The sequence below is a fragment of the Strongylocentrotus purpuratus genome, unplaced genomic scaffold, assembly GCF_000002235.5.
Source record: "Strongylocentrotus purpuratus isolate Spur 01 unplaced genomic scaffold, Spur_5.0 spur5_scaffold_13, whole genome shotgun sequence".
NCBI classification, from domain to species: Eukaryota; Metazoa; Echinodermata; class Echinoidea; order Camarodonta; family Strongylocentrotidae; genus Strongylocentrotus; species Strongylocentrotus purpuratus.
The window spans coordinates 26,129,254-26,201,342 of record NW_022145598.1 but is presented as its reverse complement, the minus strand read 5'-3'; the positions used below and the strand labels follow the sequence as shown (position 1 = coordinate 26,201,342).

At 37.5% G+C, this 72,089-nt stretch overlaps 4 protein-coding genes across 4 annotated transcripts; all 4 read right to left on the bottom strand.

Annotated features, from left to right (window-relative positions):
* Positions 1-16,120: 16,120 nt before the first annotated feature.
* LOC105444650 lies at positions 16,121-18,665 on the bottom strand. Its single transcript, XM_030983787.1, has 3 exons — positions 18,596-18,665; positions 17,932-18,013; positions 16,121-16,667 (listed from the first exon to the last, which is right to left on the bottom strand). The coding sequence occupies exons 1-3, from the start codon at positions 18,642-18,644 to the stop codon at positions 16,460-16,462; spliced, it is 339 nt and encodes a 112-aa protein (XP_030839647.1). The 5' UTR covers positions 18,645-18,665; the 3' UTR covers positions 16,121-16,459.
* A 2,608-nt stretch (positions 18,666-21,273) lies between these two features.
* Positions 21,274-58,626, bottom strand: LOC105439513 (deleted in malignant brain tumors 1 protein-like). Its single transcript, XM_030983653.1, has 6 exons — positions 58,611-58,626; positions 31,766-32,086; positions 27,750-28,061; positions 25,558-25,866; positions 23,633-23,956; positions 21,274-21,617 (listed from the first exon to the last, which is right to left on the bottom strand). The coding sequence occupies exons 1-6, from the start codon at positions 58,624-58,626 to the stop codon at positions 21,274-21,276; spliced, it is 1,626 nt and encodes a 541-aa protein (XP_030839513.1).
* Positions 58,627-59,672: 1,046 nt separating this feature from the next.
* LOC753431 (scavenger receptor cysteine-rich type 1 protein M160-like) lies at positions 59,673-64,009 on the bottom strand. Its single transcript, XM_030983786.1, has 4 exons — positions 63,694-64,009; positions 61,603-61,677; positions 61,402-61,483; positions 59,673-60,136 (listed from the first exon to the last, which is right to left on the bottom strand). Exons 1-4 carry the CDS (start codon positions 63,881-63,883, stop codon positions 59,929-59,931), a joined length of 555 nt encoding a protein of 184 aa, XP_030839646.1. The 5' UTR covers positions 63,884-64,009; the 3' UTR covers positions 59,673-59,928.
* A 795-nt stretch (positions 64,010-64,804) lies between these two features.
* Positions 64,805-68,720, bottom strand: LOC115923242 (neurotrypsin-like). Its single transcript, XM_030983652.1, has 3 exons — positions 68,417-68,720; positions 66,961-67,093; positions 64,805-64,811 (listed from the first exon to the last, which is right to left on the bottom strand). The coding sequence occupies exons 1-3, from the start codon at positions 68,718-68,720 to the stop codon at positions 64,805-64,807; spliced, it is 444 nt and encodes a 147-aa protein (XP_030839512.1).
* Positions 68,721-72,089: the final 3,369 nt, after the last annotated feature.

Below are 72,089 nucleotides of genomic sequence, written 5' to 3'. Positions count from 1 at the left end.
TTATTTCTACTATATGAAAAAGCAAAATGGCGAAAAAAACGCGCGACTTTTAGGGCAGATTTTACCACTGTTTATACATTTTGTGGAAACACGTTAGTCGAATCACAACACTAAATGGCTAAATCAATTATGCCTACTTATATCAATATTACTCAGAAAAGTTCTTTCATACATTCTTTCATGATGTACAGTTAGATAGATATGCACATTATGGAAATTCATCAAGTATCCAAACTGGCTGCAAAAGGGCCCTTTTTGAACCCCGTGGGACACGATTTGACAATGGGAACTAGACACTTGAGGCATTACTATAAACAGCTGGGGTAAAGAAAATGTATCGATTCGATTGTGTATAAGGACCCCTGTTATCAACTAGATAAGGTAATGATATACATGTAGTTTGTTCGGTTGGTCGTAAGTTTCGGGTTAGTCCCATGTATGTGACTGAGCCTTAGGATATAATTTAAGGCAAAGTTTTCTATCCCGTAAATCTGGGGAGGATGAAAAACAGTTCAGTTGAAACGAAAATAATTATTGTAAAATATATATTCATTTCATTTCATTTCTTTCAATCGCTGATCATTTTTCTTTTTCATGTTTCATTTGCTAACCGTAATCATTGGTAAAGTTTTGTTTGACTTTTCAAATATATAATGTGTCTTCTTCTGCCTTAATTGCATTAAGCTTAAACAAAAATTAATAGGCTTCATCTTCATCTGATTAAAAACAAGAACAACACGTGAATTTTAAATCAAAACGACCATAAGACTGTACTAAACGGTGATCTGGTACCCTGGGTATGTTGCAACACAATATGAGGGAGTTACTGTGTACATACGCACCTATTAATAATACACATGGGCAAACCATATATATACCAATGCTCTGTAATCCCACTTAAGTATTGCAAGATTGGTAAGCTCTGTACCATACTTCACAAACGAAAATATTAGTTTTAACTCACCAACAGCATTTGCGGTTGTCATCACATGCATAAACAGAAGCAAACCAATCATCGTGTATTTATCAGGTTCCTTCATCTTGTTAAGATTAATTGAAGAAAATCCCGATAGTCTAGATATTCGAGTATCTAGAATTGTGTGCTGGCTATTTCCTTGTTGTTGACTATTCCATATTTTGACGCGCGATTTAATATTTGCATTCATGCTTTGAATCAATAGGTGCATACGGCCGGATTCGATCTTCCGTGGGAGTTCAGATTGTTTCGAAAGTTAAAAGCACACATGAATATTTCTGCAAGGTCTTTTCAGCTCTTCGAGTTTATGTTGGGTATTCCATGTCCTCAAATGTCATATGAGTCTCATTTTACGCGATTTCAAAGTCATACCAGGGGAATTACAACCATTTTCAAGAACCTTGTTTTCCCGTGTTAATCTATATGAGAGATGAGGAATTGTCTCTTTTTCCCCGAATGCGCATGTCGCCATGTACAGTTTAATCAAGAAGCCAATCGCCTTGTGAAGTGGTTGGGAAGGTAAAAATAATGCACTTTCCTGCAAATTTATGAGCCTCTCTTATGTTTGCCCATGTCTTAAAGTTTCATGTAATTCAGTATCAATTCAAATAGATTCTAGGGTAAGAATAATCATCTTGTCTTTGCATGTGAACCTATGGGAGTTGACATTTGGGGAAGGTCAAAGGCATACATCGCCCCTCAAATTTTTGCGACGTCTCCTCATTTCTCCAAATTTCACATCAGTCACATTTTTTCGCAGTTTTAAAATCATTCTAGGGGACTTATAACCATTCTCAAGAACCTTGTTTTCCAGTGCTAGTTATTTCTTTACACAGAATGCGCATGCGCAGTTTTGTCAACAATCAAAACAGAAAACGACATGTGAAGTGCGCAATCGACTGTAATTCCTTCTCACTTCACCCCCCCCTTCCTCTTTATCTTTCCGTCCCCTCCCCCCCCCCCCCTCTCTCTCTCTCTCTATCTCTCTCCTTTTTTCTCTCGTTCTTTCTTTGTTTCTCTGTATCTCTTTCTCTTTCTTTCTCTCTTTCCTCTCTCTGTTCAGTCTATACCTTTCATTCTTCTCTTCTCTGTACTTTTGCATCACCAGGAACCCACTGAATGTAATCGGCCGGGTGGCAGAAGGCCGTTAGTGCGCGAGCGACTCGAAAACTACTTTTCGAGTTATTCGCATTTAAAGATTTGTTTTATATTTAAACTGCTTTCCGTCCCGAAAATTGGTTTAAAACATAAAAGGCTAATAGAAATATTTTAGTAGAACACGGCCACAATTTTATACAAGTTTGAGGCGATTTAGTGCTAACGCCCTTCTGCTTAAAGGAGCTACACAAAGAAAATTCACTAACAACTCATAATTAGAACAAATTACATATGGATGGAAAGATTTTCTCTTGAAAAACACGAACAATTTGCTGAGAAATCATATAGATATCATGGAAAGGCGTAAAATGCAATTTTTCAAGACCCTCCTTAGACCCCCGAACGCCCCTGAACGTAAATCAAACACACAAGCGTAGCAAGCTCTGAATTGTGACGTCACACACTGGACGAACAGCTCAGTGCCGTGTAGCAGTATGCAGCTAGCCAGCCGTGTCCCGTATGTGACGTCACAAATATTGACGCTCTACAAAGGACCGCTGAAGGCAGAAAATCTGGATCTCAAAACTAACATTTTTGAGAGTTGATTACTGCGGGCCCCAAACATATTTTTAAGAGAAGAGTTGTTGTATTTGATCGGCAAGGCTTCCCCTTCGCAATGATATGAGTTTTGCATCAATTCAAAACACTTTTGATGTCTTCGTGTGGCTACTTTAAAGTTTCATTATTGCCCTAAAATTCGAGCTAACGCCCTTCTGCCAGCCAGGCGACGGTATGTATTTTTCTTGTACATGAAATTAATTGTCAGTGCTCACAAGGCATAAACCTTCGCTTATCTTCAGCAATTAATTAATCGGTCAGCAAATAATTGCCAAGCCTTTTATTGAAAGTCTGAAATGGACCACATACAGATATTGTATAATTGCTGTTTGATTTTCATTACAATTTTATTTTAAATAGTATCAGTGAACTGGAAACAAACTCAAGCTTTTCGTCTTGCACTCATTATAGATTAAACAGCAAGAATAGACATAAAGCAAAAATTACACATGGTTTCAAAACGTTTGAATCATAGTTGACGCTTGTCGTTGATATTTTATGCGACAGGTATTTTCATGGCGGCCGATGGGAAATTCTAATTTCCTGTACATCTGTTGAAAATAATATTGGAAAGAATAATTCAATTCATTATTTTCAGTCTTAATCATCGCTTCCAGTAAAGGTGTAAATAGAACCTCATCACTCTATTCGATTCATAATTATATAGGTTTATCAAATTGAATATAAAATCATCCAGCACTTACAGCTGAAGTCAGGAAGTGAATACTTTTTCTTGATAAGTCCTGGAAATATTCTTGACGTCATTGGTCATTATTTGGGAATGCAATCGCTTGCAATAAGTTTCTTCATTAACCATTCTGCAAAATGATGACAGTTGTTGGTGAAAAGATGATAAGCGCCATGAATCGGTCCGAACTTCGCTGCCATGTTCTCCACCTGGCTCAGCGTGCAGTTGCTTCCCCGCTGCAGACTCCATATCGCCGGACAAACGTGCGGGTCGCGGCCGATGTTCGCCTTGCTGTAGTCGTAGCTGATCCTGGCACCCCACTCGAAAGTCTTGCCCCGGAAGTAGACGAAGGAGTGATCGAATTTGTAAGGGTTGACCTTGCCCGTCGGTAGCTTCATGCTCTGTGCGATCTGATTGGTGTAGTCTGTAGGCAGGTTGAGCAGCGGATTTGCCGTGGGCTGTTCAGCAGGTTTGTCAGGATTCGTGGGAAGACCGCAAGTGAAGTCGATGAATTCCATGGCTCCAAGCCAAACATCAGCCATGGGTTCTGTGCATAAGGTATAAGTGGATGAGTAGGCGGAGGCCGGGAAATAATGGGAAGTAGAAAGGTAGAGTGGGGGCATGTAGAGAAAGACATGTAGAGAGAGAGGGAGAGAGAGAGAGAGGGAGGGAGGGAGGGAGGGGCACATATGGGGAACAAAAATGGTTGAAAGTTGTGAATTAGAATAGTATCATTGCACATATTATAACTTGGTGCACACACGAACATTTCGAACTCGCTCTCAATTTGTTTTCCATCACCTGCGATGTGCAAATTTTAACTTTGGTTTGAGCATTAATAGTTATTAAAATAACTATCAGAATCTCAACTATTAAAAATGTAAAGTTTATGCACTGGGTATTTTACCTCCTTTACAAAAGTGATGAAAACTTTTTTTCTCATACACAAATCGCGAAGTGAGCTGATTCATTATTTTATAGTTTGAAAAAAGTACAAAATAATCCAATTAACTTATTAGTGTATCGATGTGGCTTCTTTGCTGTAACCGGTTGACCTTTAGTAACTTTTTGTGGGTGTTTTCCCCTGTACATTGAAGTTTAATCAACTGTCTAAAGTGTTACTAGATCAATAAGAGTGTGGGAGGGGGGGCTGTTTAGAGGAAGTGAAATTTCCTGAAACTCTATTGCACAGAAACTGCAGACATTGCGGATTCAACTTTAAACAAGTAAGCCTAATTAAACGATTTTTCATTTTTTTCATTTATTTTTTCCACTTCTCATAAAAAACATAAAACAATTTACATACAATATCTGATTAAATACAACAAAACAAAACAAGAAAATAACATAACAATAAAATAATTTTAAGCACCTAGAACTTATAATTGAGTATGTGGAGGAGCCAACAAAGGCCATTGACCTGTCAAGGGCTGGTCTCCAGGAATAAATTAAAAATATATTGGTAGGTGAAGAACATAATTTAGTACATAACAAAAGGGAAACAGGCGGTCTGTGTGATGGAAAAGTATACACAAAGAATATATGAGCATAAATAATTCAGGTGGTGTAGTAATTATTTTAAAAAGATCAACATATTTTAACATTTCAAAAGACATTGTTTGTATTTGCCTTTGAAAGAGGCAGGCGAAGGGCTGTTTTTTATGTCATCAGATAATGAATTCCATAGTTGAGGTCCCAAGTGTCGGACCGTCTGTCTGGACGACTCATACTTTAACAATTGAACACGTGGTCTATTGGAATATCTGGTATTGTACTGATGCATTTCAGAGTTTAACATGAACATATTATTAAAAACCTCAGGCAGCAAGTTGTTGAAATATTTGTACATAAATAATGCAGTTTGCAATTTACAAATGTCAAAAATATTTAATACTTTAAGTTTCTTAAAAAGAGGATCACTTGGTGTTCTGGGATGAGAGTTAGTTATTGCACGTAGAGCTCTTTTTTGCAATACATATAGCTTATTTATTAAAGTATTTGAACATTTCCCCCATACTATATTACAATAAGAAAGGTATGGCAAGATCAATGTGTTATATAAATTGGTTAAAATTCTCAGAGGAATGAAAGGCCTAATTCTATACAATACTCCAATTGCACGTGCTATTTTCCCCATGATTTCATCAATATGACAAGACCAAGTCAGGCTATCATCTACAGCAATTCCAAGAAATTTTATGCAGTATACTTTATCAATCTTATAATTATTGATGTATATATCCTCAATTTCATCATCAAGATGTCTATTTCTTTTCTTAAACACCATACATTGAGTCTTTTTTTAATTGATCATAAGCTTGTTTGCTGCAAACCATTGGTCAATTTTTGGAATTTCTGTACGAATAATGGCATTTAGTTCATTTATACTTTTCCCTTTTAAAAACAAAGTAGTGTCATCAGCAAATATTGTAGGGCAAATGAGTTGAGTAACATATTGAACATCATTAATGTAAAGCAGAAATAGAAGGGGGCCTAATATAGAACCTTGGGGTACACCTACAGAAATCTTGAGTAAAGACGACTTGATATCATCCAAGTAAACAAACTGACTTCTGTTATTCAAATAGCTTCTTATCCATTCTAGACATACTCCCCTTATTCCATAATATTCTAATTTTTTTAATAATATGACATGGTTGATACTATCAAATGCTTTAGAAAGGTCAAGGAAAATACTAAAGGCAATATGTTTACTTTCAAAGGCATTATTTATATTATCAATAAATTCTAGTAACGCCAGGGCAGTAGAATGTCCTGAGCGAAACCCAAATTGTCTATTATATAAAATATTATATTTATTTATGAATGACATCAATTTAGTATAAACTAATTTTTCAAAAATTTTGGCAAAAATGGACAAAAGAGAAATAGGTCGATAATTTGAACTTAGATTCTTTTCTCCACCCTTATATATAGGCAAAACTTTCGCTAATTTTAACTTGTCAGGGAAGTGACCACTTTGTAGAGATACATTATAAATATAAGTTAAAGGCAAAGCAATTATATGTATACATTTCTTGAGAACTTTGGAGTCAATATCATCATATCCTGGACTCTTGCCATCTTTTAGTGCTAGTACTATATTTACAACATCGACCGTCCGTATGTCAGAAAAAAATAATGAAGTAGGATAGTCACCATGTAAGTATTTACCTGGATTTATATCATTTGAAGGTATATTTGTATTAATATTTATGCCAACATTAACAAAGTATTCATTTAATAGTTGCGCTATTTGCTTCTGGTCATGTATAATGTTACCATCAATAGATAAAGACATGCATTCAACCTTCTTAGTGCCATTTTTCAAAATGGAATTTATGACTCTCCATGTAGCTTTTAAATCATTATGTGCTGTATTAAATTTAGAGTGGAAATATTCACGTTTGCTCTTTCTTAAAGCATCACTTGCAATGTTTCTCCATTGTTTGTAAACCTGTTCACGATACTGACTAGGATTCTTCAAGAATTTTCTAAATAACCTGTTTTTCTTCTGACACAATTTTTTAACTTTCTTGTTGTACCAAGGTTTTTCTTTTCTCTTTACACAATTTTTAGCTCTACGAAGAGGGAAATGATTATTATATAAAGAAGTAAATTTTTCGATAAATAAGTCGTATAAGACGTTTACATTTTTGGAATCATTTTCAACAACATCTTCCCAGTTAACACATTCTAAATCCCGGTAAAAGGAATACATATTTACATCATTGATATCACGGACCATTTTTCCATTACTACCATCAACTTGAGCATGTAAATGTGATACCATGAATACAGGCATATGATCACTGACTGCTTGACTAATTATACCTGAACTATGAATATTGCATATATTATTAACAAAAATGTTATCAATGAGGGTTGCAGTTTGACTTGTAACTCTTGTTGGTTTTGTAATCAAGGGTGTATACGAAAAAGATTTCATAAATTGCAAAAAATCATTTTCGTTACCAGAAGAGCTCGCTTTAAGAAGGTCAACGTTAAAATCCCCCATTAAAATACACTGCTTCTTTTCATTTATGATTTTGAAGAGAACTGGTTCAATAGAGTCAATAAAATCACGAACAGGTCTCCCTGGAGGTCTATAAATAACTCCAATTATTACATTTACTGGCTTCATGAACGCTTCAATAAAGATGGATTCAACATTTTCAGTGAATATTTGCATATCGTTTCTACATTTGTATCTTAATGGTTCGTTAACATAAATTCCTATACCACCACCAGGGCGACTTGTTCTGCCTTTTCCTAAAAAGTTATATCCTGGCAAGCAGTTTAATGGCAAGGGCAATTCATTTTCCGTTAGCCATGTTTCAGTGACGCCTATAACTGAAAACTTTATTTTTGATGATTTAATACATAAATCCAAATTCTCAAAATTTTTCTTCAAGCTTCTGACATTACAATGCACACAAGATAGGGATGGTGAGTTCAGATTTATGATATCTTTTGCCTCAAAGTATTTACAGTCTATAACAACTTCTTCCATCTATTGATATGACAGTGTAATTGTAAAAAATCTGACAGATGTATAGACTTGAAACCTGTGATGTTTAATATGTTACATAATAAAACAGCACCCCATAGTCTGCCTCTCCTTTTAAAAAACACCATATAGAAGACACAAGACCGTTCCTGAAAACTAGATGACAACAAACAGAAATCTACTATATAAACATCACACATATGCAAAGCTAAAATGTACAAAGAATCAACAAATACACGGGTAGAAAAATACATTGTGTAAAATACCGCTTGGAGCATATTATTTCACTAGACGGGGAAAAAATATTGGATAACGTACAAACATCCTCCTTCACACCGTGAAAGTACATGTATCATGTGATAGCAATCATGTTCATTAAGTCTATCAATGTCATATTTTAAGTAAATCTTTCTTACTATGGATGATGTGCTTCATTGTGCTTCCATTTGATGCTGTGGTCAGCGCGAAGACCTTTCCATCAGATGTCCAAGAGGAAGTCACCTTTTCACAGTTTTTCACTTCATGGAGTAGTTGAATGTTTGATGGGGTCAAATCTTCGTATATACCAATCCCTGTGTCTTTTAGCTTTCGGCGATTGCGAATCAGGAGCTGTCTTGTGCGATAAGAGCAGAGTTTGACGATAATACCTCGGCTCCTCTTCTGGTCCTTTGGAGTTTTTCCCACGCGATGGCTTCTGTCAATTTGATTCACCCCGATGTTCACTCCCATCTTACTGGCGACGGATACTACGATTTCGTCTGTGTTCTCGTTGGGTGTCTCTTTGATGCCGAAGATGCGAATGCATGATCTTCGAGAGTACTGCTCGAGTGTGTTAATCTGGCGATGCAATCCCATAATTTCGTCAGACCTTATCTCCAGATTTTTTTCCATTGATGTGATTTGACGTGAACTGGAGTCCTTGTCATTTTGGAGATCCAAAACAGTAGACTCAAGCAAGTCACAGTGCGTTCCGATGCGATTGCTGCTTTCAGTAATGTGCGCCCGAAGGTCACACCTCTCTTTATTAGCTTCCTGTGATATTGTTTCCAATTTCAACAAGCGATCATCATAATTCTTCAATCGCACTAAGATTTCATCTAATTTATTTTCCACTGCCTCACAGATGGCAGAAAGAAAATCCTCACTAGAGAGAAATTCCTTTAAGGCTTTGGCAACTGCCTTCGGTGTTGCCATCGCAATAACAATGACCACGTAGGCAGGTTAACGGCAAAGCGATAGTCACGGGGAACACAGGTGCGTGCGAATAACGCTTTTTACGTAGTGTAGATTGTGGCTCGGCCGACTAGAAAGACTATGCGCGGGACCGTATAAACTTTACCTGTAGATTTCCATAGCAGAGTAAGAATGATTTCCAGTCAAATTCACACGTTCATATCAAAGTTGGCTCCAAAAGTGCGGCAGTATAAAGTGCAGATGATTTACATGGCAGGTAGTTAATTACATGAAGATAAAATGGTAAAAATATGGCAGAAAAGAAAGCGTAATCCACATCAACAAACTCACATGGTATTCCGTGGTGAATGGGATTCCGAAAGATTTCAACTCCTGTAACGAAATATATCTATCGAGTGACGTTCCAAAAGGATACAGCCTTATCAACGCCCTAGGACACTTTTAACTAAGTTTAGATAAGAGAAACAAGTTTATGATATAATGACAAAGTACAAATCAGTCAATACAATTATATACAGTTTGATGTGTGTATGTTGACAGCAATGCTTACCATTTAAGATGCCATGAAAGGGTTTATTCGGTTTTCTTGATCCTGTACTAGAAGCAGTGCATGCAGAACACAGAGTTATGGCCCGGTCCCACTGGCCGATGGACACAAAACGTATGCATAAAGGACACAGCGGACGAGCAAAATTTCGGGGGTGGTTCCATCCGTTTTCATCCGCTCCAGAAATGGACAAAATTTGCGAAAATTTGCGAAAACAGAACGGAAAATAACGGACGTGGTTAGTATGTAGCGGGGATGTTAAACGGATGTTCATCGGAAGCCTAGCGGATGAAAGCGGATGGAAGTGGATGACAGCTTTGAATACTTTATATACGAGATGCATACGCTTACATCCTTTCTATTTCCGTGGTACTAACGATGTACAGACGTTCCATGTACCTTATCTTACCTCCCTCTTTCCGTTTTCAGCTGCAGCGGATGTGAGTTGCGAGGATGCCCAGAGGATGCAGAGAGGATACACCGGACGTTTAACGGATGATAACGAACATAGAACGTCTGTTGTTCGTATTTGTCGCGGATTTACATCGTACACGGCGGAAGTTCATCCGTTCTAAAAGTTTTGTGCAGCTCAAAACTTTTTGCGCGGATGAAATCACAGTGGACGGATGCTCGATGGATAGAGCGTATGAAACACGTATGCAATGAGTACACAACGGATGCAAAGCGTTTTCCAACGGATGGCAAGATTTTTTTACGTTTTACATCCTCTTTGCATCCGTAAGTGCAGTGGGACCGGGCCTTTACCGTCAGGGATAGACTGACCACATTCAGCAATAATTTCCACCACATGATGAATTTGTGGTCAACAAAATCCACAGAGTTTGTTCTAATATAATTATGATTTTTGAATCCAAAGCATCAAAGCATGGGCAGCATGTACGGGTTTAATCTGCAAGTTTGAAAGCTGTTGTACAGGGCAGCGTCGTCCAATGGGCGATGAATGAAACCCCATTTGTCAGTACTCGGAGCAAAGGGTTTCTAGCACTTCTGTTTCAGTGCAACTTCGCTGTTCTTCAGCTTATAATACATCACGTACATCGAATGGTATCACTACAGGATGTGACCTGTTAAACATTACAACCCATCCTTTTTTTCCCCGATAAAAGTAGCTATTTGTGGCTCATGGTCGACAGGGGGGAAACTTCATAATTATGACTAACCCCATCCCCGTTCAGACTATTAAAAAAAAAAAAAATCGCACGGTTTTTACAAAAACGAAAAACATATTCGATAAGCAACTGACTTAATTTTTCTATTCTGAACGTAGTGTAACGAAACATCATATAGCGAAACGCATATTTTGTAGCAGCATTTTGACCGATTTTTTTTATATTTTTATCGTATAGAAATCGTAAAACGGGGAGGAGCTTATTGTGAGCGCGCACTGGTGATTGACCAGCTGTTATGTCAACTGACCTTTTTCAATAAACTATCTTTTAAAGACCGTTAATACTACTGGGCCAGAAGAGATAAGACCACACAGCAAGGTCACTGTCAGGGGGCTATCTCATTAACTCAGCTCTCAACTAACATAAGAAAAAGAGGATCATGGGGGACATAGGAACCGATTGGGGAACTTTTCTATATAGAGAGAGCAAGTAGCTACAAGTAGGACAGTGGGGCTTTAAACGAAGTTTCTATTTATGTGTACGCCCCTTTCACCCTACGATTATTCTTTATACGACGTCACTTTTAAATACACGAGTACGAGTTTCGTATAAATTTCCTCTTGTCTGAACAGGCTATTTGATTATTTGGGTCTCACAGCAACACGCGCGCGGCCCCTTCCTCACTGAAGAAGTTCTAATTTTAAGAGGTAGCATCATGATGCGTCACCCCTAAGTCAAGGTTAAAACGCGAATGCCTCATACCCCGACAAAGTAATCACAATTGGATTTTCCATAATGGCAATAATACTCATACATCTCATTTCTCATTTCAGCATTATCATAGCGCCGTTTCTTAAAACCTTATATATATGTTTTTCCCTTTGATTTACATATGAGTTTATGGGGAGCCTGTACAAATGTTGGTATCAATCTATGATTGGACTCGTCGTCTCATGTCTTGAAAGTTTAACAAATGATAAGCTCTTCTCCTGGACGTTATTATTAGAGCCTGACATTAGATCTGTTGATTCACATTCTGTAACGGTTAACTCCATAATATGGCCCAGCTTGTTTTCAATTCATTTCCTTAAAGGTACTGTGTCCCTTTGGCAGCCAACATCAAATTATGTAGAACTTGTCAGGAATAATGAATATATCACGTTTGTCCTATATGTGAAATGTAAACATAAACAGTGTCTTAGTATTCAAATTATGCCATGAAACCTGTTTACCTTCTAGACCTCACTGTCAGACACTACTGAGTGACAGACTGACATCTTTGTTTCCTTGGTAATAACATACATGAAATAAGTTGTAAACATACATGAGCATTTGTCTACATCAATAACCTACTACGTGCAGCACAAAACGTACGACCGATCGGTAAAATGGGCTGAAAATCAGACTATTACTTAGGTGATTGCATTCACTTTAAATAAGTCGATTCGACAACTAATGGTCGTTATTTTCCCACTAAAATCCATGTTCAAGCCCTTTCGTTTTGAGGGAAGATCTAAATTGTTAATGTCTTTCAAATGCTGTTGGAATTTAACCTTTTCATTTTGGGGGGCATGCAAATATAGTTCCGTTAATAGAGGGTGCGTCACACCAAAGAACTAATACAAATTGTGTTTTTGTTTAGGAATATTCTCCAGGCAAAGATGTTCATATATCAAATAGTCTTTTTCTGACTAACCTATTCAATATTAGTATAGTATTAATGACTGCTTTGAGAGAAATAGTTGTTTTATTACGCTCAAGGGAAGGTTAGAATTGTGCTATTCCCGAGGCTTGCCGAGGGGAATAGCCCAGTTGTAACCTTCCCGAGAGCGTATGAAAACAACTATTTCTCGAATATTAAAGCAGTCATTAATACTTTTATATGCCGAAAAAAAATAGACTAAAAAATAAAAAATAAAAAATAATTTACATTTCTGTCGAAGACGGGATTCGAACTCTTGTGTACAACAAGAGGTGTATCGAAAACCAACGCTTAGACCACTCGGCTATCGCGAGCCATTAACATGCTTTGCAGTTTTCTCCAATATATACATTAAAATGGATTGAAAACGGCTCCGCGTGAGGGATGCTTCGCAAAAGCTCCATGAAACGGACCCTTCTTTAACTTTTGCAATGCATATTGGCACGAACTTAGATCAAGATCTATCGGCAGATGTTGTTTTTTTGTTTTTGAGAGTTAATTTTCGTCTTCTCGGTAAGATCGATCGAGATTCAATTGTATTGAAATTGCCGACCAATTTTTCGCACACGTATGGTATCCTCCATCGCTCAAACCATTTTTTAACATGTAAACCTATGGGGTAACCATGGAGACTGACCTATTTTTTTAATAACCATGGTTATTAAAAATATTGAAATGTTTTAAGCATGGTTACCGGGAATTTTACAGGAACAGTTGAAGTTTATGAATGCAATTCGACCAATCAGATGGCTGGATTTCTTAAGTGAGGTATATAATCTATTCTATTGAACGACGCAAGAGGAACCCATAAATAGCTTAAAACTTAAAGAGGACCTTTTTACTGCGCATATAAATTGATATGCGCAGAGAATTTTTTTTTTTTTTTTTTTTTTATTATTATGGTTCAAAGTGAATATCACGCATCAATGTCATTTAATTTTACCTAAACTAAAATAACCTTGGAATGATTAAATGCTGATACTCTGCAAATCTTGTTTTATATTGTTATCACAGCTCATAAAACCAAGCTTTCATACAACAACATAAATGATTTCATTGTGAGTTACCAGTACCCTACACGGTTATCATTACTTGCACGAGCAGTTGAAAACTTTTTTTAAATAATTTTTTTAAAAGCATGCACGGCTCTTTATCTTGCCATGAATATAGAGGAAGAGTATTTTCTAGAAAGAAAAAAATATGTAGCCGTGGAAGAATGCTTTCTTGATTTCCTTATATTATATATTTATTATTCTTGTTTACAACATTTTGAAGTGCAGAGTACCTAAAAAATGTAACGAACTTTACCTGAAAAAGAGGAAATTTGTGATGTGCAGATCCAGGTCATGTTTCAGTATTTCCATCTTCTTATTACTGATAATGAGAACCAGTCGGAACTCATTGGCATATTGAAAACAGCTCTTGACTCTCATATGAGAAGTTATTGCATGGTGTTTACACCCTCAGACGTATGTACATCTTGGTACATATCCTCCATTTAAAACGTATATACTGAGCTCTTATGCACCTTAGATGCCTAAATCTAGAAAGCTATTATTTAATAATATACCACGCACAAGCACAAGCGTTAATCCCTTTTTGTTAATTAAAATAGTCTTGAGTACTAATCATATATATAGTTATGATTATCATCAATTAGTCTCTGAGTAGATGGTGCAAATTAAAATCAGACTTTTCAAGAAATACATATGTCAGAGTATATAATAAATGAATATACCTATACAGTCAACAACTAAATCATTCGTACCTCCATTCAAAATGTTTATACCGAGCTCTTATACACCCTAAATGCCTAAATCTTGAATAGCTTATTTTTAGGAATATACCACGCTCAAGCACAAGCGTTAATCCTTTTCGGTTAATTGAAATAATCTTGAGTACTAATCATATATATAATTATGCTTACATTCAATTAGTCTCTGAGTAGATTGTGCATATTAAAATCAAGAAATACATATGTCAGAGTATATAATATATGAATATACCTATACAGTCAACAACTAAATCATCGTACCTCCATTCAAAACGTATATACTGAGCTCTTATGCACCCTAAATGCCTAAATCTAGAATGCTTATTTTTAATATTATACCACGCACAAGCACAAGCGTTAATCTTTTTTAGTTAATTAAAATAATATTGAGTACTAATCATATATATATATATATATATATATATATAATTATGCTTACCTTCAATTAGTCTCTGAGTAGATTGTGCATATTAAAATCAAGAAATACATATGTCAGAGTATATAATATATGAATATACCTATACAGTCAACAACTAAATCATCGTACCTCCATTCAAAACGTATATACTGAGCTCTTATGCACCCTAAATGCCTAAATCTAGAATGCTAATTTTTAATATTATACCACGCACAAGCACAAGCGTTAATCTTTTTTAGTTAATTAAAATAATATTGAGTACTAATCATATATATATAATTATTCTTACATTCAATTAGTCTCTGAGTAGATGGTGCATATTAAAATCAGGCTTTTCAAGAAATACATATGTCAGAGTATATAATATATGAATATACCCATACAGTCCACAACTAAATCATTCGTACCCTTACTAAGTTTTGTATTTTGTTAAGTATGTGAAAAATTGATTCGTCCCGGTGTATGTTTCTTGATAATGTGACATATTAAAGCTTACATCTGAAACCATTCGACAAAGACTGTCATTCAACCAGTCCACCTTTCATTCTTCAGTTAAGAAAAAAGGAGGAGGGGACCCGTCAAATTTGCAAGGGGTTTGAATAAATTGTCAACTGTATGACAGGAGTTTAAACAGCAATATGAACTTTGATTGAAGCTACGCTACCGTTATGCTCTCATTTCCCCCAACATTGTGTATATATATTTATATATTCATGTATATACAGATGTATATAATTATATAGATAGATAGATATGTGTGTATCGGTCAAACTCAATGCATTAGCTTTTAGATGTAATGTTAAATACCAGTGAAATATTATGAAATAACATTGAATCATGAATATACATATAAAATACAAATCATTATGATTACTTTTAAACAAAACATCAAGATGTTTTTGATGGTTACAGTATAAATAGAAGGAACACAAAGTATACCTTACCTATGACGGTTATGCTATGTGATTGATTGTGTACATCTAACCAAAGTTCCATCTTTTCTCACCATTTCAAAAAGCATTTGTACATGTAGAGCTGCTGTATCAGGGTGGCTGTATATACAAGTTTCATCATAGAGTATACTACCTATATTTCTTTTTGTTTATTGTTCACAATCTTTAACGACAAGACGTATCTACAGTAAATGGGAAACTAAGTCTAAAGTACTACCTTTTTTAAATAATCTTTCACAATCTTTAACGAAAGGACGTTTCTACAGAAAATCCTGAATATATGTCCTATTAAACGCGTTTATACTGAGCTCGAATGCAACCTTTAATACATAAATCTAGATATACATTTTTTTATATAAGCAAACGTGGAATTAAAAAAAACAACACTATCATTTATATTAAATTAAAATAATCTAGCGTAATAATCACACATTGCTCCATATTATATTATTTTCTAAGAAAATTGCAGAAATGCAGAATTTCGTACAAAGTAAATAAAAACATAGTAAATATTGATTTAATATATTCAAATTGAACATTAAGAAATGCATCAAATTAGAGATATGATGCATCGAACTGAAGTTAAATCTTGCAGGTTCAAATAATTAAACATAAAAGTAAATTGCAAAGCAACTGGAAAATATAAAGAACGATTAACATGGTCAAAGAATTACGTTGTTCTTCAAAATGTATATATATTTTCAGACCAGAGAAAGATAACTAAAAGAGAGAGAAAAGGGAGGTAAAACATAAAAGGCAGACGGGTAGAGAGGTAGGAAGAGTGATAAGAGTAGAGAGATGGAAAGGGGAGAGCTAGAGAAGTACTACTAGATTTTGTATTCTTCTTCTTCTTAGATCTTAATATCTTCATAAACATCTCCATTGTCAGCATGTCGTGGCGTTTCGTATGTTTCACCCTGATCTCGTGAAGATCTCTCTGGTAGCTTGGGAGGGACAACGTTAAGTTCCAAGCAACCTTCCTCACCATGTTGTGGTCCGTTGTAACAGTTTTGTTTCGCTGTCCCTTGCTGCTGACTACTAGCCTGATTCGCTGATCTCCTGTAGTTGTAGAGAACCCAATTAAACATGACAGTAAAAATATAAATTATTTCCTCAAGGCAATTAACAGAGACAAGAAGATGAAAGTAAAAGAGAGTTAGCATTTTCTCTAGTTACCTATATATTAATATGATAAAATATAAAGTTAATGACATTGAAATTGTGGAAGAAACTGTCTGGCAGCAATTTAAATAAGGCCTTAAAAAAAACGTTGTATTGCCCTTTTCGACCGACCCCAAAACTTTTTATTCATGACAATTCTTTACTTCTCTTATGTCTTTGCTTAGAGAAAAGTCTTAGCAAAAATGCGTATTCTATTAAAGCATTGGGGGCTAAGTAATTTCCCCTAGGAGGTAGTTGATATTTTCAGATTTTATCTAATTAAGAGAAAGTGCTTAACTAGCTTGTCGTTTTCTTGTACAAATGAGATACCTCAGATACGTAAGAATTCTACCCTACATGTAAGGATACTTCTGAGGCTGTTTGGATAGGGACTATTTCGGGAGTGCCACGCAGTGTCGCTTCGGGTTTCGATCAAATGGAATAAAAATAAAACGTACAAAATGCAGCTCAGGTTATCAGTTTGCATGCATGTAATGCAAATAGCGCTATGATAGCTAATCTAGGCATAGCCTGAATATAGCCTTCAGGACTATACTTCTAAATTTTGAACATAATGTCGCAAAGAAATTATCTCATGGTCCTTGGAATGCAAATGTGTAAACAGGGAATGATGTGTTATCGGCATAATATTCGATGAGACAAATCTTGTGCATTATTATGAGTCTGAAAAAGGTTAGATTTAGCAATTTGATTCAGTTTAGGTTAGCAGGAGATGATGTAAACGGTAGCGTAAATAACAAGAACTGGCCGGCCGTTTCAAGATCTACCTTCATGGACTTTAACCGCAGCATAATATAGCCATGTGGGGCTTTCCGAAGTCGTTTGATAGAAAAGTATTGGTAGTCTAGAGTTGATGTTGGATCTAGATCATGGAGTTTTTTACTAATAAATCTTTGAAGTTTATTGAATACGGGCAGAGACTTTTATGCCATTTCTCGTACTGTTTCGAAAATAAGAGTTATTGAAGGGCAATCCCTTTCAGGTGACATACATCCTGTGATATTCTTCCAAACTGACATCAAAAGAACGGCCAAATCTCACAAATTGTTGTTTCCAATTTCCAGAACTCAACCTTCTCTTTCAGTCCCAAAAAAGAAGCTAAATGCAATATCAATGTAACGTGCTTTGCTGTGAGGCATACCTGTACTTCCGCACCATTAATGTCATGACGATACAACCCAAAAGGATACCAATAACTGCAACGGAGAGGAATCCAATTAAACCTGGGTAAGAAATAATATTGGAATCTTAAAAAAAGACATGCAGCCGCAAACATAAAATCAAATAGCATATCAATGTGTAATGTGTACCGTATAAAAGGAAGGTTCGTGACTAAGATTAGGACCGTTTGGAAACCGTACGAAATCCCAATTATGATAGACCGTATCAATGTGAACATTCACTGCTTCTGTCACTGACCGGCAACAATAATATACCAGACAAGATGGGAGAAAAGTTTATTAAATCACCTCGAGGAGAATTTCAATACCTATATAATATATAATATAATATAAAACTAATATCGACCTCGTAATATATTCAATACAAATTATGTTCTGATTACGCTATACGTGATTGTCAAGCACCACACTCATCACTAGGTAACGCACAAGGCTATTAAAGATTGCCTGGGGTGATCTATCGGGAGTATTTACGATCGTGTTACTGATTTATACATTATGACTCTCCTGTCTAAGAGACAATGGAAAAATAAAACACTTAAGCCTAGAAGAATGAAATAGAAAATGATCAAATCTATAAGGTAAACATTTTGAAGGCTAATAGTAACTTGCAACTTAACTTACCAAATGTGGCAGGCTGGGAGAGACCCATTTCACTGCCATTCGGTGCCATGGTTGTAGAGGATTCCTGTTCCACTTCTGTAAATTCAATGAATTAATATAAATTAGGCCTATCACATTTATATCACTAATTAATCACTATACAACTCTCTCCTATATCATTATCAAATGAATGGTGAAACGCGGTTACGTGTGCTTCGTTTGCCGCCGCGGCCGTGGGGTCTACAATATCTACGTCCAATAGCAGTTATAGGGCTGCCGCAGCATTCCCACAGTCACATTGTTCACAAACGGTTGCATTAACAAATGTTAGGGTAGTCTACAATATGGCCTATTTAATTTTGATCTCCACCACACCAACTTGTTACTTGCTGCCACCTAGTGGCGTACGCATGATTTTTTAAAGGGGGGAGGGTTTAAAATCGGGCCCAAAATTTCGCAACGACTCAGCCAGCCGCTAAATAAGCGGGGGGGGGGGGGAGGGGTGGGGGGTTAAGCGTACACTTTTCTTTTTTTTTGGAGTCCCAAAAAATCGCAACGACTCAGCCAGCCGCTGAATAAGCGGGGGGTTCCAAAAAAACATACATAAAACATATACATACAAAAAACTCAAAGGGGGTTTAACCACCCCCTCCCCCCCCCCCCCTCCTTCCCCTGCATACGCGCCTGCTGCCACCCAAAGATGGCGTGATCATTACATTAGGAGGCCCGGTGAAAAAATGCTAAGTGCTTAGGCTGGGCTGGGCTGGTGGCGTCTTATTTTTTCTTACCCTAGCGCTATAGCGAGCCCAGATTTAGCTCGCGAAGGAAACATGCGCATGCGCACTCCCAAAGGAAACCAGCGGTTGCGCACATGGAATCCGGTAGGGCTGTTAATAGGGTGATAGTAATTATAAAAATCAATTTTTTTTTTATCAGGACAGCGTATTATTAATAGAACCTTGGAGTTGTCTTGAAGATTTTTTTTCCCTTTATAAATAGTAAATGAAGCAGAAAATAATCATATTTTTTTGTTTGTGTGACCTCTTTGCAAGCTTTCGTAGCTTGGAACCTGGGAATAACAAAAATGTATAACTCCGCGCTATAATCCCACGGCGACCCCTACGGCCTGTGAAAAATAGAGATACTCCCTAGGGTGACCCTGTGGCCATAGCAGATCCTCTGCGGCCGTCGCAGGTGTCTTTCGATTTCGGGAGCCTACGGCCGCCGTGTCCTAACCGTAGAGCAAATGTGACTAGACTAACTTTGTTTTCATTAAAAAAAGCGTGCAATAGTTTCCATTACAACAGCCTATCGATTGATGAACAGGTGAACCGAACTTGAATTAAATTGAAGGTAAAAATCTGTATATTGTGGTGGCTTTTTTACGGCCATTTTCGCGAATTTTGCATCTAACATTGCATTTAAAGCGCGTGAAAACGTTTGCAAAATTATTTCCCCAGTTTAATGTGCATGTAGAGTCAATGGAGTGGGGATGAGATAACCAAACCAAAAGACGAAGTAGTTCAGTGGCGCCTTAGTGTCGCTAGAGTACACTAGGGCCCTGAATTAAAGGGAATCAAAACCTTCATATTAAATTACTTATATTTTACCTTACTTGCAATGCACAAGTTTTGTAGGTTTGCATTGCGAAACAGGTAGAAATATGCACAAATTTACGGAAGTATATTATAAGTAGTCCTTACAAGGACTTTTTTGTGGACTGAAAGAAAGGTCATAACGTTTTGAACAACATGCTCCCTTTCTTTCAAAACTCTTGCTGAAGATCCGAATATGTTTTTTGGAAGATACTATGTCCCTTTTTCAACCAACATTAAATTCTGTAGAACTTTGCAGGAATTATGATTATGTCATGTATGTCCTATCTGTGAAATTCAAACATTAGCAGTGTCCTTAGTATGCAAGGAGAACCGTTCACCTTCTAGACTTCACTGTCAAACACTATTGAGTGTCTGACTGACATCTGTTTTTCTTTGGTAATAACATACATAAAATATTGAAAATTGAAAGGGTACATGAGCATTTGTCTACATCAATAACCCACTATTTGTAATTGCCAAACTAAACTAATTGAATCTTTGTGCAGCACAAAACATACGATCATTCGGTTAAAGGATCTAAAAATCAGACTATTACCTAGGTGATCGCAACTTCTTGTGGCGTGTGCATGTAATCCAGCTAACAGTGGAAGTTACAAACTGATTCAGCCGAGGAGGCAGGTTCGAAACTGAGTCACGTCTTTCGGATGGTGACGTTGAAAGGTCGGTCTCCAGACGTAAAAAATCATATCTGATTGATACACGTCTGTAAAAACCCAATACACACACACACACACACAGACACACGCAATCGCTAAAGTCGATTCGACAACTCATGGTCGCTATTTCCCCACTAAAAGCCATTTCCAAGCCTATTCGTTTTGAGAGAAGTTCTAAATTAGTATTGTCTTTCAAATGTCATTGGAATTTAACCTTTTTGTTTGCCCTGCAAATTGGACATAGTACATTTAAGGACTATGTACACGGTGTTTCCATACGTGGAACTTTTATAAGCCTTCTATTCTAAATGCAATGCAGTATTGTATCTCTATATATTCTATAAACTAAACTGATTTAACTCCCTCGAAAATTAAACAATAATTTATTGTTATTAAAATATTGATGCTGTTGTTTGTTGTTTTGCTACGTGTTTAAACAACAATTACCATTTTCGATGCATAAGACACCAACATCCTCCGAGTGGTCGCAGTCATGGGTTTCGTAGTCACTTCTTCGACAATGGCCTATGTTTGGTTCTGTACCCTCGCATTCCACTTCATCCAGAACAATAGGTCCAGATCCTAGTCCAAAGGCAGCGCAACAGGAGAAGTTCTCCGCCCGTTCGTAGCCGAGCATTCTGCAAACCACGTTGGCATCATTTTGGCCCCAGTTGTCATCACACACTGTCCCCCAAGTACCAAGGTATAGAATCTCAACACGGCCTTCGTTTTCAGATCTTCCGCCGACCAAACGCACCCGGAGATCATCTGAAATCAAATGACAACAGTAGGGACGTTTAGATTTGCACGACAAGATCGTGGACCTCTACGTGTGACATCCTCTTCAGGCAATGTGACGTCTTAAAGGCACTGGCAGTGACCGGCAGATTGCCTTAAAAGGATGTCACACGTAGAGGTCCACGTTCTCGTCGTGTAAATCTAAAAGTCCCTAGTATCACGTTGCCGACGGAAGGTAGACTGGCGACGCTATTACTGCTATTAATATGGTCAATATTTCTTTAAAGAAGAAACCCAAAGAGACATTTTTAGGGGTAGATTCTTAACTCCTTACTTGCCAGATATTCTTACTAAAAGAACAGTTTCAACGTATTTTTCCATTTATTTTCTTATTTCTTTGATAATGATTTTTTTAATAAATATTATCTAACAGAAGTTTAGGGTTGTATAATGGGGATGGTAAGTGATCAGTAAATGTGGTATTCACAATTGAAAGTTAAAAGGGCTTACTGCTAATTGTTTCTCATTGTTTGCATGTCAAATAAAGTGTTCAAATGCGAGCCAAATTGCGTCTCAGGAGGGTCGATGGTAGATGGTAGATGAGAGGCAAATGAGGGATTTTAGGCATAGGGATTGCCAGTGTTGGTTGGTATACATTCTATTTGGAGGCTCCATGCTTCACTCAAACGCAAGTGGGAAAAGAATCAACTATTCGTACAAAAGCTTAATAAACAAACTTCCAAATTTAAGTTCTTTGAAGATTATTCAATATTATGAAGATGAGAGAAATATTTATTCTATAGCTGGTATGTAAAAAAATTATTTTTACTAAGTAACAGTCACTGTGTGAACAACAAGGAGAGAAACGTTAAAGTATTCTATTTCGTTTAAGCCTCGGTCACAAATGCCATTACGAACTGCTACGAACGCCGTACAAACGATTTTCAGACAACGGAAATTCGGGAAAACAATGGAAAAACAGGGAGATTCGTACGAATTTATCGTTCGTACAAACCTTTGTGACCGTAGCATAAAGTTAAAGAAAGACTTCGTTTCATTGCATTGTAAAATGTTTTGTTTGACTCGATAAAATAGCCTATGGAGGGCTAAAACGTTTTGGGTTTTTTTGGTTAAATTTGGGAAAACCGTGTACTGCCGGCAAATGCTCACAAAGCAGCGGATATCGCACAGTGAATATAGTGCCCTCATCGTTCAGTGCGTGGTATAAATGGGGAAATCTTGAACCTGCTGTTCTTAAATATTTTAAAAACTAATGGTTTATAATATTTGTTTGATATATTTGCAATGTGGAACGTTTCTTTACATGACCCATTCGTCATAGATTTTGAAGATAACTGACCCACAGTATTATTTTCCCCCAAAATCTAGGTTGACCGTAGGTTGACTTTGAAAGATTTTTCCCATGCATTTTGAACACAATGCCTCCACGCATTGATTTTTACTGAGAGTTACAAGCTGCTTTCAAAGTTGTGTCTGAATGTGCTTGGTCGAACGAGCACTCAGGACAGAGACTAGGATCCATCACTTGGAACCTTTGTGAGTCACAAAAGCTCCTAGTGACGGAGTGCTTAAATTGACTAGGACTTGCGCTGCACCGAAGCACATGCTTAAAACTCGACTTCCAATTATATTGAAGATCGTAAAGCTTTCTGGGCATAATATTAATGCTTGTATTTACGCATCGATCCCGCCATTAAGAGGTCAGATGAGATGGTGTGAACACCGGTCACTGGTGAGTTAAACGCCATGGTAAAGGGACGTTGTTGTACGTAGGGGAATGGGTCCTTTAATGCTTTTCTTCTTCTTTGTTTCTTTGTTTTTGTATTTTGCTGCCTTTCCCTACTCGACTGTCCCCCGCTCCGCTCTCGAGCATCTTTACCCTTTGTTAGCCATTCTACATCGGATTGGCACGTGATCCCTTGTTCTCTTTTAGCTACGCCACTAATAACAAGTGGGATGTCATGTGACATACCATGAGACATCCTCTCGAACTTCTTGACTTTTCAATATGGTTTAATTCTTACCCATTTTTAAGCATGAAACTCCGAGATCGGATGTATGTCCACAATAAGTGTGACCCAAATCAAAATAACGATCACACTCAAGAAGATTCGATTCTTTTCCAGAGCATCTCGGCCAACGTAGTATTACTTCCCCTGTCCCACGTCCGTATGCTGCGTTGGTTGAATATGCTATAGCCCCGACGAATCCTAACATTCTGCAGACCACTTCCGAGTCCAATGGGGTCCAGTTGGAACTACAGACGGTACCCCATGACCCGAAGTAGAATAATTCAACACGACCTTGGCTCTCATCCGGACCGTCTGCGAGGCGAACCTTGAGTTCAGCTACAAGTAGAAATTACAAAATGAATTTCAACTTGTGAAACAATATTATTATTATTAAAAAATAGAAAAATTAAATTAAACCAAGCCATGTTACAGATATGGCTTGAAACAATAGTTTGCCAAATTTTTCTTGTCTTCAAAATGGCAGATCGCACGCCCTACTAACATGGATCGGGTCTGTAGAATATATAGCAAAGTCTTCCACGCAGTCAGTCGGCGACGTGTAGGTCAGCATAAGTGTCTTCTTTCGTTTGAGTTGTATGCATAAACTGTGTAGTCTTTGCATATGGGCCAGAACACTTTTTTCTTTATTTCTGGCATTTTTGTTATAATAGCCTAGCTGCACTACATAAAATCTGTATCAAACCAACGAGATTTTACAAACTGGGAGTTTATTGTATAATTGGTGCAGTTGCCTTCTTTTGACAAGTGTTTTATCTGGGTTTTCTACAAGTAACTAACTGTTAACTGTTAACTAATTTGTTGATGTTTACGAAATTATCTGGGCTTTATAAAAGCATTGATTTTTCGTCAAATAATCCCCATTTGCGGCTGGCTATGCACGAAAACGGCCACTGAAAGAACATAAAGTGAGCCATAATATTTGGATGATGATATCAAGTAATAATAACCGTATCCGGACACCTACCCCCTGGACATCCACCCCCGGATAACCACCCCGGTCAACGTCCCCCTAGGACAACTACCCCCTAGGGCAACCACCTTCTAGGACGAGTACCCCATCCCCCACCCCCCCCCCCCCCCTCCCCCAGGACAACTACACCCGTTGTTGTTGGCGCTCAGTCAGATTTGACTATTTACGCCTAGTCTAGTCATTGAGCGAGCTTATCAATCCTGCGGATCTAGGCCACTCAGATACACAGTGTACTTCTAAGCATGACGTCACTTGAGTTTCCATGTTTTGGCCGATGTCGTTCTGTCAGGAACGGGCAAAGAAACTTTTAAAACATTTTTTTTTAAATAAAAAAAAAATAGAACAGAAGCATGCACTGGACATATCGACGGATAGACAGTGACTTTACATAATACGTTTGTAGTACACAAAAGCAAAAACAAAAACAACACACAAAAAGGGAGGGGAGATAGATAGATGGGGGGGGGGTTAAGGATATCGTATTTCTTTGTTTGTCGTACATATCTTAATATAGTTCGTTGATTCTTTGAAGAGAGAACATTTTTCAGGCTTAGTGGTATAATTCTTTGTCGTAGTTGTACTCTTTCTCTGTCGAACGACACCCGAGACAACTACCCCCTTATATAGTTCTACCGGGGGTAGTTGTCCTAGAGGATGGTTGTCGTAGTGGGTAGTTGTCTGGGGGTAGTTGACCGGGGGTAGTTGCCCGGGGGTATTCGTCCTAGAGAGTGGTTGCCCAAGGGGATACTTGTCTTAGGGGGTAGTTCACTGGGGTGGTTATCCGGGGGTGGATGTCCAGGGGATAGGTGTCCTAGAACCAATAATAACACGTAAAATAAAACCTTCTGAGAGGAACATGATTAATTTCGTGCTTTGAAGTACAATAACATGATTCATAAGTATATTTGTTTCAGGATAGGCCGCCTTTAATACAGGGAATATATACCTTTTCCGCTGCATATAACACCAACGTCTTCAGAATGCTCGCAGTTATGGATCTCGTAGCCGCCATGTGTGCATTGTGCGATGTGCGTTTCTGACCCGTAACATCCGACGTTGTCGAGGATGATATCACCTGTGGCTTCTCCGAAGCGCACCATTGCAGAAGAGACTCCAGTATAACCCAGCATTCGACAAACAACGGTAGCATCTTTGATATCCCAAGAGTCATTACAGATTGTACCCCATGATCCTTGGTAGTTCACCTCGACTCGCCCTTCATTGGCTGAAGCTCCGTCAACAAGACGCACGGGAACTGATACAAATGAAATAATGTTGTATATGTGGTCTGAATGTATGCCAGATTGAAAAGAAATTGGTTTAGAAATACACCAAATTAAAAAGAGAGATAAAATCTTGGCAGACTAGTACTTTTAAAGAAAGCAGAACATTAGAAAAACAAAGAGGGGAATATTCTAATGAAATCGGACAAACAAGCAAATTATATTTAGGTTCAAGTTCTGATCACGTATAGGCACTTCATATTAGTTGAATCGGTAATGTCACTGTGACGTAGTTTGGGACAACTTTCTATTAGTTTCCTCACACAAAAGGAAGACATTTAACGGAAGGGGTCATGTTCATGATGTTAACGAACCTTTTGAAAGTGTACATGTATATACCTGCTCTTTTCGAAAATTAGGGTACTCGTCTACTCGATAATCCCAAAATAAGGTGCGTATTCAGAAACCATACTGTACCTGTTCTCACACAAAAATTGGTCATATTTAGTGTATAATGTAGACATTTGCATCATATGTATCGACGATGTTCACCTTCGCTAACAAGTATTACACCTGCGTTTGACGTATTTGTTTTTGTTTCGTTTTTGTGTCCGTCATGTTTATTCGACTCCGTAATCTCCAAGATTCAGTTATTAATTGCTTCCAAATAAATTCGTTTTCCATATCTGTAACTAAATAATTTTGCATTACAAGCTATTAAAAAAATGTCAAAAATATTTCAATGCTAATTTTTCTGTTATATCATAACGTTTATTATTGTGATTATCTTGTCATTAAATACATTATGTGGAAAATAAAATAAATTCGGTCTGCATAGAGTGACTACTACTACTACTTATTTCGATGTCCATCCCTTCTTCACCATTATCCCGTCCCAGGCTGTCATGCTATCAAGCAAACACTTATTGTGATAGCCCTTCTTCTTCTGTATATATATAACTGACTTAGACCCCTGTTACAGTGAGCAAAAGGCCGGGCCAGGCCTTTTACTCACTGTAACAGGGGTCTAATAGACTGATAGTGTTTTACCAGTTACATTTTCCTTCAATGTCAACATTTCTAATACTATTATGTTGTGTACACGTTCAACAAAATTATTTAAGTTTGTACATGTTGTATCGTTAAAATGAAATTTGATTTGTACGTTTTGCAGAAGAAAATAAATTCAATTCAATTTATAAAAACAAAATCAAAATCAAAATTACCATGGTATAGCGTCCCCGATTTTGGCAACTCTCAAAAGGATACAATTTTATCTATGTATATATATTTTGTTCAAGTCAATATATTTACATGTTTAATACAGAAATTATGTTTGTCATTATTTTAAGGATCCGCATTTTACAAGCTCTGCTTTTCAGTGGATCCCTCCATTTCCACAGGTTTACTCCTTTTTTTTAACTTAAAAAAAAACAATATACTGGATATTTATGTATACATTCTATTTCACAACTTTAAACCATGTAAAATGTATTATATTATTGAATGTTGTATTGTATATCTTATTTCCTATCAAATGTACTGTTCTGTTGGAAATGGCAGATAAAGCTGAAAACTGAAACTGAAAAACAATTTAATGGGATCTATTTATTCGGTGGGGTTTAACACGTGAAGTCCATGAATTCAACTAGAATCAGTTTACTTGTAGGAATATAGGCCCTATTATCTAAATTGGAAATAAGGCGAGAACAGAGTTAGCTTTGGTTTTACACCGTCCTCCTGACAGTTGATACTTGAAGGGAGTGTCGGCGAGTTGCTGTCATGGAACTAATGTCCTTTGTAAGACTTTAATCTTCATTGATTTGCCGCACTCGACCCATGTGAAGTAAATGGGTATCTGACAGGAATTAATTCCTTTAAGTTCTTGTAATATTATTATCATTGTTATTCTTACGTTTAATGCACGTTACTCCTACGTCTTCACTGTGTCCACAGATGCGTGTTGCAAATGGATTCTGCATACAATGTCCAATCGTCACTTCGTCTCCCGTACATTGGAGATTATCCAGGAGAATGTCCCCAGTTCCTTGGCCGAATGCCGCACAGCACGAAAAGGATTCCGCGAAGGTATTACCTAGCATTCTACAAACTACATGCGCATCAGTCATACCAAAGCCATCGTCGCAAACGGTACCCCGTGATCCTTGATAGTAGACCTCGACCCGACCTTCTCTGCTGCTGCTCCCGTCTCTCAAATAGGCGTTAACTTTTAAAGGAAAAAGAAAAAGAAAAAGAAAAGCAATTCGAAAAGGAATAGGGGAGCATTGTAAAGCAATAAATGGGCTACCATTACCTATTTTTGTGAGATAATGTAAAACTGAGTATCAAATTTCAAAGAGCATACAATTCAAATGACAAATCGTCTTTGTTGGATCAAAATCGGTTCAGAGATAGTCTAGTTCTGGACCCTATATTGATTTTTGTTATTCGCCGACTATAAACGACTAAGGATCGCGCCATCACTCGGCTTAACGTTTATAGTCGGCGAATAACAAAAATCAATATAGAGTCCAAAACTAGACTAGTTCAGAGACGGCTGAAAGATCCATAAATATAACCATTTCTAATGTTTTGGGTCCCCTACAAGTTTTTGATAGTTTTGCAGCCAATGCCAATAATGGCATATTACGGTTGGCTTTTTCGTGTTGGTTGTAGTATGCACAACCAGCCGGCCCGTGTATTGTTATTATTAATTAATTAATTAACGGTCACCGTATTTTTTTTGAAGTGGAGCTAATTTGGTATGATCGGATTCAATCTAAATTTCACACATCTTGGGGTGTAAAATTACCTTCATAGCAATTTAAAGATCATAAATGGGCACTAGAAATGTCATAAATAAAAATAAGAGCAATAACATTGCACTTTGAAGGCATTTGCGGTCTTAACCAAGAACTCAACTGTCCCTTTAACCAAAGATTTGTTACTGGTTACGCGCATACCTCCGGTGTCTAAACATTTCCGTTTTTAACACGTGTCCACTAAACCATGATTGTTTTTATATTGCACAGTTATCAGTTGCACAGTTATGTTGCTACAGCCTACAAGGCTAATTCCATAGTACTGAACACAGCTCCAGAAGGATGTGCCTACATGTACTCTCTCGTTCCTTGTCTCCCTTCTTTCCTGTCCCTTTCACTTCTTGTTATGTTATGTCAATCTGGTTTATTTGTGCGTTTCCTAATTATTGATATACTATTTTTGCAACTATAAGTTATAGGGTAATGCAATCCACAATCACAGCTTTTCAACAGTCCCCTCCATGACCAACTTGTTTAATGTGTCTGTTGTACACTGCGGAACAATTAAAGTTATATTGTTAAGTTTAATTGTTTTACTATTAACAATGCAACCCTATGTATTTTAGTTTAGTTTGTTGGAAATGGAAATAAATCAAATGGTCTGAAATATATATTGCTAGAGCTATAGAGCGCCGTAATGGCAGCCATGCTAAAGCCAGGGTAATAACCTGGAGCGCCTAAAGTGTCAAGTCTGACAGATATGAGCGCTATACAAGAACCCAATATTATTATTATAATAACCTATTTTTGACCCTTTCTGATTTGAATTACATTTCACATTGTCTACACATCGACAGCGGTTAAAACTATTGCCGAAGGTGATCTCAAAAATAAACCGTGACTTGAGTCGCAGTAAGCAGTCTTATATACCACATCCCGCGTGACAATGCTGAATATATCAGAGTTGAGAATTCTCGCACTTTTATATATACATATATATATATATATATATATTGAATAAGGCAGACCAATGGAACATGGTTTGTACTACGAGTTTCATGCCTTGCGAGCGATCATCAGGCAACTGGTAGCATTCTTAAAAGTACACGATTAATACAATACAATGCTATAACATTTACTCATGGGTGAAGATGATATTGTAATTGCTCAGGTACTGCGATGGATTTCGAAACATGTAGGTTATGGGATGGGGTATCCCATAACAAAAGACTCTTGAACAAAAGACCAGAACTCATCTCCAATTGCTGCCATGTAAACAAATTGTACCTCTGCAACTTCAAAAGAGACTATACTTAAATAAATTAATAAATATTTATGTACTAGCACCTTGGTGGAGACTATTTTGCGATACCCTATCCATCACAGTGCCTGAGCAATTACAATAGCATCTTCACCCATGAGTAAATCGTATTGTATATATTGTATTGTATTAGTTAAGTCTTATTTTGGACGTATTTGCACCCAGGTTGTAGAGTAATCGTGATTGCCACCAGTTGCCTGATGATCGCTCGCAAGGCGTGAAACTTGGAGTAGCATCCATGTTCCATTAGTCTTCCTTATTCAATATATATATATATATATATATATATATATATATATATATATATATTGCTCTGCCTATAGGTATTGAGCACTGTACGGAAGGATAGAGCAAAGCTAAGTATATATATATATATATATATATATTAACAGCATATGCCTACCAACATGTATTTGCATGTGTATTTGTGACACTGTGCGCATACCCATTACTAGGGCGCTTTCGCGTAGACGACGGGAGAATTTACTCAACCGACATAGTCCTGTACTATATGCTCCCTTCTTCATTATGTAACCTGTATATAGAGCGCTTTCGCAAACACGACGGAAGGTTAAGACGAGGGTAACCGAGCTCAACAATCAATCTGCGCATGTGCGAACCAGAATTGTCTCCGTCTTGTTGATTTTCACGACCGTGTTCGGCCATACTAGTGTTCGTTCCCTAAACTCGACGGAAGAGCTGTATCGCCGTACATCGCCGTGTAGAGCTTTGCCCAGTAAATATGAAAGACACCTTAAGTTCATAGCAGGATGAAACGTCCCCTTAAGCCTATAGAAACAACTATGCCTCGCATAGCAGTCAATATATCTATATTATATACCTTACTGTAAGAATCTTTCCTAATCCTGTCATCTGACTGGATGAAGGTGAAGTCGTGTTTATTAACTATGCCGCAAAAATGCGGGAATAGTTAAATTTTGCTGCGATCCCCATTGGTTTCCGTGTTTAAAATATTACTTTGCGCGAGCTCGAGCGCGGATACCATAATCACAGTGTGATTTGATCGCTAAATGTTCCTGTTCTACTGGAGCACAGTTTGATGATAATTTGTGAATGTGAGGACCCCATGATTGGTATATAAGTGAGTCCCAAATTGTATTCTTTGACTCTTTTGCGGTCTACCAAAGATATATTTACTGCTTTAATATTCGAGGCATAGTTGTTTCGATAGGCTTTAGGGGACGTTACATCCTGCTATGACCCCTTGAGCCTAAAGAAATAACTGTTAATATCATATCAGTCAATATATCTATACTATTACTACCAAGCCTTCAATGGCGAATTCCTATCCTGTAGTTTTGACCAATCAGAGGCCTAAAATGTTTATGTGCGGTATATAGTATACAAATAATGAATGGCTATGAGTTCAATAGTGCGAATATTTGCATGAGTTGAATAGAATTAACCTTAATCTTTCAACGAATGAAAATATTCGCACTATTGAACGAATGAACGAATAAACATTCATTATTTGTTTTATACAACAATGAAGAAGCTCTAATAGAAGGTTAATCAACAAATTATGCTTACTCCTTATATTAAAGATAAATTAAAGTTGGAGTCAAGCTTCTCGATTACATTCATATTGCCTTCGCGTCAGATACACGCAGGGATACGCGCACGGCAGAGAGGTACGCAGTCTGCATATACCCAAAAATGCACGGCGAATAGTACCAAAAATGCACGCCCGTGCAAAAGAACATTGTGTGACCAACAATCCTCCAATCAAATGGCAAGGATCCACGTAGGTGTTGTATATAATGAATTATTTCATTCAGAGTAAGTACTACCCCCCCCCCCTAGAATTTAAAGACAAAATACAATTACCAATGCCGTCACACGTGACTCCTGCATCTTGACGATGCTCACAGTTGTGGGATAGGTAACCATTGTGTTGACAGAAGGCGATGTTTGACTCAGATCCCGTGCAATTCACATTATCCATGATAATTTCCCCTGTGCCTTCGCCAAAGGTTGCGTTGGTGTAATAAGCAGAAGCACGTGGATACCCCAATGTGTGACAAACGACGTGGGCGTCATCTAAATCCCAGTCATCGTCACACACTGTACCGTATACACCTTGGTAGCGAACCTGGACTGTACCTTCAAAGGATCCTCTCCCACCACGCAAATAGACCTGTAGAGGTTCTGTTAATATTAAACAATATTCATTAACATGTGTATCAAATGATTACCTCTTTAAATACCCCAATCAAACAAACGAGGGACCGAACAAGAAATTGCAACGCCACAAATGGCCAAGAATCGGTGGGTTTGATATCGTTTTGGCAGTGTGACTGGATAGTATCGATAAGGGTCACTGTCCAGCTTAACGTCGTATAGTCACTTAAGCATTATCAATCTAATACGTTAAAGGCAGTATATATTCGGAATTAAGAAGAATGATATTCATTAAAAAGTCAATGCATTTTGCATGACTTATCCTATAATTCGTTTAATTTGTTACCAGCATGCCCTTGTTTCACAGCATGCCTAGCGACACTAACGACAACACAGGTGTGCATCACGTACGCATTATCTAATCAGTCGTAGAGGCGTGTTTCTACATACAGCCTCTAACGTAACCATAACCCTAACCCTAGGAGCGCAGCAAGGAGCATCCGTGCATAATAGGCGTAGGCTTATTATCGTTACCCTTTGAATAATCTTTAAAAATATAGTTTTTTTTCCATGTCAAGCAATATTTATAGATTTTCTTAGCTTTCTTACTCAAAATTCAGATGTTTATTGATCCCAATTCCGTTAAAATTGGTTTCAAAATGAAGATGATTTAAATTTCTTTCATCATTATCACATTCATGGGGATTCAAACATTATTTACAAAATACTTTTTCACTCAAAAGGGCCGTTTTTGTTGTTGCGCCCCTCCGATTTAGGGGGTGACCGCTACAGAAAAATCTTTCGAAAAAACAAGGTGTGTTTAGTGTGTGTCCTAGTGGCAGGTAAACGCCTCTTTTTCTTACTTCCGCTCTCCGCTTACATCAATCAACCTGGTGTATTTTGTTGCCATTTACAAATGACTCATTGAGCATATACATGTGTAGCTCCGTTAAGTCTCATTTCACAACGCCCCCTATCGTCAGAGTCAGCAGCCATACATGTTAGCCTATGGAATTGTACACAAAAAAAATTGTTAAAAATTCATTTTTTGTTTAAACGAACAGCACATCCACCCCGACGTTCGTTATCACTAGCTCTTTCATTGGAACCCTCATGTCCCATTGACTTTTGAAAGTTTACCCACCGTAATTTGATCAAAATAGGTTGCAAGCTTGTCATTGCCTATAATACACATGTGAAACAAGTCGAACTTTGGACTCAGTTTGCCAAGCGATTTTAAGATTATAGGTCAACCACACGAAGGATAAGAAGCATGAATTATCATAGATCACTTCTGCTTGGTTCATTATGTCCATTTCATCCAACCCCCACCGTCATTTTTCCATTTAGTAAAGGCAAACATTTTGCCGAGGTAAGCAAAAACATGAATATTCATGAACGGTCAGACAATACAGCCTCTTAGTACGTAACGTATAGTGAATGGGAATGGGTGAGGATCCGTCCAGGAGGTAGAGTCAGTGGTTTGTGCTGGCCATGTTCCAGCGAGCGAAAATGGGACAAACAGAGCAATATGGGTGAATCAGCGGGTCGAGAAAATCTTTTGACTCGATCTATGTACTTTGCCCAGTTGAGCACAAACAGCTTTTGTGGAACATTCCGCATAGATGCTTAGACAAGGGCCATGTTCCAGTACAACAGTTATCAATAACTGTTACAAGCTACTGAAATCGTGGTATCTCATTGGCTGACAGCTAATTTGTCATAGGATTTTGGCATTTATTATTGATAACAAGTTTCATGAAATAGGGCCCTAATGTTGTTAGAATTAAGTTTTTGTAGACATTCGAACCAGGCGCGTACTAAGGGGGGGGGGGAGGGGGTCAATTCCCCCACCCCTTTAGATTTTTGTATGTGTGTATTTTTTATAAACCCCCCCCCCCCTCCCCCCTAAAAAATTATGCCAATGGCTGACCTAAAAAAAGTGACATTACCCCCCCCCCCCCCCGCTACGGAGCAAAATGTCAAATTATCAAATTTCGAGACACCCTCCCTCCCACCCCCCCCCAAAAAAAGTGTCCTCTTATCCCCCTCACCCCCCCCCCCCCGCTTATTCAGCGGCGAGCTGAGTCGTTGCGAAATTTTAAGCCCGATTTCAAAATGTTAAACCCCCCCCCCCCCCCCTTGAAAAAATCCTGCGTACGCCACTGATTCAAACAATAGGGACTTTCCGATTTGCGTGGACGGGGACGTGTGACTTCCTTTTAAGGCACTGGCAGTTGCAGTCAACGTTCTCGTCGTGCAAATCGAAAAGTCCCTAATACCAGTTCTGTATAGACTTTCAACAAGATCACATATGAGCTTGCATGCACAAACCGAGTAAGAGCCACGCCACATAGCATAACGTGTTTGGTTGCTCTAAAAGGCACACGAATTTAACAAACCCTCGAATAAATGGCTTGAAATCGTATTCACTGAGATTGAGACTGGAAAAAACAACGGCTTTATTCTCTTAGCTGTACTTTCTTTTCTTCAGTTTAAAAAATTATATATGTCGGGAGACCATGGTTTAGGTTAGACCTCCTTCGTGGATTCGGACCTCAGTGTATGTCATTGTGTGCTCTGATTTATGATATTACCAGAACTGTTTTTAATTAGTAATGCCTCTTTTCATAAGCATTGAAATTTGTGTAATAAAGAGAAGGGGAAAGAAGAAGGGTGGACAGAGAGAGACAAAGAGGAAATAAGGGCGGTGGAGAAATAAGAAATAGTCAGGCGGATGCCCGATCAAGGTGTGTACGTCTGATCCTTTTGAAAATGAAATGATCGAAAACTTTTTAGTCATGTACAACATGATGCAAAGGCATAGGCGCCGGAAGTGGGGGGGGGGGGCAGGGGGCCGTTGCAGTTGCCCCCCCCCCCCCCCCAAAAAAAAAAAAAAAAAAAAACTGCCCCCCCCCCTCTCCAAAAAAAAAACAGTAAAGGAGTAAACATGGTTTGTATTTTTAATCCAAAAGAACGTAACAATAATAAAAACCCGAATTAAATCACATATACAATTCCATTCAAAGAAAAAGGAAAGTTCACAGGGATTAAATTTCATAAACATTGCGCATGCCACCTATACGGTATTTATCAATGGAGGTCTCTATAATAGCGATACGCGCATATCGTGGACATATTGTGCAAGAATGGGAGAGCGTGTCCGTTTTTTTTTGTTATAGGGGTGAGAAAACATGAGGCCCTGAACGCTGGCGTACTGATGGGAGAGGGGTGATGTATTTCTTATTCGAAACAAGTGATATACAAATGTTGATGTTGTGACATGATTTTCCGGCATTTTTTCTCCATTTTTTTTGTAAGTCATAACTTTTTATGCGTTCATTGGAAAATAAGAAAGTCCCAAATTACAGTCAGGAGAAATACGCTTATTTAGAAACCTTTATGTCATGGTCTGCAAAGTGGCTTGGCTCGAGCCCCCCCCCCCCCCTCCTTTTTGAAAAGAGTATGTTAAAGAGAAAAAGAAAGAAAGGCGGAGAAAATATAAGTGACCTGCCAATGTCACAAATAAGGTATAAAAATGCTCATCTGACCGTAATTAAATGCTCAATACCCCAGAGCTTACGGGCGCTCCGCCCCCGACCCCACCAAGGGACCTAAGGCGGGCCCCTGGATGCTCATCTGACCGTAATAAAATACCTAAATCCCCGGAGCTTCCTGGGGCTCTGCCCCCTGGACCCCAACAAGGTCCCTAAGGCGGCCCCTTGATGCTCATCTGACCGTTATTAAATACCTTAAACCCCTGAGCTTCCGGGGGGCTTGCCCCCTGGACCCCACCAAGGGCCCTAAGGCGGGCCCCTGGATGCTAATCTGACCGTAATTAATTACCTAAAACCTCTGAGCTTCCGGGGGCTCTGCCCCCTGGACCCCACCAAGCGCCCTAAAGCGGGCCCCTGGCTGCTCATCTGACCGTAATTAAATACCTTAAACCCCTGAGCTTCCGGGGGCTCTGCCCCCTGGACCCCACCATGGGCCCTAAGGCGGCCCCTGGATGCTCATCTGACCGTAATTAAATACCTAAAACCCCTGAGCTTCCGGGGCTCTGCCCCCTGGACCCCACCAAGGGCCCTAAGGCGGGCCCCTGGATGCTCATCTGACCGTTATTAAATACCCCCAAACCCCTAAGCTTCCGGGGGCTCAGCCTCTTGACCCCTGCCGAGGCTCATGCCCTGGACCCCACGCCAATTTACGCTCTACCTGATCGATAATACTCCACTTTGAAAAACGTTCCGCGGGACCTGCATGTAACGTGTAAGACTGGTGGTGATGCAGATTTGTCGTCTGCCCCCCCCCCTTCCGAATGTTGTTCTCATTACGTTACTGCCCCTGGAATGTGAGCCCCCTGGGATTATGGATCAATGATAACTTGAATTGGAATACTCATGTGGAAAAGGTTTATGCAAAGGCTGAAAGTCGTTTGTTTCTCTTTGTCCAATTACGTTGATCCAGTCTTGTTCAAGACGATTTGTGTAGGTACTACAAAGCTTTCATAAGCTTGCAAATACAGACACCAGAACCCAAACTAAATGCCCTTCTCCCACCAAAACGAGAGACAAAATATAACCTTAGGAGAAGTAAACAAGTGAGTATGCCCAGGTGTTAAACATACCGATTTAAGAATAGTTTTATTCCTAGGTAAAGCAGGTGATTAGTGCAATACATTTTCAACCATTCGTTATTCTTTTGAACATTTTCCCCGACACCTGCAGCTGGTTTTTAATTATATATTAGTTTTGCTTCAGAGCATCAATTTGGAATAATTTGTCAGTACATTTAGTTATTACGTTATACCTTGACGTTCTATATAACTATGTTATCTATTTTTATATTTGGATACCAGGGTTTATTTGATTGATCATTGCAGCTTTTTCAATTATTTACTTTCTTTTCTTTTCCCCTCTCTTGCTCCCTTTTCTTCTCTATTCAAGTTTATGTTTCCTTTTTCCTTGTAATTATTTACTTGTAATATGATATACCCGAATTATTTGTAATGTTCTTTGTATTAATGATCTACATGTATTTATAATCTTAATTTACTAATTTGATTGTACTCAATTGAATAATGTTCATAATCATGTTAAAAATGTATGTATTATATCAATCCAACCCTTTGGTTGCTACGAATAAATAATGAATATAACCTGAGAGATGTTTTTTTTTTTCAGCTGGCCTTACTGGTACCATCATGCACTATAAGTAAAACTTCTTATATAAAAACAAAGATAAAGAACAACACAAAAGAACAACACGTGATTTTCTAAATAAAAAGGGAGAACAAAACCATAAGACTGTACTAAACAATGATCTGATATCCCGGGTATACGTTGCAACAAAATATGAGGAAATTACTAGCAGTGTACATTCACACAAAACAATTATACATGTAGGCAAGCCCAGTACTAATGCTTAAAGCTTTGTACCGTATTTTACCATCCCAAAATATTAGTTGTAACTCACCAACTGCATATACAGATGCTATCACATGCATTAACAGAAGCAAACCAATCATTCTAAATTCATCAGGTTCCTTCATCTTGTTAGGATTAATTGAAGAAGATCCCGATAGTGCAGATATTCGAGTATCCAGAGTTATGTGCTGGCTATTTCCTTGTTGTTGTGACTATTCCATATATTGACGCGCGATTTAATATTTGCATCGATGCTTTGAATCAATAAGTGCATGCGGCCGCATTTCATCTTCCGTGGGAGTTCAGATTGTTCCGAAAGTCAAAAGCACCCATGCATATTTCTGCAAATTTATGCAAGGTCTGTTCAGCTTTTCGAGTTTATGTTATGGTATTCCATGTCCTCAAATGTCATATGAGTCTCATTTTACGCGATTTCAAAGTCATACCAGGGGAATTACAACCATTTTCAAGAACCTTGTTTTCCCGTGTTAATCTATATGAGAGATGAGGAGTTGTCTCTTTTTCCCCGAATGCGCATGTCGCCATGTACAGTTTAATTTTTTAATTTTTCAATTTATTTATTTATTTCTGATATCTATACAGGGTGGCACATATCACCAATTTGGTGGTCTTCCATGAGGCCCTGTTTGGTAATAATGAAACAAATAACAGTATCAAAAACAAAATAGATAAATACATAATAATAATAATAATAATAATAATACATATGATTTATAAGGCGCCAAATCCATTTGATGGTCAAATGCTCAAGGCGCAGCTTGTGCAAAAGATGAAATACATACATGATACATTTATACAAAGTGCGATAGGAAAGGTACAGACATAAAAGGTTATGGTAATCAATTATAAGCTAAATTAAACAGATATTTCTTAAGATTGTTTTTTTTTTTACTTCAGCATAACTGCTATTCTTAATCCATTGAGGGAGAGTATTCCATAATGAAGGCCCAGCATGAGCGAAGGTTCGCTCCCCCCCCCCCCCCACTTTGTTTTGACCTTAGGAGTAACAAGTAAGCCAGAGTTTTGAGAACGTAGCTGTCTAGAAGGAAAGTAATGCTTAATCAAGCCGATGTTATACTGCGGAGCAGAACCATGTATACAGTGAAATAATAGCAAAATAATCTTGAAAACAACACGTTTTTCTAGGGCAACCAATGGAGTGATTTGAGGACTGGTGTGATGTGACTGTACTTGTTGGACAGGGTCACGACACGAGCAGCAGCATTCTGTAATCTTTGTAATTTTGCGAGTAGGTTGTGAGGCGAACTAAACAAAAGGCCATTACCAAAATCCAAGCGAGAAGAAATTAAAGCATGAGTAATTTTCTCAGTGGCACTACGGTTAAGATATTTACGAATAAAACCCAAATTGCGTAATTGATAACGTACTGATTTTGAGACATATTGAATTTGTGTAGACATTGTCATGTTCGAGTCGAGAAATACACCAAGGTTGCGACATACATTAGATAGAGTAATTTCATGTCCAGCAAGAGTAATTGAAGTGATGGAAATCTTCTCTAAGTCTTAGAACCATGCATACATTATAAAGTCGCATTTGGCGAGATTTAATTTAAGTGAATGTGAGTTTAACCAATTATGAACATCTTGTACACAAATGTCAATGTTATGGATAGCGCTGGCTGCATTGCTCTGATTGGGTTTGAAAGAAGTATATATTTGAATATCATCAGCATAAACATGATAAGAGAGAGAATGGTGATGAAAAATATTCTTCAAACCCGTTAAATATAACGAAAACAGCGTGGGCCCGCCCACAGAGCCTTGCGGAACTCCGCATGTCAGTGGTACAAAATCTGAAAGGCAGCCGTTTATCAAGACAGCTTGAGAATGGCATGACAGGTATGATTTAAACCATTCCAGGGCTTGACCTTTAATACCGAGTGACATGAGGGTATTCACCAGAACAGTGTGGTTAACAGTGTCAGAGGCGGAAGACAAATCAAGGAGTACCATAGCAGTTACTTACATAAGCATATAAACAGGTAAAATACAAATTAATTGGTTTCCCCTTGAAATAACTGATCATTCAAGAATCATCCTTGATCATTTACAAGAAATAGGTGAATGGAATTTTCAAATTAAATACAATTTTTAAAAACGTTCATTTAATAATCTGATATAGCTTAGCGCACGGGATACCAAAATAGTTATATACATATTTACATTCAATTGCTCTTTAACTAATACACTTAGGTTGTTTACAAGATAGCTGAAAATGGATACATTACATGTATGAATACATGATATAACGATAACCATGTCAACCAAATTTCACAATTTTGCAAATAGGAAAAAAATGGTCACTTTTACACGAAACCACCAAAAGTTCACTTACACGTCATCTACAGATAACGGGGCTTTTAGAGCGTGTTTAAAACTGTTCAAAGTAGGTGACATTTTGACAGGACTTTTAGGTAGGTTCCATACTCTAATTCCAGAAATTAGAGGACTATTTTTATAAGTGTCCGTCCTAAATTTGGGTACACACAATGCATCCCTTACAGCATGTCTTGTGTTGTAATCATGTAGTGAACTAACATGATGTAAATCTTGTTTTAAGTATGTCGGTGCCATGTCATGCATTGACGACATTTTCAAGCCCCACCTTTTTTAGGGAAGTTCTAAATTAGTATTATCTTTCAAATGCAGTTGGAATTTAACTTTTTCATTTTTTGGCCTGCAAATGGGACATAGTACCTTTGAAAAATACAGTTTTTTTCCATGTCAAGCAATTTTCATATATTTCGTAGCTTTTGAAAAAAAATTGTTTTTTGAAAGATCAAAAACTAAATCATGTTTCATACTCACAATTCAGATGTTTATTGATCACAATTCCGTTAAAATTGGTTTCAAAATGAAGATCATTTAAATTTCTTTCACAATTATCAAACTCATGGGGATTCAAAACATTATTTACAAAATACTTTTTTTTCGTCACAAGGGCCGCTTTTTTGTTGTTACGCCCCCTCCGATTTAGGGGTTGACCGCTACCAAAAAAAATCTCTGAAATATCGTGTATGCCTAGTGGCAGGTAAACGCCTCTTTTCTTACTTTGGCTCTCCGCTTGCATCAATCAACCTGGTGTTTTTGTTGTTGTCATTTTCAAATGACTCATTGAGGGTGAATCAGCGGGTCGAGAAAATCTTTTGACTTGATCTATGTACTTTGCCCAGTGGAGCACAAACAGCTTTTGTGAAATATTCCGCATGGCTGCTAGACAAGCTGTTGTTGTTACAAGCTACTGAAATCGTGGCATCTGATTGGCTGACAGCTAATTTTTCATAGGATTTGGCATTTATTATTGATAACAAGTTTCATGAAATAGGGCCCTAATGTTGTTAGGAATAAGGTTTTGTATACATTCGAACAATAGACACTTTTTAATTTGCGTGGACGTGGACGTGTGACTTCCTTTTAAGGCACTGACAGTCACGTGTGACGTCATTTTAAGGCACATGCAGTTGCAGTTCACGTTCTAGTTGTGAAAATCGAAAAGTCCCTTATACCAGTTCTGTATAGACTTTCAACAAGTTCAAGTTCAAGTTCATGTTCAAGTTCATTTTATTTCCATTTCTCGTATAAAAATACATTTAACAATACATTATACATATAAGCAAATATATAAATATAAATAATACAAAGAATATGGATGAGCCAGCAGAGGCCATTGGCCTTTCAAAGGCTGGGCTCCAGTGTCCTCAGATAATAATACAAAGTACAGAGAAAAGAAACAATGGGTAGTAAATAAATAAACAAATGAGTACAGGCTAATTAAATTAAACATACGATAGGAATTCCTTCATTAAATAGTTCTTGTATTTACGTTTAAATGAGGCAACAGATGGGCACATTTTTATATGGGTAGGTATTGCATTCCAACTAATTACTCCGGAATATTTAAGATCACATCAATGCAAAAACCGAGTAAGGGCCACACCACATAGCATAATGTGTTTGGTTGCTCTAAAAGGCACACGATTTTAACAAACCCTCGAATAAATGACGTGAAATCATATTCACTGAGATTAAAAACAACGGCTTGATTTTCTTAGCTGTACTTTCTTTTCCTAAGTTTAAAAAAAAAATTGGGAGACCATGGTTTAGGTTATATACCTCTTTCGTGGATTCAGACCTCAGTGTATGTCATGTGTGCTCTGATTTATGGAATTCAAATTCTTATTACCAGAACTGTTTTTAATTTTTAATGTCTCTTTCCAAAGCATTGATATTTACACATACATTTAAAAGACTTCTCCAATTGAAGTGAAAAATTGTTTTGAGAGGAAAGAGAAGTAGAATCCCCCATAATATCTTTCAAAGGTTCCTGCACTCAATGATTAATTATATTTCACAAGGTTCCTCGATTTACGCTAAATATTATGTGCAAACCATACTCTCAAGGAGAGTCAAAACATCCACACAAACGTTTGTCTGGAGTTATGATTTAATCATGACGGATTGACAAGAATCCATATGGGGGGGGGGGTTCCGCGGTAAACTTGAGAGGATGAGAATGAGAGAGGGACAGAGAGGGTAATACAGAGAACGGAAAAGAAGAAGGGTGGACGGAGATAAACAAAGAGGAAATACGGGCAGTGGGAAAAAGAGAAAGAGATAGACAGAGACAGGGGTAAAAGAAAGAGGGGGAGGGGGCAATATAGTTTGAGATAGAACACAAGGGGAGGCAGGGGAGGTATTGACAGAGGGGTGAAGAAGAGCTTGGGAATTCAAGAGGGTAATGTTGTTGTTGTTTTTATTTCCGTATAATAAAATCAGATACAAATACATATAAAGTAATCATACAGAGAAAAGGGACCGTATACGGCTGGTAGCCCATTTTCAGCTGCATTTATATTGTTGCTGCTGGTCTTACATGGGGGCAGTTTATACAATGTACAAAATATACATAATATTAGAAATTAACAAGTATCAGTCGAAAACATATTATAAATAATTGAGGAAAAAAGAAGGAAGAAAAAAAAACACATATAAACATACATAAAGAGGTACAACAGGGTGATTATAGTCTGTTTAAAGGTGGCAAAAGTGGGTAGTTGACGCAAATCAGGGGATAATTTATTATATTGAAAAGAAGCTCTGTACACGAAAGTTCTTTTACAATAATTAGTTCTTGGCTTAGGTAAAGAGAGGCTATGTTCATTACGGAGGGAGTATGGAGAGGGTTTAAACTCAAACATGTCTTTCAAATATTCAGGGGTCATGTTATGTAATGTTTTGTAAGTTAGGAGTAATAAATGGATTTTTTACCTTTCACGTACCATTTCCCAACCAAGACAGCTGTGAATTTGACTGGTAGAAGTATGCGAATAAGGGTTAACTTTTAATATGATTCTACCGGCCCAATTTTGAATATTTTTTGGAGTTGCATTAAACTGTTTCTGCTGGCAGATTTCCATACTACATCCCCGTAATCAAAGTGAGGTAATATGATGGAATTATAGATTAATTTCAATTCAGACATATTCACAATTTGTCTTAGTCTACATAAATAAATAACCATTTTACTTAGTTTGTTACACGTCTGTTTAATGTGAACATCCCATTTTAATTTTTCATCCACATGTACACCGAGATATTTAAAGCTCTTTACTTGGGACAACTGTTGTTCTTTGATTTTGATATTCAAAAGCGGTTAGTTTTTTAAGCATGTTATGTGTTCCTAGTAACATGCATACAGTTTTGTCGTAATTGATCTTTAAGTTGTTTTTATTCATCCACGCATCAAGGCTATTAATTTCTTTATTTATACAAATTTATACAAATAATGAACAACAAGAGCCCCAGGCACACCTTTCGTAGTTAATCTTTCATCAGGAAGTACATTATTTACCGAAGTTCTTATTCTTCTGTTTGATTAATAGTGTTTGAACTACTGTAATTCTACACCAGTTAAACCAGATACAAGTTTAGATACAAGGATTAGTTGATCAACCACATCGAAGGCTTTTTTTTGCAAGTCTACAAACATTGTTGCAATGTAATTACCTTTATCGATAGAGTAAAACCAATCATCTGTGACTGCGGCTAGTGCTGTCACGGTGAAGTGTTTTGGACGAAAACCTGACTGATTTTGGGTAAGCAAGGAATGACACTTTAAATATTCAAGCAATTGTCGTTGAACGACTCTTTCCATAACTTTAGAGGCGCAAGGCAACAGTGAGATCGGCCTATGATTATTGAAATCAAGTTTATCTCTTTTTTTGTGTATCGGTATTACTTTTGCGACTTTCTATTTGTCAGGCACAACCCCTTCTGATAAAGATTTGTTGATTAAAATGGTAAAAGATTCAATCATTTCAAATATTGACTCTTTAAGAATAAACATAGAATTTCGTCTAACCCGACGGACTTTTTTGTTTTCATTGATATTACTTTTTTTCATAACATGAGATTGAGATACATTAACAAATTTAAATTTTCTGTCAGAAACCTTTTCACCATTGGAAAAAAGCCGGTTATTAGCCCTTTTGTTATTTGTGCATACATTTGTCGCTATATCTGCCAAGCGGTTATTAAACTCATTCGCTTTTAAACTTCAATTTTCTTTCGGGAAAATGCTGTTAGATTAGAAGAATTACAATTACCCATTTTCCAAGATTCATTTATATTGGTGACTTCAAGTCGGATAGTTTATCACATATGTATTTATGTTTGGATTTTCTTATCTCGGTGGAAACTTTATTTTTCATGCGTTTGTAGAGTTTCCATAACTCATCACTGTTTCTCTTTTTGGCCTTCAGTTTTGCTTTATCTCTCTGTTTCATTAAAGTAAGTTTTTCACTGTTCATCCATGGGGAGGGTTTTTTCTCACTCGTCTTGTCTTTAATGGCATATGTTTGTTAACTTCTTCTAAAAGCAACTTTTCCCATTCACTAACTGCATCATTTATATCACTAAACTTTTTACTTTCTTCCAGTTTTGATTACGCAAATCAGACCTGAAAGCTTCTAATTCTACATTTCTCGACTTTCTGAACGATACAAATGTTTCACTTTGGGAAGTATGTTTACATTTCCACACCAAGTAACTGATATAATGGATACCATTTTGAATAACACCAAACGACTTTACCTTATCGGGATAATCCGTTAACATATGCTCAACAAGTGTGCAAGATCTATCGGTTACTCTTGTATACAATGTATCATTTACCTGCTTCAAACAATATATATAATATCATTTATTTGATTATAAACTTTCGTATTTCCTATAAAAAAAAAGGGTTTTTCGTGATATCACAGTTAATGTCACCCATAATAATGAGTTGCCCATTGAGACCATTCGCGAAAACCAAGAAGTTCTCATAGTGATTCAAAACCTCGACTTTTGAATTTGGTGGTCTATACCAGTTTTAAAAAATAATTGGCTTTGTGTTCTTCAAACAAACTTTTATGCACAATGCTTCTAAACGTTCGAGAGAATTATGAATAACTTAGTTGAAATGAATAGACTCATGGACGTAAATGGCCACTCCACCCCCATTTCTATCCCTATCTTTTCTTAGTAATGAATATTATACACATTTTACTGTCTACAATAGAGCTAGTCTCATTCAGAGCAAGAACTTGTATTCATTTTCAAACATGATTTGCTTGATTTCTTCATGATATGACAAAAGACTTACAACAATAACGTGGACAAATTTAATCCCTTTACTAGAAAGTTGATCATATTTCAAAGATATGTTCTTACCAGATTTACATAAGGGATTATACTAGAATCGTCGACGTCGGACTCTGAATTATTCTCAATATAATTTGGAAGATGGTTTAAAAGACATCTTGAACACTCCCAATTTACAAAATGCTCATTAGGGCCATCGTAACTCTTGACAGAGATTTCTGAACATGATATGTGCACCCAGTTTTTTGCAAGAAGTACAGAGAAGTGCTTTCTGATTTGCTTTAACACATTTACTACAGTGGACGCATGGAAATTGTTGTACCATTTCAACAAAAACAAACAAAAAACAAAACAAAAAGGTTTTAAAAAAGTGTAAAAGATACTCAACAAAATTTAATCATGTAAGATACGTCAATAAGAAGCTTGTTTTGAAAATAAATCTAAATGATCAGAAGTGTAGTAAATACAGCGGTGTTGATATTCTATGCTGATTGTTTACTCAACTTGAAAGCGTTAAACGGTCATAGTCATAGAACACGGTAATTCAATGCAAATACAATAGATATAGATACTTTTTTGGCTAATAATAGAAGAAAGGAGAGACGGGAATGGTTAGGAGCCGGAGAGAGAGAGAGAGAGAGAGAAAGAACGAGGGGCTAAATGAAAGGGAGAAGCAAGTGACAGAGCAAAAAGATATGAGAGAGGGGGTTGAGTGGGGAGGGCAGATGGTTAAAGAGAAACATAAGGTTTTATAAATACAGCAGGGAGATGTGAGTTTCCCCTATGTAGAGAGAGGAAGATATATAGTGATAATGAACTGATAGACAGGACTATAGTTGGAAGGAGAAAAACAGGGATATTGAAATAGAGAAGGAATGATAGAAAAAAGGGGAAAATGTGGGAGATATGGGTAAGATAGATAGAGAGATAGATAGGAAGATAGATCGATAGGGAGAGAGAGAGAGAGGGGGAGGGGTGGGGGAAATGGAGCATCAAGATAGAAAAGAGAGACAAGGACATAGAGAGAGAAAATTGAGCGCACCATAAGGATGACAAGGGTGGAAAGAGAAAAGAAAGTGAGAGAGAGAGAGAGAGAGAGAGAGATAAAGAGAGAGAAAGAGAAAAAGAGAGAGCGGAAGCCAACGGGGAGGGAGGGGGGATTAATGAGGGAGAGGTGGAGGTTCGACCTGCTCAAAGTATTTCTAAATATTTTATAATTATTATTAATTAAAATTTGCGAATAGAACTCTTAATACAATTAGGAATACATGATAGTTTGTTTTTTTATTTTTTTACCGGAAACAAAGAAATAATTATCAATACTGAAAGAGAATAATGGAGATTGTACATGATAGTCTTCATTAAAACAACATACTGATCAGATTTTAAAAATGAAAATATTGTTTTGCATGTTCCTATGTGAGCATCTAATCAATAGATTAAGTAGAGAAAATATAAGAATCGATTATAGGGAATTATCTGCTTTAGAGGCTGCGGGGGAAATGCTAGGGGGCTGCAGGCCCTAAAATTTAAAAATATCCAGTAGTTGGTCATCTTATTTTCAGGCAAGGAGGTAAAGTATTCGCAATGCAAATTCCGATCATACAACGTGAACTTTGTGCCAATCCATTAAGAACACAGCACACAAGTCAGTTGTGTTTCTTTTCTTCTTTGTTTACTTTCTGATGAATAGCATGAATGGAGGAATCATTAAATAGTCCAACAATGCATATTCCCTGGACCCATACAACAACTATTTATCTACAATTGCCAGTTTCAAGCTGTGTCTGATCCAAGTGAAAATACATTCCCATCTTAGACTAGTCAAATGGTCAAAAACTATGATGTCGTGTACAACATGATGTAAAGGTACAATTTATTTCAGGGATAACTGTATGTTTAAACATATCATTCATGTTGGTAACGAGTATCTCAACAGTGCGGCCTCTAATACACAGAATTCTACGATGTTTCGCACACAATAGTCAATGGGACTCAGTATGTGAATGAAAATGGCTATATTTCCTAACCTGAGAGATGTTAGCTGGCAATACTGGTACTATCATGCATTATAAGTACAACTTTTTATATAAAAACAAAGACTTTAGCAATATCGACATATTTCAGTGAAACAATGCAATATTATTATTATTTATACTATTTGAAAAACAAAATGGCTAAAAAACGCGCGATTTTTAGGGATGATTTACCGATGTTTATATATTTTGTGGAAGTACGTTAGTCGAAATCACATCACTTAATGGCTAAATCGATTACTTATATCAATATTACTCTGAAAAGTTCTTTGATACATTCTTTCATGATGTACAGTTCGATAGATATGCAAATTATGGTATTTCATCAGGTATCCAAACGGGCTGCAAAAAGACCCTTTTTGAACTCCATGATGGAACACGATTTGACAATGGGAACTAGACAATTACTATAAACAGCTGGAGTAAAGAAAATGTATCAATTCGATTGTGCATAAGGACCCCTGTTATCAACTAGATAAGGTAATGATATGCATGAAGTTTGTTCGGTTGGTCGTCAGTTTCGGGTTAGTCCCATGTATGTGACTGAGCATTAGGACATCATTTATGGCAAAGTTTTCTATCCCGTAAATCTGGGGAGGATGAAAAACAGTTCAGTTGAAACGAAAATAATTATTGTAAAATATATTATGTTTCATTTCTTTCAATCGCTGATCATTTTACTTGTTCATGTTTCACTTGCTAACCGTAATCATTGGTAAAGTTTTGTTAGACTTTTTAAAAATATAATGTGTCTTATTCTGCCTCGCCCTCCCTTGTAAATACAATTGCATTTAAGTAACAGGCTTCATCTTCATCTGATTAAAAAACAAGAACTACACGTGAATTTTAAAAGAAAAAGACCATAAGACTGTACTAAACGGTGATCTGGTATCCTGGGTATGTTGCAACACAATATGAAGAAGTTACTATGTACATACGCACGGTAACAAACCTATCAATAATACACATGGGAAAACCATGTACCAATGCTTCGTAATCACCCTTAAGAATTGCAAGATTGATAAGCTTTGTACCTTGCTGTACAAACGAAATATTAAATGTAACTCACCAACAGCATTTGCGGTTGTCATCACATGCATAAACAGAAGCAAACCAATCATTATACTTTTATCAGGTTCCTTCATCTTGTTACGATTAATTGAAACCAATCCCGATATACCAGACACTCGAGTATCTAGAATTATGTGCTAGCTATTTCCTTGTTGTTGTGACTTTTCCATATTTTGATGCGCGATTTAATATTTGCATTCATGCTCTGAATCAATAAGTGCATTCAATTTTCCGTGGGATTTCAGATTGTTCCGAAAGTCAAAAGCACCCATGCATATTTCTGCAAATTTATGCAAGGTCTTTTCAGCTTTTCGAGTTTATGTTGTGGTATTCCATGTCCTTGAATGTCATATACGTCACATTTTACAAGATTTAAAAATCATACCAGGGGAATTACAACCATTTTCAAGAACCTTGGTTTCCCATGTTAATCTATATGAGAGATGAGGAGTTGTCTCTTTTCCCCCGAATGCGCATGTCGCCATGCACAGTTTAATCAAGAAGCCAATCGCCTTGTGAAGGGGTTGGGAAGTCAAATATAATGCACTTTCCTGCAAATTTATGAGCCTCTCTTATGTTTACCATGTCTTAAAATTACAGGTAAATCAATTCAAAGAGATCTAGGGTAAGAATAATCATCTTGTCTTTGCACGTGAACCTATGGGAGTTGACATTTTGGGAAGGTCAAAGGCACTCCCTGCATTTTGCGACGTCTCCTCAGCTCATGATTTGGTACTCTATTTTTTTTCCAAATTTCACATAGGTCACATTTTTCTCAGTTTCAAAATCATTCTAGGGGACTTATAACTATTCTCAAGAACCTTGTTTTCCTCTTACCATCCTCTTACCATTGATGGCGAACCTGTAGACTGTGTCCAAGAAATTAAGTTGCTAGGATTATGGATCAATGATAACTTGAATTGGAATACTCATGTGGAAAAGATTTATGCAAAGACCGAAAGTCGTTGTTTCTCTTGGTCCAATTACGTAGATCTCGTCTTGTTCAAGACGATTTGTGTAGGTACTACAAAGCTTGCAAATACAGACACCAGAACCCAAACTAAATGCCCTTCTCCCACTAAAACGAGAGACAAAATATAACCTTAGGAGAAGTAAACAATTGAGTATGCCCAGGTGTTAAACAAACCGATTTAAGAATAGTTTTATCCCTTGGTAAAGCAGGTGATTAGTGCAATACATTTTCAACCATTCGTTTTTCTTTTGAACATGTTCCCCGACACATGCAGCTGGTTTTTAATTATATATTAGTTTTGCTTCAGAGCATCAATTTGGAATAATTTGTCAGTTCATGTAGTTATCAGTTTATACCTTGACGTTCTATATAACTATGTTATCTATTTTTATATTTGGATACCAGAGTTTATTTGATTGATCATTGCAGCTTTTTCAATTATTTACTTTCTTTTCTTTTCCCCTCTCTTGCTCCCCTTTCTTCTCTATTCAAGTTTATGTTTCCTTTTTCCTTGTAATTATTTACTTGTAATATGATATACCCGAATTATTTGTAATGTTCTTTGTATTAATGATCTACATGTATTTATAATAATAATTTACCAATTTGATTGTACTCAATTGAATAATGTTCATAACCATGTTGAAAATGTATGTATTATATCAATCCAACCCTTTGGTTGCTACGAATAAATAATGAATATAACCTGAGAGATGTTTTTTTTTTTTCAGCTGGCCTTACTGGTACCATCATGCACTATAAGTAAAACTTCTTATATAAAAACAAAGATAAAGAACAACACAAAAGAACAACAAGTGATTTTCTAAATAAAAAGGGAGAACAAAACCATAAGACTGTACAAAACAATGATCTGATATCCCGGGTATACGTTGCAACAAAATATGAGGAAATTACTAGCAGTGTACATTCACACAAAACAATTATACATGTAGGCAAGCCCAGTACTAATGCTTAAAGCTTTGTACCGTATTTTACCATCCCAAAATATTAGTTGTAACTCACCAACTGCATATACAGATGCTATCACATGCATTAACAGAAGCAAACCAATCATTCTAAATTCATCACGTTCCTTCATCTTGTTAGGATTAATTGAAGAAGATCCCGATAGTGCAGATATTCGAGTATCCAGAGTTATGTGCTGGCTATTTCCTTGTTGTTGTGACTATTCCATATTTTGACGCGCGATTTAATATTTGCATCGATGCTTTGAATCAATAAGTGCATGCGGCCGCATTTCATCTTCCGTGGGAGTTCAGATTGTTCCGAAAGTCAAAAGCACCCATGCATATTTCTGCAAATTTATGCAAGGTCTTTTTTAGCTTTTCGAGTTTATGCTATGGTATTCCATGTCCTTGAATGTCATATGAGTCACATTTTACAAGATTTCAAAGTCATACCCGTGGAATTAAAACCGTTTTCAAGAACCTTGTTTTCCCGTGTTAATCTATATGAGAGATGAGGAGTTGTCTCTTTTCCCCCGAATGCGCATGTCGCCATGCACAGTTTAATCAAGAAGACAATCGCCTTGTGAAGGGGTTGGGAAGTCAAATATAATGCACTTTCCTGCAAATTTATGAGCCTCTCTTATGTTTACCATGTCTTAAAATTACAGGTAAATCAATTCAAAGATATTCTAGGGTAAGAATAATCATCTTGTCTTTGCACGTGAACCTATGGGAGTTGACATTTTGGGAAGGTCAAAGGCACTCCCTGCAAATTTTTGCGACGTCTCCTCAGCTAATGATTTGGTACTCTTTTTTTTCTCCAAATTTCACATAGGTCACATTTTTCAAAATCATTCTAGGGGACTTATAACTATTCTCATGAACCTTGTTTTCAAGTGCTAGTTATTTTTTTTTTACACAGAATGCTCATGCGCAGTTTTGTCAACAATCAAAACAAAAAACGACATGTGCAGTGCGCAATCGACTGTAACTCCATCTCACTTCATCCCCCTTCCTCTTTACCTCCCCCCCCCCCCCCCCTCTTTCTCTCTCTCTCTCTCTCTCTCTCTCTCTTTCTCTTGTTCTCTCCTTCTTTCTCTCTCTCTCTCTCTCTCTTTCTTTCTCTCTTTCTCTCTCTGTTCAGCCTGTACCTTTAATTCTTCTCTTCTATGTACATTTGCATCACCAGGAATCCCCTGATGTATGTATTTTCCTTGTACATGAAATTAATTGTCAGTGCGCACAAGGCATAAACCTTCGCTTATCTTGGAGCGCTGGCCAGTTCTGTTTAAAATAAGTTCATAACTTCTTCATTTACTGATATTATTATTATTCAGAACTGAAAAATAAATGAATGGAAATGAAAAAAAGTGGTTGGGAAGGCAAAATGGAGGCAATGTTTGCAAAATTAAGAGGAGTGTTCTCCAACCATTGAGCCTCAAATTTCATAAATTCTCATTTCACATCTTTTAAAGCTTATCTGCCGTAGTTTACAGGAGGGATTAGACTGCCCTGCAAGGTCACTGGACAGGTGGTTATCTCATCAACTCAGCTCTCAGTTAACATAAGAAAAAGAGGATCATGGGGGACCAATGGTCACCGATTAGGCATTGTTTGTTATATAGAGGGCGCAAGTAGCTACAAGTAGTGCAGTGGGCCTTTAAATGAGATGCTAGGGGGAGAATAATTATTTTCAAAGGACTCTTAAAACATTTGTTCTAAGGTCATGTAAAAGCACCTTCATTTAAGAACCGTAAAAGTCCTGTTATATTATGCATGGTCTCTACAGCTTTTTGAACCTCTGTCATATTAAAGTCACTGAGTAGTCGGCTCTCATGGGGAATTCGACACCGTTCGGGTGTTTACCCAATAACAGGTGTTGTCAATCACCAGGGTTAGCCTTGAGTTTTATGACCATTGGACCTTATGTAATGCTTTGATTTGCCCGAAGACTCTCGAGCTCTCCGAGGGATTAGGGGGTAATTCTTGACTGGACTATGGGTTTGCTGTGTGCAAATTTGTACCCCCATTAATGGTATTTCCACCAAGTCTGGTGTCAGCGAATTATGGCCTTCTGCACATGGAAACTGGCGATCCAATCCCTTTAATCCATGCCCACATCAGTCACATTTTACGCAATTTCATGCAGCGAAATATTATTTCAGGGCCGGTGTCTCTTGTTTCCTAATAAAAGCTCTCATTTTATTTCATAATTTGTCATTTTTTCATGTGAGCAATAACGGATACTTCCATATGCATCCTTTAAAACATAAATTTCAAGAAGTATTTCAAATGATATTTTGGACTGAGCATTTTGTAATGCTTTTAACTGCCAGATGGATTCTTAAAATGAGATGACTCCCTTAGCATCACGAGTCTTTAAAAAAATGTAAAATGTGGCTGGACACTTGACGTTCGGTAAACTATACGTGGTGAACCTGTCTTTGTATTTTTTTTCCCGTATTACCAATTGTTTGGACCCGGTTTATTTTAGGTCATCTGGGTAATGGTGGAGGGCAATGTCTTTTAATGGGGAGGGTTTATAGTATTTATTTTTTTAAAGAAGAAGAAGAAGAAGACAGATTATCCAGGTTTGGGAAGGGTGGAAATAATTTGCGAGCTATTTCATTCTCTTTATGTTAGTGAAATATGACAAGAAATAGCTGAAGTGATTGGACCAAACTTGTATGCCACATGTTTGTGTAGTACACAGTTATGTATAATAGGTATAAGGTGCATGTCACTTTTAGCAAAACTAGTACCCCCCCCCCCCCGTGTGTGTGTGTGTGTGTTTGTGTGTGTGTGTCTCTCTCCCTCTCTCTCTCTCCCTCTCCCTCCCTCTCTCTCTCTCCCTTGCTCTCTCTCTATCTCCCTATCTCCCTCTCTCTCTCTCTCCCTCTCTCTCTCTCTATCTCTCTCTTCTCTCTCTCTCTATTTCTCTCTCTCTCTCTCTCTCTTTCTCTCTTTCTCTCTTTCTCATTCTCTCACTACCTTCCTGTCTATACCACAATTTTCGTCTCCCATTTGTCCATATCCCTACTAGCTAACTAGAAATGTAGTAACGAATCTTTTCACCCATGCAATTAAACATGTTTCACATAGCGTTTGTTTGTTGTTTGTTGTAGCGGTTATAGACTTCGGTGGTAAGCGCTTTATAATCACCGTTTTTTATAATTATTATTTATAAATAGAAATATTTCCTCCTCAGTTTTTATTTATTATGTAAACATATCTTTTAGTTTGGTTTGGTTCGGCTTTACTTTCCGTATAAAACAATTATACATATTACATACAGTATGTTTAATGAAAATAGGAAATAATTAGTTACTACGGATGGACCACTCTATACAGAACCATTAATTGAATGGCGCTGCTCTTCCCAGAGGTCATACAGAAAGAAAGGAAAGAGTGAGGAAAAGAATTAGACAGGCATGAGCATCACAAAACAACATTCACTTCGTGATAAGAGTATAAAAAATATCATGTTTTATATTTCTTTGTCGATGTAACAAACATATTTTTAAGGTGACGAAACATCTTTATAAAGGGATATCTTGATGCATTCAGATGGAGAATAACATTGTCGACAGGTTATAAATGAAAGTCACGAATAACCGGATTTTTGACAGGTAATACGTCATAAACATTCAGATTGTCGACAAGTTAGACGTCAAACAAAAAGTAAAATTTAAGTCTCCATGCAATACAGAAATTCCTATGACACAACTGTTTTTTAATTAAAAATGTTTCTTTATTTTTCCTTGTACACATTAAATATGTTATCTTTCTTTGGAACAAATTCAATAATGCAATAATCCTGAACATACATTTAAAGGTGTCTTTAGTCTTATTTCTGAATTAATGCAAGCGACTGATACAAGACTTCCCCTGTGGCGAATCACCCACATTCTTGGATTATATCACTCCGTGGAACATCCCGTGTGCGCACATGTTTTTACACGTAAGCCTGGCCATACATCATGCATGGCAATATCATCAGCGAGCAACCAATGTCAATGACAATGACAACTTTAGGGTAAATGCTTTGTTAATTTAAGTAAACGCTAGACTGGCTGCCTTTGTCCTCTACATACAATGAGGCATCTACAGATAACTAAATACTAAACTAGTGTGTGTAGACTTTCCCACCAGCGCACTTCTACGAGTATTATGGCGAAACTGGCATGCAGACTAGGTTTTGTGTAGGTTTTGCAACACAATCAATTGTAATCAAATCTTAACCTAGATGAAGGTAAAATAGTCCCAATATGTAAGATAATCTGCAAATTAATTAACACTTAAGCATCGTTAAGGCAGGTTCCTAAAACACCTGGGAAATAATTACAGCAAGTTTCATCATCTACTTACACTTTGTTGATAAGTGTTAACATAAACATGCTTTCCACACTCAACTTCCACGGCTTATGACCGAGTACCAATGCCAAGAAACGGGCAATCTGAACACATCATTCTTATTCGAGAATCAAATTACACATAAATTTGGATGTAATGAATGCAATAAAAACATAACAGAGTATACAGAACCTTCCTTGATTATACTACAATAATACTAGCGCAAATTACAACACACCTTCAATTTCTAAGGCCAAAATGAAGAAAACTGGGGTCAATCTTGTGGTTGATGTACCTCAAGTAGATCATATTTGTGTGTGTGTGTGTGTGTGTGTGTGTGTGTGTATTTGGTTTTTACAGACGTGTATCAATCAGATATGATTATTTACGTCTGGAGACCGACCTTTAACGTCACCATCCGAAAGACGTGACTCAGTTTCGAACCTGCGTCCTCGGCTGAATCAGTTTATAACTTCCACTGTTAGCTGGATTACAGGCGCACGCCACAACGCCACAAAGCGTTTAGTCTTTGTTCAAGAGCTTAAAATAATTATTTAAACTGCAGGGTGTTATTTCATGTCAATCCCTGACACGCACCCTTTACGAATTATATTGTACACTGCACCTATGATTTTGATACACGTCGGACGTATTCTTTGTTGAGCAGGCAGTCAGCTCGAATTTGGAAGCTTTTGGCGGTGTGCGTGAGGCGAAAAATGGACCAAAGATTCAGCTTTAAAAGTAACAACTTTCCATATTCAGCGCCATATTCCAATTATCCACAGGTTACGACAGCTGCCCTCTATTGATGTTTTCGAGATAGCCCCTCATACCAGAGTCCCGTCTTACAAAGAGTTGATATCAATCGATATAAACGTAAGAGGTAGGAGACTGCAAACTTGCGATTGATTGGAGGAACTGCGATTGATTTTGATCAATCGTAACTCTTTGTAAGACGGGGCCAGGTCAGGTAACCCCTTTTGCAGTGTGTGTGCGCGCGTGTTGTGTGTGTGTATTGGGTTTATACTATTTTAACAATAACAATTTCTTATTGAAAAAAGAAAGATTTTTGATGAGGAGTTCTTTACACGCAATATAATTTCAATTCAAGATATTTTTGCTGAACATGGCATGCGGTAAATATCTCATTTTCAACATTTGAGGTTTTTTACATTCTGTAACGGTTAACTCCATAATTTAGCCCAGCTTGCTTTCAATTCATTTCCTTAAAGGTACTGTGTCCCTTTTGCAGCCAACATCAAATTCTGTAGAACTTTGTAGGAATTATGAATATGTCATGTATGTCCTATATGTGAAATTTATACATATTAAATCAGTGTCCTAGTATTAAAATTATGCAAGGAAACACGTTAACCTTCTAGACTTTACTATCAGACACTATTGAGTGACAGACTGACATCTTTGTATTTTTGGTAATAACATACATAAAATGAGCTGTACAGTTACATAAGCATATGTCTACATCGATAACCCACTACGTGTAATGGCCAAAAGTAAATTGATTGAATCTTTTTTACAGCACAAAACGTACGATCATTCGGTAAAAAAGGTCTAAAAATCAGACTATTACTTAGGTGATTGCAATCACTTAAGTCGATTTGACACTTAAGTCCATTTTCAAGCCCTTTCGTTTTGAAGGAAGATCTCAATGGTTAATGTCTTTCAAATGCTGTTGGAATTTAACCTATTCATTTTGGGGGGCATGGAAATGGAACATAGCTCCGTTATTAGAGGGTGCGTCACGCCAAAGAACGAATACAAATTTATTTTTTAAAGAAATATCCTCCAGGCAAAAATATTCTAATATCGAATAGTCTTTTTCTAATATATTCAAGGTTGGTCAATTCTCTTGACGCAAAAGGAATCAATAAATAATTTAGAACTTTAATAGAGAGCACCTTTTAGATGTAAATATAAATTGATATGCGCAGAGAAGTGGATTTTTTAAAATTATTTGTATTATAGGTCAAAGGGAATATCACGCATCAATGTAATAACCTTGGAATGATTATATGCTGATACTCTGCAATCTTGTTTTATTTTTTATTTTTTTATCACAGCTCATAAAACCAAGCAGTTCATACAAAAACAGAAATGATTTCATTCTGACTTACCAGTATCCTACACGGTTATCATAACTTGCACCAGCAGTTGAAAACTTTTTTTTTTAAAGCATGCACGGCTCTTTATCTTGCCATGAATATATATGAAGAGTAGTTTATAGAAAAGAGAAAAACATGTAGCCGTGGAAGAATGCTTTCTTTATTTCTTTCTATTTATTATTCTTGTTACAACATTTTGAAGTCCAGAGTACCTAACAAATGTAATGAACTTTATCTGAAAAAGAGGAAATTTGTAATGTGCAGATCCAGGTCATGTTTCAATATTTCCATCTTCTTATTACTGAAAATGAGGACCAGTCGGAACTCATTGGTATATTGAAAATAGCTCTTGAATCTCGTATGAGAAGTTATTGCATGGTGCTTACACCCTCAGACGTATGGAAATCTTGGTATAAATCCTCCGAGGAACTTGGAGAGAAACTTGGAGAGACACTTGATATAGAATTTTGAATGGGTCACTGAACCTGTCATAAACTGACAGATCACTATTGATGATCCTCCATTTAAAACGTATATACTGAGCTCTTATGCACCGTAAATGCCTAAATCTAGAAAGCTTTTATTTAAGAATATACCACGCACAGGCATAAGCGTTAATCCTTTTTTGGTTAATTAACATAATCTTGAGTACTAATAATATATATATTTATGCTTACATTCAATTAGTCTCTGAGTAGATTGTGCATATTAAAATCAGACTTTTCAAGAAATACATCAGAGTATATGAATATACGTATACAGTCAACAACTAAAGCATTCGTACCTCCATTCAAAATGATTATACTGAGCTCTTATGCACCCTAAATGCCTAAATCTAGAATGCTTAGTTTTAAGAATATAGAACGCACAAACAAAACCGTTAATCCTTTTCGGTTATTTAAAATAATCTTGAGTACTAATCATATATATAATGATGCTTAAATTCAATAAGTCTCTGAGTAGATTGTGCATATTAAAATCAGACTTTTCAAGAAATACATATGTCAGAGTATATAATATATGAATATACCTATACAGTCAACAACTAAATCATTCGTACCCTCCATTCAAAATGTTTATACTGAGCTCTTATGCACCTTAAATGCCTAAATCTAGAATGCTTATTTCTAAGAATATAGAACGCACAAACAAAACCGTTAATCCTTTTCGATTATTTAAAATAATCTTGAGTACTAATCATATATATAATTATGCTTACATGAAATTAGTCTCTGCGTAGATGGTGCATATTAAAATAAGGCTTTGCAAGAAATACATATGTCAGAGTACTATATACTATATGAATATACCATACAGTCAACAACTTAAGCATTCGTACCCTTACAAAAAATTGTATTTTGTTAAGTATGTGAAAGATTGATTCGTCCGGTTAACGTTTCTTGAGAATGTGACATATTAAAGCTTACAATCTGAAAGCATTCGACAAAGACTGTCATTCAACCAGTCCACCTTTCATTCTTCAGTTAAAAAAACAGGGGGAGGGGACCCTTCAAATTTGCAACGGGTTTCAATAAGTTATCAACTGTATGACAGGAGTTTAAAGATACTATGTCCCGTTTGCAGCCAACATCAAATTCTGTAGACTTTTGCAGGAATTATAAATATGTCATGTATGCCCTATCTGTGAAATTTAAACGTTAGCAGTGTCCTAATATTCAAAGTATGCAAGGAAACCCGTTTACTTGCCAGACATTACTGTCAGACACTATTTAGTGACTAACTGGCTTTTTTCTTCTTTGGTAATAACATACATAAAATGAGCTGTAAGGAGCATTTGTCTACATCAATAACCCACCTCTTGTAATGGCCAAAATTAAACTGGTTGGATATTTGCGCAGCATAAAACGTACGACCATTCGGTACAATGGTCTGAAAATCAGGCTATTACTTACCGGCTCTATAGCTCATAGTCGTTATTTTCCCACTTAAAAACATTTCAAGCCCCCTCCCCCCCCCCCTTTTTTTTTTAGGGAAGTTCTAGATATGTATTATCTTTCAAATGCCGTTGGAATTTAACCTTTTAATTGTTGGCCTGCAAATGAGACGTAGTACCTGTAAACAGCAAGATGAACTTTGATTTAAGCTACGCAACCGTTATGCTCTCATTTCCTTCTACTTTGTATATATAAATATATAACTATATATAGATAGATAGATATGTGTGCACCGGTCAAACTCAGTGCATTAGCTTTTAAATGTAATGTATACCAGTGAAATATTATCACATTACATTGAATCATGATTATACATATCAAAAATCTTTATGATTACTTTTAAACAAAAAATCAATATGTTTCTAATGGTTACAGTATGAGGTAAATAGAAGTAATACAAAGTATACCTTACCTATGACGGTTATGCTATGTGATTGATTGTGTACATCTAACCAAAGTTCCATCTTTTCTCACCATTTCAAAAAGCATTTGTACATGTAGAGCTGCTGTATTTACAAGTTTCATCATAGAGTATACTACCTATATTTATTTTTGTTTATCGTTCACAATCTTTAACGACAAGACGTATCTACAGTAACTGGGAAACGAAGTATGAAGTACTACCTTTTTAAAATAATCTCTCACAATCTTAAACGAAAGGACGTTTCTAGAGAAAATCCTGAATATATGTCCTATTAAACGCGTTTATACTGAGCTTTTATGCAAAACCTTTAATACATAAATCTAGATATAAATTTTGTTATATATTAGAGAACGCATAAGCAAACGTGGTAGTAAAAACAAAGCACACCATCATTTAGATTCAATTAAAATAATCTTGCGTAATAATCACACGTATGCTCCATATTAAATTATTCTTTAAGAAAATTGCAGAAATGCAGAATTTCATACAAAGTAAATAAAAACATAGTAAATATTGATTTAATATATTCAAATTGAACATTAAGAAATGCTTCAAATCAGAGATATGATGCATTGAACTAAAGTTAAATCTTGCAGGTTCAAATAATTAAACATAAAAGTGAATTACAAAGCAAATGGAAAATATAAAGAACGATTAACATGGTCAAAGAATTACGTTGTTCTTCAAAATGTATATATATTTTCAGAACAGAGAAAGATAACTAAAAGAGAGAGAAAAAGGAGGTAAAACATAAAAGGCAGACGGTTAGAGAGGTAGGAAGAGTGATAAGAGTAGAGAAATGGAAAGGGGAGAGCTAGAGAAGTACTACTAGATTTTGTATTCTTCTTCTTCTTAGGTCTTAATATCTTCATAAACATCTCCATTGTCAGCATGTCGTGGCGTTTCGTATGTTTCACCCTGATCTCGTGAAGATCTCTCTGGTAGCTTGGGAGGGACAACGTTAAGTTCCAAGCAACCTTCCTCACCATGTTGTGGTCCGTTGTAACAGTTTTGTTTCGCTGTCCCTTGCTGCTGACTACTAGCCTGATTCGCTGATCTCCTGTAGTTGTAGAGAACCCAATTAAACATGACAGTAAAAATATAAATTATTTCCTCAAGGCAATTAACAGAGACAAGAAGATGAAAGTAAAAGAGAGTTAGCATTTTCTCTAGTTACCTATATATTAATATGATAAAATATAAAGTTAATGACATTGAAATTGTGGAAGAAACTGTCTGGCAGCAATTTAAATAAGGCCTTAAAAAAAACGTTGTATTGCCCTTTTCGACCGACCCCAAAACTTTTTATTCATGACAATTCTTTACTTCTCTTATGTCTTTGCTTAGAGAAAAGTCTTAGCAAAAATGCGTATTCTATAAAAGCATTGGGGGCTAAGTAATTTCCCCTAGGAGGTAGTTGATATTTTCAGATTTTATCTAATTAAGAGAAAGTGCTTAACTAGCTTGTCGTTTTCTTGTACAAATGAGATACCTCAGATACGTAAGAATTCTACCCTACATGTAAGGATACTTCTGAGGCTGTTTGGATAGGGACTATTTCGGGAGTGCCACGCAGTGTCGCTTCGGGTTTCGATCAAATGGAATAAAAATAAAACGTACAAAATGCAGCTCAGGTTATCAGTTTGCATGCATGTAATGCAAATAGCGCTATGATAGCTAATCTAGGCATAGCCTGAATATAGCCTTCAGGACTATACTTCTAAATTTTGAACATAATGTCGCAAAGAAATTATCTCATGGTCCTTGGAATGCAAATGTGTAAACAGGGAATGATGTGTTATCGGCATAATATTCGATGAGACAAATCTTGTGCATTATTATGAGTCTGAAAAAGGTTACATTTAGCAATTTGATTCAGTTTAGGCTAGCAGGTGATGATGTAAACGGTAGCGTAAATAACAAGAACTGGCCGGCCGTTTCAAGATCTACCTTCATGGACTTTAACCGCAGCATAATATAGCCATGTGGGGCTTTCCGAAGTCGTTTGATAGAAAAGTATTGGTAGTCTAGAGTTGATGTTGGATCTAGATCATGGAGTTTTTTACTAATAAATCTTTGAAGTATATTGAATACGGGCAAAGACTTTTATGCAATTTCTCGTACTGTTTCGAAAATAAGAGTTATTGAAGGGCAATCCCTTTCAGGTGACATACATCCTGTGATATTCTTCCAAACTGACATCAAAAGAACGGCCAAATCTCACAAATTGTTGTTTCCAATTTCCAGAACTCAACCTTCTATTTCAGTCTAAAAATAAAAAGCTAAATGAAATCTCAATGTAAAGTGCTTTGCTGTGAGGCATACCTGTACTTCCGCACCATTACTGTCATGACGATACAACCCAAAAGGATGCCAATAACTGCAACGGAGAGGAATCCAATTAAACCTGGGTAAGAAATAATATTGGAATTTTTAAATAAAATAAGCAGCCGCAAATATAAAATCAAATTTAATAAATTAAGGTAAACATTTTGAAGGTTAATAGTAACTTGCAACTTAACTTACCAAATGTGGCAGGCTGGGATAGACCTATTTCACTGCCATTCGGTGTCATGGTTGTAGAGGATTCCTGTTCCACTTCTGTAAATTCAATAAATGAATATAAATTAGGCCTATAGTTACATGTATATCATTAATTAATAACTATACAACTCACTCCCATATCATCAAATGATTGGTGAAACGCGGTTACGTGTGCTTCGTTTGCCGCCGCGGCCGTGGGGTCTAAAATATATACGGCCAATAGCAATTATAGGGCTGCCGCAGCATTCCCACGGTCACATTATTCACAAACGCAGTCACAAGTGTTAGGGTAGTCTACAATATTGCCTATTTAATTTTGATCTCCACCATACCAACTTGCTACTTGCTGCTAGCCGAAGATGGCGTGATCATAACATAAGGAGGCGAAAAAATGCTTAGTGCTTTGGCTGGGCTGGTGGCGTCTTATTTTTTCTTACCCTAGCGCTATAGCGAGCCCAGATTTAGCTCGCGAAAAAAACATGCGCATGCGCACTTGCGAAGGAAACTAGCGCATGCGCACATGGAATCCGGAAGGGTTGTTAATAGGGTGATAGTAATTATACAAATCAACTTTTCATCATCCCATCGTTAGCTCAAACGGTAAGGACAGCGTATTATTAATAGAACCTTGGAGTTGTCTCGAAGGTACGAATCTCAATATTATTATTTTTTTTTTTTGCCTTTATAAATAGTGAGGCAAAGCAATAAATAATCAAAGTCTAATTTTGAGTGACATCTTTGCAAGCTTTCGTAGCTTGTTATGTCTGAAAAAGAGTTCATACCGGAATCTGGGTTCGCTGTGGTACGAAAGAATAATACGCGGGCTGGTGACCGTATATATGAGTACGTTGATAACGCCATCTTCAGCGGCTTGAATCAATTACATTATTGCAGGGAATATAATATGAAGAACAGGCTGCCGTACGGTCTTTGAAGTGATGACGCATGGTCGTCTTAGGGCGTCCCTGCGGCGGCCGTAGGTTTTTGATAATTACCAAGGCAGACGCAAGGTAGCCGCAATGCCACCGTTGCCGTGGAAACCGCTCTACGGCATGGCTACGGTGTGACGAATGGTCTTATTGCGAACCTGGAAATGAACAAAATTATAACTCCGCGCTATAATCCCACGGCGACCCCTACGGCCTGTGAAAAGTAGGGATACTCCCTAGGGTGACACTGAGGCGACCGCCTCAGGTTTCTTTCGATTTCGGGAGCCTACGGCCGCCGTGTCCCAACCGTAGAGCAAATGGGACGTGAGTCACGTGACTATCCTATTTTGCTTTCATTAAAAAAAGCGTGCAATAGTTTCCAATACAACAACCTATCCAATGAGGCTTCAGTACGCGAAGCACAGGTGAACCGAACTTGAATTAAATTGAAGGTAAAATCTGTATATTGTGTTGGCTTTTTTTACGGCCATTTTCGCGAGTTTTACATCTAACATTGCATTTAAAACGCGTGAAAACGTTTGCAAAATTATTTCCCCAGTTAAATGTACATGTAGAGTCAATGGTGTGGGAATGAGGAATCAAAACCAAAAGACGGAATGAAGTAAGTAAGTACAGTGGCGCTAGAGTACGCTAGGGCCCTGAATTAAAGAGAATCAATACCTTCATACTAATTAACTTTGAATTTACCTTACTTGCAATGCAAGAGTTTTGGAGGTTTGCATTGCGAAACAGGTAGAACAATGTAAAGTTTACAGAAGTGTATTGTAGGTAGTCCTTACAAGGACTGTTGTGGACTGAAAGAAGGGTCATAACGTTTTTAACAAAATGCTCTTTGGGAATATTGAGATTCTTCTTTCCTAAAATATTTTCTTTCAGAACTCTTGCCGAAAGACCCAAAAGTGTTCTTTTAAGGACTATGTACACGGTGTTTCCATAAACTTTTATGAGCCTACAATTCTAAATGCAATGCAGAAAATGTAAATCTATTGTATCTCTATATTCTATAAACTAAACCGATTTAACTCCCTTGAAAATTAAACTTCAAAATAAAACAAGAATTTTTTGTTATTAATATATTGATACTGTTGTTTGTTGTTTTGTTACGTGTTTAAACAGCAATTACCATTTTCGATGCATGAGACACCAACATCCTCCGAGTGATCACAGTCATGGGTTTCGTATCCACTCCTTCGACAATGGCCTATGTTTGGTTCTGTACCCTCGCATTCCACTTCATCCAGAACAATAGGTCCAGATCCTAGTCCAAAGGCAGCGCAACAGGAGAAGTTCTCCGCCCGTTCGTAGCCGAGCATTTTGCAAACCACGTTGGCGTCATTTAGGTCCCAGTTGTCATCACACACTGTCCCCCAAGTACCAAGGTATAGAATCTCAACACGGCCTTCTTTGTCAGATCTTCCGCCGACCAAACGCACCCGGAGATCATCTGAAATCAAATGACAACAGTAGGGACGTTTAGATTTGCACGACAAGATCGTGGACCTCTACGTGTGACATCCTCTTTAGGCAATGTGACGTCTTAAAGGCACTGGCAGTGACCGGCAGATTGCCTTAAAAGGATGTCACACGTAGAGGTCCATGTTCTCGTCGTGTAAATCTAAAAGTCCCTAGTATCACGTTGCCGACGGAAGGTAGACTGGCGACGCTATTACTGCTATTAATATGGTCAATATTTCTTTAAAGAAGAAACCCAAAGAGACATTTTTAGGGGTAGATTCTTAACTCCTTACTTGCCAGATATTCTTACTAAAAGAACAGTTTCAACGTATTTTTCTCTACTTATTTTCTTATTTCCTTGATAATGATTGTTTAAACAAATATTATATTACAGAAGCTTAGGGTTCTATAATGGGTATGGTAAGGGATCAGTAAATGTAATATTCACAATTTAAAGGTAAAAGGTCTTATTGCTTTTGTTTCTCATTGTTTGCATGTCAAATAAAGTATTCAAATGCGAGCCAAATTGCGTCCCAGGAGGGTCGATGGTAGATGAGAGGCAAATGAGGGATTTTGGGCATGGGGATTGCCAGTGTTGGTTGGATTAAGTACCGAAGCTGTGACATCATAACCCATGGGAACTCAATGTAATATTGCTCTGGCTCATAACATTACGTGCCAGAGCAATATAACACTATAGTAAATCTATTTATTATGGTGTCATATGTCAGCCAATACTTAACATATTCAATTGCTTTACGACGGATGGGCATTGTTTTTTATGCTCTTTCAAAAAATGAAGAAAAAAAATTGAGAAATTCAAAAAATTAATTGTTTGATGACGTCACCGCTCTATTTGGAGGCTCCGTGCTTCAGTCAAACACAAATTGGGAAGGAATCAACTATTCGAACAAAAGCTTAATAAACAAAATTCCAAATGTTGTTCTTTGAATATTATTCAATATCATGAAGACGAGAGATATATTTATTCTATAGCTGGTATGTAAAACATTTTATTTTTTTTACTAAAGGCCCTTTTACACTTTCACGGATCGCATCACGGATCATCCCGGATCGTCGCTCCGGGATCATCCGTGTTATCTCCGGCATTACCGTGTATACACCGGGGAGGCATCCGGCGTGATCCTTGGCGTACCGGCATATCCGGGGAAATAATTAAGCTCGCTTTATTTTTTATCCCGGAGTTCACGGATGAAACAATCCGTTCTCTTCCCTGTGGGCACCGTGTACCTCCGTGTAGCCGCCGAATACATCCGGGACAGTCCGTGTAGACACCGGGAGGTCCGTATTAACACCAGTTTCATCCGGGTTTAAAATTCCGTATATCAAATGAGCGCCTACAAGCTCAAGTCACCCGTCAACATTCCGGAGATATCCCAATAGACAACGTACACCTCCGTGTAAGGACCGTAAAAGTACCCAGTAGCCTCCGTGCTCTTCCTTGAAATCCGTATTAGCTCCGTATGCGTTTTCGGCGTGGTCCGCGTTGCTACCTTGTCTGTCCGTGGAGACACCGTACTTGCCCGTGTATACACCCAGTTCGGAACGTATCCACACCGGAATCGAGAAGAAATCGTGGTGTCGCACGCCGGAACACCCCGGATTAAGATCCGGGATGATCCGTGATGCGATCCGTGAAAGTGTAAAAGGGCCTTAAGTAACAGTCACTGTGTGAACAACAAGGAGAGAATGTTAATGTATTCTATTTTGTTTAAGTTAAAGAAAGACTTCATTTCATTGCATTGTAAAATGTTTTGTTTGACTCGATAAAATAGCCTATGGAGGGCTAAAACATTTTTTTTTTTTTAAGTTTTGAAAACCGAGTACTGCCTGCAAATGCTCACAAAACAGCGGATATCGCACAGTGAATATAGTGCCCTCATCGTTCAGTGCGTGGTAGAAATGGGGGGAAATCTTCTCGAGTCAACCTGCTGTTCGTAAATATTTAAAAAAAGTATCGTTTTATATATATTTGTTTGATATATTTGCAACGTTTCTTTACATGTCCCATTCTTCATAGATTTTGAAGATAACTGACCTACAGTATTATTTCCCCCTAAAATCTTTGTTGACAGTAGGTTGACTTTGAAAGATTTTTCCAATGTATTTTTAACACAATGCCTACACGCTTTGATTTTTACTGATCGTTATAAGCTGTTTTCCAAATATTTGCCCGTACTCCGTTTTCCAAAGTTGTGTCTGACTGTGCTTGGTCGAACGAGTACTCGGGACTGAGACTAGGATCCATCACTTGGAACCTTTGTGAGTCACAAAAGCTCCTAGTGACGGAGTGCTTAAATTGACTGGGACTTGCGCTGCACCGAAGCACATGCTTAAAACTCGACCTCCATATATTGAAGATCGTAAAGCTTTCTTGGCATAATATTAATGCTTGGATTTACGCATCAATCCCGCCATTAAGAGGTCTTGGGATGGTGTGAACACCGGTCACCGTTGAATTAAACGCAATTGGAGAGGGCCGTTGTTGTACGTAGGGAAATGGGTCCTTTCATGCTTCTCTTTTTCTTTGTTTCTTTCTATTGTATGTTGCTTTCCCTACTCGAGCACGAGCATTTTTACCCTTTGTTCGCCATACATACATGTAAGGGTGGCATGTGACCCCTTGTCCCCTTTCACATACGCCACCAATAACAAGATGGCATACCATGAGACATCCTCGCGAAATTCTTGATTTTTTAATATGGTTTAATTCTTACCCGGTTTTAAGCATGATACTCCGACATCTAATGTATGCCCACTGCAAAAATAAGGGTAGCCCAGATCAAGAAATCGATCACACTCAAGAAGACTCGATTCTTTTCCAGAGCATCTCGGACGATATAGTATCACTTCCCCTGTCCCACGTCCGTATAATGAGTCGGATGAATATGCTATAGCCCCGATGAATCCTAACATTCTGCAGACCACTTCCGAGTCATATGAGGTCCATCCGTAGCTGCAGACAGTACCCCATGATCCGAAGTAGAACAACTCAACACGACCTTGGCTCTCATCCGGACCGCCTACAAGGCGAACCTTGAGTTCAGCTGCAAGTAGAAATCACAAAAATGAATTTCAATGTTTAAATGTATTTAAACAATATTATTATATTTTAAAAAATCGAAAAAATAAATTAAACCAAGCCATGTGACAGATATGGCTTGAAACAATAATTTGGCCATTTTTTTTCTTTTCTTCACAATGGCAGATCGCACGCCCTGCTAACATGAATCGGGTCTTTAGAACATAGCAAGGACTTTAATCGTTCACGCAGTCAGTCGGCGACGTATTAGGTCAGCACAAGTTTCTTCTTTCATTCGAGTTGTATGCATGAACTGTGTAGTCTCTGAATGTGGCCCAGAACACCTTTTCCTTTGTTTGGGGAATTTTTTATATAATAGCCTAGCTGCACTACATAAAATCTGTATCAAACCAAGGAGATTCTACAAACTGGGAGTTTATTGTATATTGGTGCAGTTGCCTTCTTTTGGCAAGTGTTTTATCTGGGTTTTCCACATTTAACTAACTGTTAACTGTAAAACTAAATTTGTTAACGTTTGCAATATGATCTGGGCTGTATAAAAGCATTGAGAGAACAAAAAGTGAGCCATAATATTTGGATGATGATATCAAGTAATAATAACCGTATCCGGACACCTACCCCTAGACATCCACTCCGGATAACCCCCCCCCCCCCCCCCAGTAAACTACCCCCTAGGACAACTACCCCCTAGGGCAACCACCATCTAGGACGAATACCCCCCCCCCCAGGACAACTACCCCCGGACAACTACCCCTAGACATCCACTCCGGATAACCACCCCCAGTAAACTACCCCCTAGGACAACTACCCCCTAGGGCAACCACCATCTAGGACGAATACCCCCCCCCCCCCAGGACAACTACCCCCGGACAACTACACCCCAGACAACTACCCCCATATATAGTTCTACCGGGGGTAGTTTTCCTAGAGGATGGTTGTCGTAGGGGTAGTGGACTGGGGGTGGGGTAGCTGTCCGGGGGTAGTTGTCCGGGGTAGTTGTCCCGGGGGTATTTGTCCTAGAGGGTGGTTGCCCTAGAGGGTACTTGTCTTAGGGGATAGTTGACTTGGGTGGTTATCCGTGGGTGGATGTCCAGGGGGTAGGTGTCCTAGAACCAATAATAATACGTGAAATAAAACCTTCTTGGAAGAAAATGATAAACTTCGTGCTTTGAAGTACAATAACATGATTCATAAATGTATTTGCTTCAGGATAGGCCGCCTTTAATACAGGAAAATATTGAAATGCACGTCTTTACTTTTAAGAAAATACTTTTTTCATTTTTTTTTTGTAGTGATAGCATTACATTTTCGAAGATTGCAAATTTACCTACTCCGATGCATATAACTCCAACGTCTTCAGAATGCTCGCAGTTATGTATCTCATAGGAGCCATGTGTGCATTGTGCGATGTGCGTTTCTGACCCTTCACATCCGACGTTGTCGAGGATGATATTACCAGTGCCTTCTCCGAAACTCACCATTGCAGAAGAGACTCCAGGGTAACCTAGCATTCGACAAACGACGGTAGCGTCTTTGATATCCCAAGAGTCATTACAGATTGTACCCCATGATCCTTGGTAGTTCACCTCGACTCGCCCTTCATTGGCTGAAGCCCCGTCAGCAAGACGCATGGAAACTGATACAAAGGAAATAATTTTGTATATTGTAGTCTGAATGTATGCCAGATTGATAAGAAATCGGTTTAGAAAATACCCCACATTAAAAAGAGAAAAAAAATCTTGGCAGACTAGTAGTTCAAAAGAAAGCAGAACAATTAAAGAAACATATATGTGAAAGTTTTAATGTAATCAAACAATCAAGAAAATTATATTTTGGTTCAAATTCTAATAGGCACTTCATATTAGTTGAATAGGTAATGTCACTGTGACCAGGGGCGTTTCTAGACCTTTTTAAGTAGGGGGGGGGGGGTGTAGAGGCCAACGATTACCGACAAAACTAGCCACCAATTACCGACAAAATTAAATGTCCAATATTTACAAATTCAACCCAATAAACCTGGGGCCGAAGGCTAAATTGTTTTTCCTATGGGACTATCTATAGTACTTGCATATGCGCAAAATGGGTTTTTTCCTCGACGACATAATATACGAATTATTTCTTCAATTTAGTCAGCATCATAGCTATATATTTTAATGCAGGCGCGGAGCTAGGATCTTATTATAGGGAAGGGCGGTAGTGGGCAAGAGAATCACTTAAAAGCGCGCTCATTAGGGGGGGGTGTAGTGATAGGCCTCCCGCGCAAAGCGCGGAAGTTTAGACGTTCTTTAAATTATTAGGAAAAGAAGACGATTAATTGTATCGTTTTCGACTGGTAATCCTTGGCTGAATGAAGTTCCCCCCCCCCCCCCTCCCGCGCGAAGCGCGAAAGCTTTTACGTTTCATTAAATTATGAGAAAAAGCAGACGATTCGGTGTGCTGTTCTCTACTCTTAATCCTTAAAGCTCCCCCCTCCCGCGCGAAGTTGTACCGTTTTCGACTCTAAGTAAGCCCTATTAATTTTGTCTGAATTCAGTTTCCCCCTCTTGCGCGAAGCGCGGAAGCTTTGACGTTTCCATAAATAATTAGAGAAAGAACACGATTCGTTGTACCGTTTTCGACTCTAAATAAGCCCTATTAATTTTGTCTGAATTCAGTTTCCTCCTCTCGCGCAAAGCGCGGAAGCTTTGACATTTCCTAAAATTATTAGAGAAAGAAGACGATTCGTCGTACAGTTCTCGACTCGTCTGAATGAAGTTTTCCCATTCCGCGCAAAGCGCGAAACCTTTGACATTTCCTTAAATTATTAGAGAAAGAACACGATTCGTTGTACCGTTTTCGACTTATAATAAGCACTATTTGTCTGAATTCAGTTTCCCACTCTCGCCGAAGCGCGAAAGCTTTGAAGTTTCCTTAAATTATTAGAGAAAAAAGACGATTCATCGTACCGTTTTTCGACTCTAAATAAGCCCTCTTAATTTTGTCTGAATTTAGTTTCCCTCTCTCGCGCGAAGCGCGGAAGCTTTGACGTTTCCTTGAATTATTAGAGAAAGAACACGATTCGTTGTACCGTTTTCGACTTTTAAGAAGCCCTATTTGTCTGAATTCAGTTTCCCACTCTCGCGCGAAGCGCGGAAGCTTTGACGTTTCCTTAAATTATTAGAGAAAGAACACGATTCGTTGTACCGTTTTGGACTCTAAATAAGCCCTATTAATTTTGTCTGAATTCAATTTCCTCATCTCGCGCAAAGCGCGGAATTTTTGACGTTTCCTTCAATTGTTAGAGAAAGAAGACGATTCGTCGTACCGTTCTCGACTCGTCTAATTGAAGCTTTCCCCTTCCGCGCGAAAGCTTTGACGTTTCCTCAAATTATTAGAGAAAGAACACGATTCGTTGTACCGTTTTCGACTTTTAATAAGCACTATTTGTCTGAATTCAGTCTCCCACTCTCGCCGAAGCGCGAAAGCTTTGAAGTTTCCTTAAATTATTAGAGAAAAAAGACGATTCGTCGTACCGTTTCTCGACTCGTCTAAATGAAGTTTTCCCCTTCCGCGCGAAGCGCAGAATTTTTGGCGTTTCATCACAGTATAGAGAAAGGAAGACGATTCCTCGTACCGTTTTCGAATCTTATTTAGCCCTATTCATCTGAATTCAGTTTCCCCCTCTCGCGCGAAGCGCGAAAGCTTTAACGTTCCTCAAAATATTAGAGAAAGAACACGATTCGTTGTACCGTTTTCTACTTTTAATATGCCCTATTATTTTGTCTGAATTTAGTTTCCCACTCTCGCGCGAAGCGTGGAAGCTTTGACGTTTCCTTAAATTATTAGAGAAAGAACAAGATTCGTTGTACCGTTTTCGACTCTACATAAGCCCTATTAATTTTGTCTGAATTCAGTTTCCTCCTCTCGCGCGAAGCGCGGAAGCTTTGACGTTTCCTTAAATTATTAGAGAAAGAAGACGATTCGTCGTACCGTTCTCGACTCGTCTAAATAAAGTTTTCCCCTTCCGTACAAAGCGCGAAAGCTTTGACGTTTCCTCAAATTATTAGAGAAAGAAGACGATTCGTTGTACCGTTCTCGACTCGTCTAAATGAAGTTTCCCCTTTCGCGCAAAGCGCGGAATTTTTGGCGTTTCATCACGATATAAAGAAAGGAAGACGATTCGTCGTACCGTTGTTGACTCTTAAACCTTGTTTGAATTTAGTTTCCCCGAAAATTTTAAACCTCTGATTTCTTTAGCTGATAATAATAATAATAATAAATTTAATTTATATAGCGCTAAATACAAATGTCTCTAAGCGCTTTACAAATATATTATTACCCCGGTCATTGGATTCAGTGCTTACCCGCACACAATGTGTGCACAATCTCCACTCCCTGGGGAGCATTCCAGCCAGGCGTTACATGACGCTCAAAAACTGTTTGACCAACAATGACGGTCGCATCCTACCGGGTACCCATTTAACACCTGGGTGGAGAGTAGCAAGTGCAGGTTAATATCTTGCCAAAGGATATTAGTGCGTCCCAGAAAAAACGAAACCGAGAAGTATCGATGTTCTATCATAACTTAATCACAACTATAATTAATGAATGATACATATTTGGAAAGCTTAGAGTCTCCTCTTTCATGTGATGCTACTCAGATGATGCATATTTCACGCATGAGTGATTAAAAGCAATTTGAAGGAAGGAAACCAAAAAGACATTTGGCGGGCGGTATCTGAATTTCGAAGAAAAATTCACATTTCTAGAAAGTTGAGTTTCTGCCCTTTCATATGACACCTCAATCAGGAAAAATGAGCGAGGAATGACAAAGTTCTGTTTGTTTAAAGTAGTGCTTGCATTTCCATAATTTTATTAAACGAATTCGTTTTCACTGGCTGCCTGCCGTATCAATAAACGAAATTAACAAAAGACTTAACTCCGTTTCGTTGACAATCAGCCGTAGACGAGAGTCTTCACGCATGGCTGATTGTCAACGAAACGGAGTTAAGTCTTTTGTC

Coding starts and splice junctions, on each gene's coding strand:
- LOC105439513 (XM_030983653.1), bottom strand. Junction 28,062..31,765: donor AGTCACGTGTGACGGCATTG/GTAATTGTATTT, acceptor TTCCTTTAAAAG/TTAACGCCTATTTGAGAGAC. Junction 21,618..23,632: donor AGTTTCATGCTTAAAAATGG/GTAAGAATTAAA, acceptor ATTTGATTTCAG/ATGATCTCCGGGTGCGTTTG.
- LOC753431 (XM_030983786.1), bottom strand. CDS start 63,883: ATGCTCGGCTACGAACGGGCGGAGAACTTCTCCTGTTGCGCTGCCTTT. Junction 61,678..63,693: donor TGTCTCATGCATCGAAAATG/GTAATTGCTGTT, acceptor TTGAATTTACAG/AAGTGGAACAGGAATCCTCT. Junction 60,137..61,401: donor GTAATGGTGCGGAAGTACAG/GTATGCCTCACA, acceptor CTACAACTACAG/GAGATCAGCGAATCAGGCTA.
- LOC115923242 (XM_030983652.1), bottom strand. CDS start 68,720: ATGCGTCTTGCTGACGGGGCTTCAGCCAATGAAGGGCGAGTCGAGGTG. Junction 67,094..68,416: donor AGTTATATGCATCGGAGTAG/GTAAATTTGCAA, acceptor TTCTACTTGCAG/CTGAACTCAAGGTTCGCCTT.
- LOC105444650 (XM_030983787.1), bottom strand. CDS start 18,644: ATGGCACCGAATGGCAGTGAAATGGGTCTCTCCCAGCCTGCCACATTT. Junction 18,014..18,595: donor CTCCCAGCCTGCCACATTTG/GTAAGTTAAGTT, acceptor TTTCTTACCCAG/GTTTAATTGGATTCCTCTCC. Junction 16,668..17,931: donor TTAATGGTGCGGAAGTACAG/GTATGCCTCACA, acceptor CTACAACTACAG/GAGATCAGCGAATCAGGCTA.